Here is a 72,089-nt window from a genome sequence, read left to right on the forward strand (position 1 = left end):
GTGGTTTTGTTTTCAGTTTGGGATTTTCGTCAATTGGGCTTGTGCTTTTTTTTTTTTAATACTATCAAGCAATTGGCAAGGGATTTGTAGTCCGGCATACTAAGTTTACAGAGAATTACAGGCTTTACTTCCGCAGTCATTTTATCCAAGGGTGTGATTCCTGTTCTTTCTCTTCGCTCTTCTCTTTTTGACAAGTTGCACTATATAATGGTGAATTATGAAATTCTATATTGCTATAGCATCTGGGAAGGTTGGGAAGTAATAAAATTTGGCAGATATGTTGGGATATTTCTAATTTTTTACTTGCAAGTTAATTTATTCAAGTATAATCTCCCAGCAATGTTGTTTCACAACATAGACATGGTCAATTATCATGTGCAGTTTAGTGATATATCAAGAGATAATTCATTAAAAAAAAAGGTATAATCCATATTTTTCTTTGTTAGCAAAGAAATATGTGCTTCCTATAAAAGAAAATTGATTTGGAGGTTTTGTATGTGTACTGATCATTTATTTTCCTTCTGGTTTGCAGGTTGGAAGTAGTTCTTTTGTTCATAGTGTACCTTGCTTTTGGATATGATGATGGCAGTGCTCTATCATACATTCTTCTTACAATGACCAGTTGGTTCATGGCACTTTCTTGGCTTTTTGCTCCCTATTTGTTCAACCCATGCCCATCTGGGTTTGAGTGGCAGAAGTAAGTGTCTTAAGAGGATTCCTATCATTTTAAGGGTTTCAAAAGAATCCCATTTTGGGCAGTTTGGTAATCAAATCTGGGAGTTAACACTGAGTACTAATGGAATTGATATATTTGTCTTAAGCTGAAAGATTGGTGGGCATTTGGGTGCAGTTTGCTTAGTCTACGTTACGTGTAAGTGATCTTCATTTTAGTTGGTGTTTGCTATTCAATTATTGATCTTGGTTTATTGAATAGCTCCATGTATTTCTATATCTATAATTAAGCGTACATATATATAAAATTTTACTCATTAGTTAATGATTCATTGTACTTGAAGGTAGTTCAATTCTGCTCTTTTGTTTGACTCTAAAGTTAGATGTTTACGGTGTGCAGGAAATTAAAAGAACTTTTTGTTTCTGGGAAGCGCAAATGTTTCCAAAGATTGATTGGAATACTATTGCAGTTGAGATTATTGATTTGCTGGGTATTTGAAAACATTGAGATAAAGTCATTTATATGATATATTGAAAGCTTGGATGAAGTGAAGAAGAGGTTCAAGGAAGAGTAGCTGTTCAGCCTTTAGTGATATTGTTCTCAATGTTGTTCTTGTGTTTTAATGTATGAATGATTGAGAAATACTATGTTTATGGTACATTTGATGCTTTAATGTATGGATTGGAGTACTTGAATTGATGAATTGCATTCAGATTTCTTTCTAATATGGATCGATACTATTATTTAGATAACAATGGAGTATTAATTATGCAAAATTCGGATTATTACATAATAATCAAGCAACAATTCACACAACAGACTTCTTATAACACACCAAAATTTAGTTGTGTGAAATTAAATCATACAACAGTCATAGTCTAAAAACTGAAGTGGGAGGAGCAATCACACAACAGTAAAATTCAAAGGCATGTTGTCTGACGAGCTTAACCAACAACAGTTTGAAAACAAGTTTTGTTGTCTGAAGCATGCACTTGCCACACATAGCATGGCTGCGCAGCAGCTCTGCCTAGCATCTGTCGAGGGAAGGCACAACACTTATAACAAAAATATGTTGACTGTTTTTATGTCATACAACGGTGCAGCACCGTTGTGTGATTTTTCATCACACAACGCTCCGATACACAACGGAGATCGTCCAAATCACACAACGATTTTGGTCCTTTGTCTGTTAGCTTTTTTGGCCTAGTGTTTCTAGACTTTGATTGCATGTGTTGATAGGATTGATCTTTGTGCTTTCACTTAGATTAATTAGTAAAGGAAAGTAAAATATGAGAAATCGTTTGCTTCAAATGTTTCGCATGATCAACTTCTTTCTCATGACTAGGAAGAACAATTGTAGGGTTGATTCGAATTTGATTATGGAATTGGTTTTGCTCTTTATTTCTTATGTTTCATTCTTGTATATGTGTTTTTGTATTTACTTAATTTTATTTCTTTCTTTTAATTTTTGAAACCTAAAACCTCAATCCCCCTTTTATTTCGTAAATTTGTGTATACTTTATTTTATTTTTGTAAATAATATACTTTGTTTTTATTTTAATTCTTCACTTGTTGTACAATGACAGGTGTATCCTCAATGCCCGGAATAGAACGATCCATATTTACTATATACTAACGATGATATTTTATAGGGTTAAATTATATGCTTGTTTTGAGCGTATCACTAAATGGAATACTCAAAACCCTTGCAGCAAGGTGTGAAGGAAAGATAGAGTTTATCAAAGCAGGAATCCACTCTCTAGTTGCTTCATTGATGAGATCTGACACAAAATCTAATTCAGTATTGGCTGGCTTGTGTAGCAAGGTTATTGTAGTTATTGGCAGCCACTTATTTGTCCATTGTTAGGTCCATAATTACCTAATAATTATTCCCCTAATCTTGCACTTTTGCTTAACCTTTGTGTTTATTTATATATATTTATTATGTTTTCCTTATCATGCTAGAAAATGATGGAAAATCTTGGAAATGCACTAAAAAGTCAATTTTAGCACATTTTCCTACTCCGTCTAGGAGAAACCGAGGTAGGCAAGGAAGAAGGAGGGGAAGACTGAACATATGAACTCCAAATAAGTTGAAACTTTCCATATCCATTGTAGACATCCTAAGGATTATTTTTTATAAAGAGTGTAAGAGCTAGTTAGGAGTGGAAGGCATTCAAAAGATCGGCCCAAACTTCTGACTAAAAGACGAAAACTGCAAACCGGACCTGTACGGATTCCGACAGCAGTTCCAGCCAAACCACAGTGAACTAAGATCTGAAATTTTATCAGGATGATCTACACTCATGGAGGAACATTTGGTATGAAGAATTCAAAGGCCAATTCTGAACTCTTGGTGGAGATTCAATTGAAGGAAGAAATAAGAAGAAAGTGCACAAACTGACAAAAAAGGGGTCAAAGGTGGAGGACAAGAAAGAGCTGACTAGGGTTAGAGACTTTAAGTGGGAAAACTTTAGGTCTAGGTTATTTTGAAATTCAAAATTTGAAATAGGACAAGTGGTCAAATTCTTACACCTTACACCTTTGTCTCTCATTTATTACATTGTTCCCCTACACAATGACCCTCCTACCCTTACCTTTTCTCATCCACCAAAATATCTATGGGCTTTCTAGATTATTTCTATGTAGAGTCAAAAACTAGATCCACATTTTGTGCTTACACATTTGTCAATCACATCTAGCCATTCATTCCTTTTGATCTTTACCCTTGATTTGGATTGTCTTGGCCTTTAAATAGCCCTTCCTCTCTTCCAAAACCGTGCATCCCCTTGGCTCCCTCATTTTGGAGCATTAAAATCTCTCTTTTCTCTAGTTTCATGTTAGTTTTTCATACCTTGTACATAGTTCTTTGAGTTTGTGTGAGAAATAGGTGTGTAGGCACTTGGGTTTCACCAAAACCGAAGTTACTACACACTCTAAACCAATCACAACACTTGCTTTCACACATCCAAGCCTTTGTTCTTCTTTGTTCTTGAGTTTTGTGGATGTGTATGGTGTTTTGGGTTGTAAAACCGAAAATCTCATACCTTGAAGCAATTCTCTCATCATTTGACATCTTTGAGAGCTAAGTGGGAGGTTGGGTAGTTCTTCTCTTTTCTCTTCATTTTCTCTTTAATTTGATGTCTATGGCTTGTATTTGTAATAACATGTGTTGTGAGTAGTTAGATTTGAGGCTAAGGCTAGCCCTAGCCAAACATATATGCAAATAATGTAAATTTCCATGTGGTTTGATGTTTATGCATGTTTTGAATCTTTTGGCTACTATACTTTCATATATCCTAAGTGTGTTTATAGATTTATCACCTAGAAACATGTTTAGGAAATTAATGAATCGGAAACATGAACTTGATAAACTCTTGATTCCGTGAGCATGTGTAGCTAATTAGGTGGTGGCTTAGCTTATTCCTACGGGAAGAACTAATTAAGTTGCTTGAATTTCTTACCTTGAAATTAAAGCATGATATTTTGAGTTTAGGTTCCGGATGAATTTAGGCTCACGGCGCCATAGGTCATTTAGGATCCAGAGATTTGAATGGTATAAAGGTTGTGTAATTTAGCTTTGGTTCGGAAGAGATCGTTAAATTGCATGACTAGTTGGTTTCTTGGTAGCTTCATCAAAGCACTAAGGGGAAATTTATCAAAGCATATTGTTACATTAATTTTGGGTTACATTTTGTGCATGAGTAAGGTTAGATGCGATGCCTAAGTCTCTATTCTTCTCATTGATTTAGTCTCTATCTTTTTATTTGTTTATTTTATTTTATGCATTTAATTTTCTTTATCCAAAAATTAAAATCAACCAAATCGTTCACTACACAATTGTAAATACCATGCTCATGATGTTTAGCTTCTAAAGGGCTAAGGTTGTGAATTTGTAAAAAGGTAGACTTTGCATGTGTTTTCTAGGTTTATTTTCACGGTGATCTAGTTAGGGTAGAGTTACTCAATCCCTTGGGTACGATACTCTTACTTTTTCCCTTTACTAAAACTTGACCTCCTATGCTTGGGAGTAGGGCACATCATTCATAAATTGTATACATTTTCATACTCAAGGATGTCTCCAACATCCATATATGGACCCGCTTTCCATCACCAATTTTCCACTGTACTCCCGCCTTTAGAACAACTCTACCATTTAAAATACTTCTCCAAGAAAAGGTTGGAGAGTCCCCCATTTCAGCCTCCCAAAAGGATGATTGTGGAAAGTATTTCACTTTATACAAGCGTGCAATTAGAGATTGAGGATTTGAAATAATTCTCCAGCCTTGCTTTGCCAGCATAGCAAGGTTATATGCATAAATATTCTTGAACCCCATACCTCCTTCTTGTTTTGTCAGACATAGTCATTCCCAACTTCTCCAATTCATCTTCTTTTTCTCATCTGTATCACTGTTGGAGACATCATTGAGTGTGAAAATATGTGCAAATTTGTGAGATATTCCCTACTCCCAAGTATAGGAGGTCAAGTTTTAGTAAAGGGAAAAAGTAAAGAGTATCGTACCCAAGGGATTGAATAACTCTACCCTACCTAGATCACCGCGAAAATAAACCTAGAAAACACATGCAAAGTCTACCTTTTTACAAGTTCAATAGTTTTGGCCCTTTGGAAGCCTAACTACCAAAAGTGATATTAACAATGGATAGTAGTGAATCGGCTTTTGAATTAATTTTAACTATATTAAAATTAAAGTGCAAATAAAGCAAAATAAACTAACAAAGTGTAAGAGATTTGATCAAATGAGATAAAATGGGTTGTAAGGCATCACACCTAACCTCCTTTGTGCAAATTCTAAGTAACCAAATCTAACATGCTCATGCCAAGATGGAATCTCCCTCGGTTCTCTTGATTATCGAGTAACCAAGAAACAATTATACTAGAGAATGTATTGAAGCTACCCCTTGATTATCGAACATAACTCTCCTACAATCCTTTTAGTTTCTGCCCATTCCTTGATTATCGGACACAAGTAGACCTATGTAAATGCAAGCTAAGATCCCTTAATTATCGGACACCTAAACCACATCCACATGATAAGCTCAATTGTAAGGACCCAAGCAACCTTATTTGATTATCACAAGATTACCATTTCTACATTTGCAACATGCTTTAGTTTACTAAGTTTGTCAAGCCTAGCATATTTCCATGAAATTAAAACCACAAAGCAGAAATACATTCTTAAGTCACCTCAACTTAAACAATGATATGCACATAACTCATACCTACCATCAATTTCATCTCCTTCCATATCATGCTTACATAAGTTAATTCGTGACTACAACCTCATGCTCAAATTCTCAACCTAGCGTCCAATTGCACAAATTTCAGTCAAACAAGTCTTCCTCAAGCAATGTTTGATACCATTCTAACGCACTACGGCGAATTTCAAACTCACAATCATTCCCTCTCCACTAAAAGTCTTTGTCATCAACGTGACATCAAAGGTGAAAATCAATGAATCACCTTCCTATCCTCACCACATAGTACAATTCATCACCACTATGACATTTAAGATAAAACAAACCTTCAATCAATAAAATCAAGAAGAAAACAAGGCAATCACAATTCAAACAAGCGAAACAATTGATAGTAACCCCTGCATATAGTTTAGTTCAGGAGTCACATTAAGTCAAGCAATTCAAGTCATAGTAGTCATCGCGTAACCCCACACTCTGACATCTGTAGGTAGCTCCGACCATCACAGCAGTGCTCTCGATCATTGTTAACATAAGGATTAATTTCAGTTTACCCCCATGAGGTTTGGGGGTGTCATCATTTCACCCCCTCTACTTTCAATTTTGAATTTTTACCCCCTGAGCTTTGAAATTTTCCTCAGTCGTGCCCAATCTGTGCTGTTCTGTCCAAATTGGACGTTAAATCCGACAATAGGGCCCATTTAGAGGCTAAAATGGTCATTTCGGGCAAAAAAAGCACAAATTTTTTTATTTAATTAATTTCAGTAAAACCATCTCTCCCCTCTCTCCATGAATTTGAATGCATCCATAACTGAGCCCTCCCCCTTTTCAAACTTCTCTAGTTTACTTTGATCCTTTGCTCTTGGAGCCCTATCTAGTATATGCTGTGGTGATACAACCACCGTCTCCCCAGTGTAGAGCTTGTAGATGGCTTCTAGGCACTCGGCAGGCCCTATTGCCTAGCATTGATCTATTGATAAAAAAAATATTTACGAGTTTTTATATTTGATAAAATATGTGAATAGTAAATGGTGGGAATACCAAAAACTACAAAACAAAAGCTGAGAAATAACCTGTCTTCAGGAACATCCACATGCGTTAGCTTGATGATGATAATACCACGTTCAGGCTCCTCAAGAGTAAGCACCTGTGAAACCAAACAAACCAAACTCAATCCACAAATCACAATACCAACCAACAACACAACAATATAACTATACTGTTGACTAAATCCCATCTGGCCAACTTCCAAATCTCCAATTCTGTACAATGCAACCCCAAATTTTTACCCATCACTGACCTATCAAAAATGTTAAACTCTCCTCCAGCCTCCTTGCTTATCTAAGCATTGCTCTGAGTAAAGCGCTTCCATCTATTTCATCCATCAACGTTTCAGACCTTATCCTTTTTTCTTTTTCCTTTTCTTTTGTCTGAACTCTACTCCTCTATGCTCTCTCTCTCGCTCTCTTACATTGCCTCACCACCACCATGGCCCCCGACTAAAACAATGCCGAAGGCAACCTGTCCTCCTCTCCCCAAAAAGACGTCGTTGATGATGACGACGACTTTGCCTCTCCTTTCTCCACCTCTGATGGCATCACCTCTGTCGAGGGGTTGAATTTGATGGCCGGAGTTGGCTCCGAAGTCTACAAAGGGTACTTGCCAACGAATTCAACCAAGAAGAGTAAGAAATTGCCGGTGATTTTGCAATTTCACGGCAGTGGTTGGGGAAATTGCCACCTCTCTTAATTCCAATTCCCAATTTTGTAAATTTTCCACAAAATGAGAGAGAAAAAAAAATACTCCAGTTTTACCAGTCAAGAAAATCAGTAAGAGAGACTCCAGCTGCCGCACCCAAAAAAGTAAAAGTACAAAATACTGAATTGGAATGAGAAGAACATACCCATCCAAGAAAAACAAAGTGTGCTTAAAGAAAAGATTTTTCCCCAAATCAAGGAAAGATAAAACTTTAATACAAGAAATTGACAATTTCAATACCACACTTTCAGCATAGCAACCTAACATCCAATAAGTCAAAAATTAAACAAAAAAAACCAGAATCAACAACCCAACCCAAACCCACTATCAGTCAAAACACCAAACCCCTAAACAAAACTGACCCAAAAAAAAAAATAGTCATAATCACAAGAACGAAGGAGACAGAGCTATAGAACCGAACTAGTCACAGGGCCGATATAAACCCTAAAATTCTTCAACCTATGAACAAATAGAGCCCTCACAAACCCCATGTACCTCACCTCAGATCGGAAATCGTTTTCAGCGACGATTAGACTTTGTACAAGGAGAAGAAGTAGGAGTTCTCGGCGACGAGCTTCTCGAGGTCGGAGATGGAGGCAGAAATTTGGTCGAGAAGGGTTTGAGGTGAGTGGGTTCGGTGAGTCGGCACTGGGCGAGTTGGGAGTTGACGGACGACTTAGAGATGGAGAAGCAGGAGAGGAAGACGGATGTGGACTCGAAGGAAGGGGAGGGGTCGGAGGAGTTGGCAGCGGCGAGGCGCGTGAGGGAGGTATTGAGAGAGAGAGATAGATCTGGAGTTGCAAATATGAGAGAGAGAGAGAGAGAGAGAGAGAGAGATTTGGAGATGAAAGAGAAACCGAAAGTGAAGGAGAAAGGTTTTTTTATTTTTTGCCTTTAATTGACCATTTTAGCCTCAAAGTAATAGTCAGAGTTAACGTCCAATTTGGACGAACCAGCACAGATTGGGCACGGCTGAGGAAAATTTCAAACCTCAGGGGGTAAAAATTCAAAATTAAAAGTAAAGGGGGTGAAATGATGACACCCGCAAACCTCAGGGGGGTAAACTGAAATTAATCCTTAACTTAATAACAATTCAACTCCGCTACCGAGCAATCATCACACTGATCATCGCACAGATTCCAGCAGTCATCACACAGATAGCCATCATCCTACTGATCATCACACAAATTCTGCGGGTCATCACACAGATAGCAATTGTCCAACTAATCATCACACAAATTTCGCCGGTCATCACACAGATAGCAATCATCACAAATATTCATCACACTGATGTCAGCGATTCATTACACAGATATTCCTACACAAACTTTACATGACAATCATCACAATATTCATCATACTAATTTCAACGATTCATTACACAAATATTCATACACAAGCTTTACATGACAATCATAACAATATTCATCACAGTGATTTCAACGATGACGAACTCAATACGTCCTATGCTGCCCACATCACAACAATTGCACCAATACATATATATATATATATATACACACATATATATATATATATATTCACGTAAATATATATATATACATAGTCATTCACTCAGGAATGCCACTAATACCAAATATAGTCATAGTTAACCTAATAACTCCAAGACAATATGGTAATCATGCTCATAACGAATATCGTGAGATTTGCTCACCTCTGAATCCTGCTATGTCTTTACACGCTAACCAAAACAAGCACAAAATACCTGCTGCAATAGTAGAGGAAGTTAATGAAGAGCTTGAAAACCAAGAGCATGCTAATGCATTTGATTCCAAGGTAGAAGCAGACCAACTATCTACTGCTAAATCTGAATCCACTTCTAAATCCGAGTCTACAAGCACCAGTAGGAGGAGGAAAAGAGAGGATGATGATAACATAGTTCGTGGCTTAGACATGTTTGCTGCAACATTCAAAGAAGTGATGCATACTTCAAATGAGCAGATCTGCCTTCTTGTTGAATACTTGCAGCCAAATGGTAGCAAAAAAATGAGGCACGAGCTAAAAAAGATGAATTGTGGGATGTGCTTTTAAAGTTAAACCTTTCAACAACAAATCAAATCAAAGCATTGAAAATTCTTGACAGGACCCGCCCCGGATTTCACCCTGAAATCCGAAGAGGCCATGCGGGGCCCACTTTAGAAGAAATTCTACCAAAAATTTGACATAACTTCCCCTAAAAATGGACAACCCAAAACCTGTAGAAAAACATCCACACTTCTAAATCATCCATCCTTATTCTCCTGGAGCCACCCTGCTCCCTATATCACAACATCTCACATCTCTCATTTCATAAACAATTCTGAATTTAAGAATATTAATCACATAGGTTATCAGAGCAATCTAATGTATAGGCGTACAAGAGAATAGAAAACAAGATAAATGACCAATGCTTTTATAATGCGGAAGCTATGACAGCTATGCCTCAACCCCAAGTACGCTCGACCTCAAGCTAAACTGGCCTGGAAACTGGGCATTTAAAACCGAAGGGCCCAGGGGAAAACATTTAAAATCCGTTAAGAGTGAGTGGACGAAAAATAAGTATTTTCAAATGTATAAGTAAAACTTAATACTTTCCGAAGTTATTCTCTAAAATCTTGCATGCAGTAACAATCTTGAAAACACTCTTAATCATCCTCTTTACCGAAATCTCAATCACGTAAAAATAGAACATCTTGAAATCTCTTGAAATCTCATCCTCAATCCTTATAAAAACATCCTTTTCATGAGGCTCGTTTGATGACTAGAAAGGACTGCTGTCTAGTCATCTCATGCCATCTAGGAGGGACTGCCACCCAGATGACGCATCGGAAGGGACTGCCAACTGGAATAAGAGGCGGTGGATAGAAGGGACTGCCAACTAGCCACAAGTAGTAGATGGGACTGCCGACTAACCACAGGTAGTAGACGGGACTGCCGACTAACTACCTCATGTCATCTGGAAGGGACTGCCAACCAGGTGACTCATCGGATGGGACTGCCAACCGGGCTGTAGTCTGGAAGGGACTGCCAACCAAACTATTACCTAGAAGGGACTGCCAACTAGGTAAGATACGCATGCGCCAAAACTGGCCTCCTTAATAAACTGAATAGCCTCCTTAATAAACTGGAACCTGGAAACAACCTCTTTCAATTACTTGCTTTCGGAAAGAAACTCGCTGTTACTTCAATAAAACATTAAAAATTTACCGAAAGCATAACTCAGGATTATCTCGCTAAATCAAACCTCAATATCTCAATAAATCTTTGAAAGCAAACTCGAAAGCATAAAATCAAATACTCTGTAAATCAATAAATGCTTTCGGAAAGAAAACTCAATCTAACTTCAAGGCTGATAAGTGCGGAGCTCAAAGCTCAATAAATCTCGATAATTCAATCATGCTCAAAAATTCGATGAAACATTCGTATTCGTGAATCCTCATAAAAACCGATATTCGAAATCCATAATTCTCATAATATTTGCTGAATCAGTCACTTCCCGAAAATCATTCCTCAACTCAATAACTCATGAATGACTATCTCAAAAATCTACTAAAAGCCCTCGGGAAGGAATTTCAATACTAATTTCGTAATTCATAAATAAATCTCGATAAATCAACGCTCAAATATTCAAAACATAATTAAATCTCAATTAGAAGAAAATAATAATACTGCATGCGGAATTAATTTAAAAATAAATGTCCACTCACAATACTGTTTAGGCGACCATGCATACGAGTTCCTTCGTCGAGCAATAGCTCGGTACGTCGCCCTGTACACAATTATTTTCCGTGAATAACTATTCAACAATCAAACACGATTCTCAAAATCAAATCCTCATAAATCATCTCTCCACTTTTTCTCTGATTCAACCCAAATTTTACATCTAATACCAATTCGTTATCTTAAAGGTTCCAAGTCAGAACCAAGAGATATTCGACGGTCGGATTCTCGTAAATCGATAATCGAAATCCTAAATTCCCAGAAATTCATAATCAATTAAAAACTTCTCCAATTCCAACCAAATTCACATATTCAACCTCTACCAAAATTATAGGATTTAACTAGCTAATAAAAAACATAATATAAATCACTGTTCATACACCGCACTATTCACCATCGCACTATTCATGCGGTGACACTGTTCATGCACCGGCCAACTCCTCCTCCGGCCACCAAATTTCAACCACAAAATCATCTCAACATTCTAAGCACTTTTCATAACTGTGACCAAGTGAGAAAATACCTTGAAATGCTCCAATTTTGCCGATGAACACAAACCCGGAAATCTCCAAATCCACCAATTTGGAAATCCTTCAAATTCACCTTCCAAACGTGGAAATTCCAACTAAAAGTCTTGAGGGGGAGATGATCAGTGACTCGAGGCGCTCCTAATAGAGCCAATTTCACCGCCGAAGATAGCCGGAAACTGGGGAATTTCGCCGGGAAAGCAAACTGCTACAGTAACAATGCTTGCATAAATTCGGGGTTTTCCAGCCAAATTGCCAATACCCACTGGTACCATCATATAGAGGAGGAAGAGACGGTCCAAGGACAACTGGAATCAAGTCAATCGGACGCCGGACGGTGAAGAAATCGGAAAAAGAAGGAGAGAGGGCGACGCGGGGGAAGAGGGGGAGAAAATCGAGGAGAGAGAAAATGACAAGTTACCACAGTAACTCGTTCTATTTATAGAAAGTTATCATGAACAGTAATTTTACCATTTCACTTATAACTTTTGCATACGAACTCCGATTTTTACGTACCACATATGCACGCGCTCGGTTTAACGTCCTCAACAACTTTCATGAAGGAAATTTTCTCAAAATTTGACCCGAACAAAAAGTCAACTTTTAGGGCCCCCTAAAATGTCGAAACGGAGCCAAAAAGTAAATGTAAATGTCGTTTATCCATCGAAAGACTTGTAAACTGGTAAATTCGGGTTCGGGACGTCACAATTCTAATGGCTAATTCTGCTGAGCTTTTCTTGGCTCTAGATAAAGAGGAAGAAAAGATGGAGTTCATCACGCAGCTGCTTCTTTAATATCATTTTGAAATTGTTTTGCTAGAAAGCCCTTGTGGATCGTTTCGCTAGCAAGGCACTGCACTTTGAACTTGTGGATGCAGATAGTGCAAGTTGAAGACATTGGTATTTCGAATTGACATTGGTCTATGGCATTGGTGCAGACTTTTGTTCCTGGCCTGTCTATGGCCTTGCGAGCACCAATGTCTTCAACTTGCACCATGTCTTCAACATGCACCAAAGTCTGCAAGTTGAAGGAATCAACTTAGGTTGTGTTGACATTGGTCTCTGGCTTGTTGATTCCTTTAATCACAAAAGTCTGCAAATATCCTGCATCAAGAAACAAGAGGGCAAGGGTATAAAACAATACAAGATATAGCTAGCAGCCAAGCGAATTAACATCTTTCCATCCAGCTAACAAGATATAGCCTGCATCAAGTATATATGTTGTTCAGGTGGCTAAGTTAACTGCTGATAATGTGGAAGTCCATACTGCAATTAAGTGGAAATCCGAATTGATACAAAATGAATGTCGAGCGCATGATAAAAGAACAAGAAATGTGAGTACGTTAACCAATCCACTAGCCTAGTTTATGATTAGTTCATAGAAAATTATGATTCTGTCATTTGACAATCATGAAACAAGTGATGTGAAATTAATTAGCATATATTCAGCAAACGATCTTATACTAACACGTACATTTTATCAAATTTATCTTGCATATATATGGAAACTCTCTACTGAGATTCGACACTCAGGTGCTAGTTGCTGTTGAACAGGTGATGACCATGCTTCAGAACCCATTACATCTCTTTTGCAGGAAGCAAAAAAACAAAATATGTGAGTTGAACAGGCTTTACGTACTCACCTATGCTTTAATCAATCCATCCCGATAGTAATTTGAAGGGGCTCATTGATCGATCTAAAAATCAAAAAGAAAAACTAAGAGTTTCCTTTAATACTTTTACTTGGAAAATAAGGAAGTTGAAAGAATAAATGGAGATCGAATACTATGATTTTTACATGTTCTCTCAATACTCTAGCTACTATGTACAAGACCTAAACCATACAATGAAACATTAAAGTGGACGTAGTTTCCTTAAAACGGGAGGTGAACCACTATATTTGGTGTGTCTGCACTCTCTCACTTTCTATCTCAATTAAGGCATAAACATATATTATTAGCGTATGAGATCGATATTGTGGTCCAAAATACAACATTGCCTAACTCGCCTTCAAATTATCAAGCTAGTGTGGGTATTTTTTTTTTCATAAGAATAGGTTTATGGGATAAAGCAAAAGTCAAAAAGTGATTTTATCCTGAGGAATGGGTGAAGAATGTGATTGATTTATTGCCTGAGCAACAACAGACTGCCTTCTTCATGTATCTTTGGGTCTTGTGGAATGAGCGCAACAACATTGCTTGAAAAGGAGGTTTTTTAATGTATACAACACTGCAACTTGGGCGGTTGGGTTATGAAATTTCTGGAGGAATATTAACAGTTACACCCAACTGAGAAGGCTTAAAAACGGCAGGTACCAACAAAATGGTAGAACCCCTTCTAGTGGTAGGTTGAAAGTGAATGTTGATGGAAGTTACAGATTTGATTCTGGGATCGATGGAGGAATTGGTGTGGTAATTCAAAATGAGCAGGGAGTGTGCTTAGCAACTATGACACGTTACTTCCCTCATGCACACTCTGCTTTACATATGGAAGCAGAGGCATGCAGAGCAGGCCTTCTTCTGCCTATCCACCGTGAATGGGCTGAGTTTGATTTGGAATGCAATTGCTCACTTGTGGTTGCTGCTCTACTACATGACAAGGAAGATAGATATGAGATAATGCATATTATCAATGATTGTCCAATTTGACATATTTTACACTCTATCCTGATTAGGCATATTTTCCGTAAAGCAAATGGTGCAGTTAATAGATTAGCTCACTTTGTTAGTTTGAATTATCTTATGGCATGTTTACTTACTTGGAATGGAAAATAATCATGAATCGGAGACAAGTGGAATGAGAGAAGAAAGGAATCGGTATTGATTCCGGATGAATGATTCCTAAACCCATTTCCCCCCTTCGTAATCGAATTCCTGAGTATTCAGGAATCGATTCCTGATAAGGAGGTGGGACCTACATCCATTCTGATTCTTTCATGTGTTAGTAAACGCATGAATTCTTTTACCCGGAATCATTCCGATTCATTTAGGTATTAGTAAACGCAGGAATGTTTTTACCCCGTAATCATTCTCTTTCCTTCTAAGTAAGTAAACGTGCCCTTAATGATATTTAGTTAGATGAGTCTCTTGTTACTAATTAAAACGTACTCTACGAAGATTATTGTAATGATATTAGATGTCAAGGTCATATGTCTCCCTCGGTGCATGTGTTCAATTCTAAATCAGGTACGAAACGACATGCCGTTTCAAAAATATTGATGCCGTATAAAAGCATAGGGATCTAAAGTAGACTACAGGTCTCCTTCTTTCTAATCGACTCTGACGGTTCGTCTCTTTCCGTCTCGTTTTCTATTTGCGCTGAGATATTTGGGTTTGTTTTAGGGTTTTTGTTTTTGATGAAACTGAGTTACATTGCTATAAGAAATTGACCTTCTTTGTGATTTTTGCAGTGTTATATTGCTCTTTGGCGCTTGGGCGAGCTGAGATTTTGCAGAGGTGAGGAATTTTTTTAATTTGTTTTGTTTTTGCTTCTGATTTGGGTTCATAAACAATGCTTATGTAATAGAACCGAAACCCTTTTATGTTCATTGTTGGTGATGCCAATATATGTGCTATTCTTTGATTAAAGTTGCTTTAAACTAAATGCATAATTCTCTGAAAATAAGTTCCATGAAATCTGATTTGTTTATAAAACATGACAAATCTTGCTGTGATGTGATGGATTTTGGCTTTAAGTTGATGTATGCCGATAGTTCGGAATTGAGCTTGCGTAAACTGTTGTAATATTTTTTCTTTTGGAACTCATGATGATTGTAATTACAACTTTGGGGAGAGTACTCACGCTTGTGTGGGTGGGCAGTTATTCGTTGCATTTTGTCATGTTATTTTTCGTAGGTCTTGAATAACTGTGATGGTGTTATGGGCATGTGCTACCTTGGTGTTTATGTCAAAACTAGACACTGCTTTACTAGTCTTTACATTCAAATTCGAGTTCTTGTTACTGTGATATTAAACGAGAGCTAGAGGACTGGGATTAGAAGATGCCACAATGTCTTTTAGGTTTAAACACATGCTCTAGAGAATGTCTTGCATAGTCTGCCTTTATTTTTTTTATATTTTTTTTTGTAGTTACACTTGTCTATACTGTTGCTGCTTTCCAATCTTGCATGGTACAAGGGAAGCTATAGTCTTTTAAGCCCCTGAAACCATAGCTTAAAGAGCTGACCCTGTACATAAATAGACCGCAAAGAATCAAAGAATTTTCTATTTCTTTTCATCCACAGCAAATTTTCTATTTCTTTTCATCCACAGCAATGTAATTGTGGCCAACAGACTGCATTTGCGAAACTCTTTGCCCCTCTTCCCTTTGCCAAAACCAAAGAGGTTTTATCGAATTAAGGAAGGACTCCCTGCTTGGGGATCCCAAATCACCCTAGTCTCCCTATACAACACCTGCACTTCTGATGCTTCCGCCTACCTCCTCATCGTTAAAACTAAGACTGTAGTTCTGCCATTCACTTGAAGAGTGTCTGGACTTTCTATTATGGAGTCTTGTTAATTAAATGAGTCTTGGAGAAAGGGTTGATTCATAGGTTGGTCCCCCACCCAGAATTTTTCTCACTCTTCCTTTATTGCTCACTGTTAGCTGAAGGCACTTATTCCAGCAGAAATGTCCTTCCAAGGGCTTCTATTCGAACCTCTGATAACTAGGTTTGTCTCCCAGCCATTTTCATGGTAATAGATACTTATTGCTTATTACAAACTTGCCACAAGATTCTCTCTTCAAAGATCTACAAAGCGATCCCCAAGAGAGATATTCTTTGCCACTCCTTTTTGCCACGCCAACTGGGATTTGGAAAAGATAGGTAGGTGTAGGCTACTGAGAACTGTTGTTTAATCTCCCTCGATAGAAATGCCTTTAGAATGGGAGCTCCAAGTACTTTAAAGGCCAACTTCTTATCCCACAACCCAGCTCGGCTGCCAACCTCTCTACTTCGCCACTTCCAGAAGTTATTTCCGCTAAATAGCTCTTCTTCTTCTTCTTCTTTTATTCTCTCAAGATCTGTAAAACCATGTGTAATTGGGTCAGTTCTGTTCTTCATCCTTTACGGTCAAGTCTGAACCGGAAATTCTTTATACTTCACATGATGGCGAGCATCTTTTTTTTTTTTTTTTAACAAATAATTATGTGTGGGTGTGTTAACAAAAACACATCCACTGCCAATTGCAGCCTTTTCCTTTATAGGCTGATTTATATTGAGTTTGCTTCAATTAAAGGTTGCTTTCTGGTTTGGATTTGTAGACTCCTTTTGGTAGAAAGAGGTAATGTGGGCTTAAACAATCAAATTAGAAAGATGATTTTAAATGTTGATAAATTGCTGTTTGTATTTTATGCTTGGATTAGATCTATCGTTAACAAGGAGAACTATTAAGATGTAAGCAGTCTCTGTTCCCACATTTAAGCATAAGTTTATTATGCTGTTTACACATGTACTTTAAGCTTAACTTTATTGTGATTGCTACTAAATTTTAACTGTAAGCCAGTATAATGTATCATATTTCTCTTCTCTTTTGAATGTATTTTAACAGTTTTGAAACTCTTTACTGTATTGAACTCACAAAGAACTGGATTCTTTATATTGTAGGTCTATGGAACGATACTTGTCATCCCAAAACTATGGAGAGATTTTCAGCCATCAGGTTATTTGGTTTGTCGACAAGACACTTGAAGAAAATGTTACAATGGAACCCATTGGTGCAGTTATCATATTAAATCCACGGACTGGGCAGCTGTTTCTGAAGGTCAACCCAAGTACAGAAACTGCAGAAGAGGTTGCTGCTCTGGTGCAGTCTTTACCAGCTGGAGAATGTCCGAAACAAATTATTGTGGAGGTGAGTAAGGGAATTCTTGATACACTACAGGTGCACTTGTTGGATTTCCCTAACATAAGCATAAAAGGAAGTGAGCTGCAGCTTCCTTTCCAGCCTCTGCTGAAGATAGAGAAATTTGGTGATCTGATGTTGAAGGCTGCTGAGCCACAGATGGTTCCATTTAACGTCTATGATGATTGGTTGAGTAGCATTTCACCATACGCTGCATTTTCCCGGCTCATTCTGATTCTACGTGCCCTTCATGTGAACGATGAGAAGGCAAAGATGTTATTAAATCCTGACACAACAGTAGTTACCGAGCCCAATCACATCTGGCCTTCTCTTTCTGAATTTCAATGGAGGAAGGTCGAGGTTGCTCTGAGGGATCTCATTCTGTCAGATTATGCAGAAAAGAACAATGTGATCACATCCGCCCTGACCCAAGTGGAGATTCGTGATATTATTCTTGGAGCGTATTGAGATGACCTCTCTTTAATATCATAATATTAGTAGTTATATCTTTAAGGTATCCCAATGTATACGTGTTGTGAGTCTTTTGATTCATCCTTTGGGATTATTGAAAGAATGATGTTTAACCTATGGAAGTTATGGGATGCGTTTGGTTAATTGATTGGCAAGCAATGCCGGTCCTTTTTGTTTTTTGCAACTTGGGAGGAAGTGAAGTGGACATTTTCAGGCCATTTGGGAACATTGCCAAACAAACAATAAATGTGACGGGAAGACAAAATTGAAGTAACAAAATGACATAACAAGTGACAGACAAAAGTACAAACACAATTGTTAGGAACAATGCAAGAAGAGAAGAAATTTCTTCTCTTCATATGCCATTCAGCATTCATGTATATTATGTATTTAATCATCACCTAATCTATTTACACTACAGGAAGTAACCTTAGAAATTGTCATTTGTCAACTTTACCCTGTAGTATCCAGATCCGAGGCACTAGTGTCAATCTTCTTCAATACAAACACAAGTGGCCGAGGGAATAGAACAATGCAAGATATAGCTAGCAGCCTAGCTAACATCATACCATCCATCAAATATTGATGGCAATACTGGATTCAGTGAAACAGTCGCTGCTCGATCATCAAGTATGCTGTTCAGTTGGCCAAGTCAACTGCTGATAATGTGGAAGTCATGCTGCAGTTAAGTGGAAGTCCGAATTGATACAAAATGAATGCCGAGCGCGTTATAAGGGAAAAAGAAAAAGAAATATGAGTACTTCTGATGGCTTATACTTCAAAAAGAAATTGAAGTTGATGGCTTATCATGTTTTATTCCTACTAATGATCGAGCTGCATACAAGAGGAACTCGAGGTCGAGTTCTTTTCAAGTGGAGGAGACTGATGTAGGACGAGATTTTAGCCAATTTCAACAAAGAATCTCGAAAAGAAAGAAGCGTCTTCACATTAAGAAGAATAATTTGAATATTGGAAATTGGTATTCAAATAGGCTTCTTAATGATGGAATTAATCATAAATTACTATTTTGGATATATCGGGATTCTCGAACAAAATCTTGGTTGGGATTCCAATTATATATTTGCGTAATATTCTTTAGTATCTAGGATTTTATTTCTGATTTTTATTTAATGAGGTTTTCTAGTTTTAGTCTATAATAAATTATTCTTTTTATTTTCTAGTTGTATTAGGTTTATGTTATGTGCCCTATATATAAGGCACCTCTTAGATTGTAATTTTGATTCAAGTTATCAATAAAAAACCAAATCTTAGAGAAGTTTCTCTATTTTTCTTACGGCTGTGCCCGTAATTGCTAGTGGATTCTAGCTCATCTCATATGGTTTTCGACGCTTGACGGAGCCTCTTACTATCGTGTTCATGCTTCCCGCATCAGTTGGTATCAGAGCGGGTTTCGCCCGCTTCTTAGCAGACGACGATCCAAGGGAGAAGTTCACTACCACCAACCTCAACGACGCTGGTCGTAGAGTATCTATCCAAGAAAGTTTCGTTGAAGAGGAACATACCAAGGGATTTGCCCTAGGACAACCTCATCAATCCAAAAAAAAAAAAAAAAAGAAGAAACATGGAACATTGGATATTCACAACGCCGGATTACGACGACTTCCGAACTACATGTGTCATCAAAGACAAGGTATGCTCTGTAATAATTGACAGTGGTCTATGAGAGAATTTTGTAGCAAACAAAATTGTGGATTATTTTCAATTGCCGACAGTGAAGCTGAGTGATCCATACTGGATTCCATTTGGAGAGGATGAATATGCACAAGTAACAGAGGTTTGTAAAGTTCCTGTCTCTATGGGAAAATTTTATAAAGAAGAGATTACTTGTCATGTGATTGACATGGATGACACTAATGTGCTTTTTGGAAGGCCATGGCATGAAAGTGTCAAAGGTGGTTATTGCAAAGATGACACATATTTATTTAGGTGGGAGTCACACAAAATTAAAATCAAGCCTGGAAGGAAGAACATCAAGAATTATCCTCCTAAGGTTTTCGAGAAGAAGTTAGAGTTCAAGTTTTCTTTGCCGGTTGAGATTAATAGTTTAATTGAAGAAAAGCCAGAAGAATTTCTAATGGAAGAACCTCCACAAGAATTCATGGATGAAGACCAAGAAGAGGTTAAAGATGAAATTGCTCATGAAGACATGGTCATTTGTACTGATGAAGTCTTGGAGCCTAAAATAAATCATTCAGAGCCAGATGTTATTCAAGAGTACAACCTTGAGAGCTGTGAAGAATCTACTAAGGTTGCCTATAACAGACTTGTCTACGGTATTGGATTCATGGTGATTCCTTTTAATTTCGAGAATATTGAAGTTGATGGCTTATCATGTTTTATTCCTACTAATGATCGAGCTGCATACAAGAGGAACTCGAGGTCGAGTTCTTTTCAAGTGGAGGAGACTGATGTAGGACGAGATTTTAGCCAATTTCAACAAAGAATCTCGAAAAGAAAGAAGCGTCTTCACATTAAGAAGAATAATTTGAATATTGGAAATTGGTATTCAAATAGGCTTCTTAATGATGGAATTAATCATAAATTACTATTTTGGATATATCGGGATTCTCGAACAAAATCTTGGTTGGGATTCCAATTATATATTTGCGTAATATTCTTTAGTATCTAGGATTTTATTTCTGATTTTTATTTAATGAGGTTTTCTAGTTTTAGTCTATAATAAATTATTCTTTTTATTTTCTAGTTGTATTAGGTTTATGTTATGTGCCCTACATATAAGGCACCTCTTAGATTGTAATTTTGATTCAAGTTATCAATAAAAAACCAAATCTTAGAGAAGTTTCTCTATTTTTCTTACGGCTGTGCCCGTAATTGCTAGTGGATTCTAGCTCATCTCATATAGTTTTCGACGCTTGACGGAGCCTCTTACTATCGTGTTCACGCTTCCCGCATCAACTTCAACCAATCCACTAGCCTAGTTTACGAGTAGTTCATAGAGAAAATAATGATTCTGTACTTGGAAAATCATGAAACAGGCGATGTGAAATCAATTAGCATGTATTCAGCAAACGATCCTATACTAACACGTAAATTTTTTTCAAATGTATCTTGCATATATATGGAAACTCTCCACTGAGATTCGACGCTCAGGTGCGAGTTGCTGTTGAACAGGTAATGACCATGCTTCCGAACTTACTAGAGCTCTTTTGCAGGAAGCAAAAAACAAAATATGTAAGTTGGGCATGCTTTACTCACCTAATCTTTAATCCGTCCATCCCAATAGTAATTTAAAGAGGCTCGTTGATCGATCCAAAAATAAAAAAGAAAAACTAATCTAAAAATCAAAAAGAAAAACTAAGAGTTTCCTTTAATACTTTTTACTTGGAAAATAAGGAAGTTGAGAGAATAAATGGAGAATACCATGACTGTACGTACTGGAGTGGTCCAAGGGAGATCGACCTCCATCATATGGAAGACAAATATTTTGAAGAAAGTATTTCAAGGTTCAGAAAACGCTAGCACCTAAAAGTTGCAGACATTATGGAGAGAGAAATTCGAATTACTTGGCAATGGAAGAAAGCAGCGAATGCATTTATGATTTATTTTTAAGAGATGCTAAAATGGTACATCAGATCAAAGGCTGCGGATAATGGGTGGTGATCGAGGAGTCTTCCAATAGTAGCATATTGAAGAATTGGTAGTTATGCAATCAGCTTCATGGATTCTCAATTAAGTAAAACTTGCTGATGGGAAGATGTAAATGGCTCAAGAAAGAGGGGTCATTTCTTTCCACAGCAAGGCCGGTTGGCAACAGAAACTATATTTCTGATGCTCTTTACACACTAAGTTAGCTGCAAAAAAATGTTGAGTGTTGGCTAGCTAGCTAGTTATTGAAGACAGGTTACACGATCCATATATTGATACTTCCATACCTGAAATTCTTGACAAGATAAATAATTGACAGTAGCAAAGGTATGCTCAAGGGAATTAAAATTCTCTAACAATCTTTTGCTGAAGCTGTTCACACAGCCATCTAACGGGTCTCCTATTAAGGCGGTATGCAATGAAACTCCATTCGTGGCACGGTACCAGAGAAAACGGCTTGGGGTTTGATCAATTAATAAAGTCCTTGAATACATATATGACTTAACTAATTCTCAAAAGATGGACAAATTTGATGAGGAAGGCTGAGCTGTATGTGCTTCTAGGCTATAGTGATGAGCGAGTCTATTGGTAAATTGTCTGCCAATTATCAAGAAAAATCAACTCATGATTTCTAGAAATGTCATCTTTTATGAAATGGCAGCTTGGAAATGGAAGGATGGTTTTTGTAGGATCGATCTTTCGGAGCCATCATCATCTGCATAAGCTGCAACTCAACAAAATATAATGAAGATGCATGGCTGATCAATCCAGAAGCACAAAGTCTACTTTGCAGTCTTATTCTTCCAGGGCCTTGAAACTCAAGCTACTAACTTTTAGTGCACAAGAAATCTCATGACTCTCCTCCTCAAGTTCAAGTAACAGAAGTGGCCATTAATTTGTAGCGCTGGTGCTGGTACTTGTGGAAGAAATTAATGGTGAGACACATTGCGGTGAAATGAAGGAAAAGGCAGACATGAAAGAAAAACCAGCCAAGAATTCACACAAGACAAGAAGCTGAGATCAGACAATAAGGAAGAGCAATGGCCGGTCCTCAGGTGCACAGTACACCATTTGGTCGAGTGGCCTTTCATGGAAAACCGTCATTTCAGGTTTAGACTGCACCACTTGGGATTCAGCCACTTATATACGAACTCGAGTGACCGTTGGACAACCATTGCGATTGGTACGTATGGTAAACCTGGAGGTCAGCCCGTGTTTCAATCAGGCCATGAATAGGCCTTAATTCGGTGACCATTAGTATCTGATCCGGTCAACCTAGACGCCATCCCATGTCTCAATCAACAATTTCTGTGATATGGAGTGGCGCTTCGGCTTCGGTGACCGTTACGAGATGCATGATAAATGTGGAGGCCATCACATGTTTCAATCAGCCATGTATATATGCTAGTGATACCAATGTAGTTTAATTGGGAGTTTTTTTATTTTTTCCTTTGTTTCTTACGAAGTTGGCATAGTCAAGGTGTGGCACTGTTTTCCCCTGCAATCGTGCATCTGTTCATGGGGTCACGGTGTAGTAGTGTTTCAAATTGTTGAACGAAATTCATGTATTGGTACAAAGAAATTGTTATTTTCTTGTACCGTCTAATGCAAGGTAGGTTAATAAGTTTCAAGGTGCCATTGCTATGAGTTATACAGGGTTTGATACTTTGAATGGCTAGTGCTTTGATCTCCTTCCTTATCGTAATGCAAAGGCCAGAAAGGAAATTGTTTACTCGATTTATTACAAAATACAATTAAAGATGCATTGCTCAATTAATCAAGAAGCACAGAGTCTAATTTGTTTCCAAGGCCTTGAAACTCTCTAGGTAGCTACTGACTTTTAGTGCACAAGAAGTCTCATCCCCGATCCTCGATTTTAATTAAACAGCAGAGGTTTGTAGCTACTGTTCTTTCCTTCAAGTAATTTAGTTACTATTTTCCTCCTCTCTTCCTCTTTTCCATCCTCAATGTTATCCACAAAGGACGAATACAAATGGACACATCATAATTTATAAAAAGTCATTACAATAACTAATTAATAACTTAAGCATATATGAAGTAACGGAGTTTAATCTTTCTACATTAATATCAATATTGTATCCCTATCCATATTGATTAGGGACATCAAGTAATACATTGAACACACATGAAGGATAGGGTTTCCTATGTGGGAGCTAGCAGGGACAAGTAAAGTCCTCTATATAAATTGCCCACAGAGATTACGTCGAGTACGGACTTAAAAGTTGCAAAAGATCTTGGCTTGCATCGATAAGTTTTTCATCAAGCATTTATTAATTATCAATTTTTCTTGTTCCTAGTGTTGCATATATAGTTGAGCCAAACTTAACAACCAAAAAACTTCGTATGGTGATGAGTTTCATCAGAGAGAAATTACAGAATCTGTTGAAGGCCGGCTATCTTTGGGAAAAGATGAAATTAAGGTGGCGGCGGCCGTGACCGTTCAACAACCACCGGTGATGTTATAAATGGATCCATTATTGTTATTAAAAGATGCGGTATTGCTATCGATATGAATGTTACCTATGATGAACGTGTATCCGTGCAACTGAATCAACACACCCAGACCCCAACATCATCATAAATTACGTATGATAATCAGCATATATTGTTCATAGGTTAAGTAATTGGGAGTAGATTGATCGATGTTCTGATTTCCATGTTCTGATACATGTAATGTATCTGTTGCACCTAGCCTTCACTATCATCCAATATACAACAGCTAGCTCAGTTTTACTTTTTTTGGATAGACAGCCAGCTCAGTTTAACATATCCAGTTTCCTTTTTGCTCAAGTCACCATATATTTGCAAATATGTATTGTTTCCGTTCGGCAAGATTTTTTGTTTGTTTGTTTGTTTGTGTGTGTGTAATGAAGTACAAGTTTATTAGAAGTAATTGACCAAACAAAGCTACAGGGAAGGGAGGAAATACATAGCTTTCAACAAAAGAAATAGAAGATGATCGATTGCAAACCTACAGCATTATATCTTGTTGAAGTTTATGAAGCAAAGAATCATAACTGAACCAAATAAGTAGGATTAAGAAAAATCAACGTCAAATTGCATAGCATAGCAAGTACAAATTTATAAGCAAACAGAGTGGCTCGAAACAGAGTAGATTGATGATCTGCTCGCAGGAATCTAATTGGGCATACATGGTTCATGTCCATCGATCTCCATCACCATCACCACCGACGATGCCGTGTGTGTTGTGAAACACACACACTATAACAGGGATTTCACGGGGTTGACGGCCGCCTCAACCACCCGGAATAGCTTGTGAACAATAGCATGCAGGATGTTCATCTTGCGGCACACCCATGCTCAACAAATACCCGGTGATGAGCGCTCCATACTCCCTGTTACTGTCAAACAAAGTGCTGCTTGAAATGAGAAAACTTAACCCAAATATCTCTTTCGGCTAGTTTAGTTGAGCTTTCAAAAACAATTGGATCGCTTCTCACACGATGCCGCAATGTGCTTGACTTGTAGAACTTCAATCGGATGGGAAGCTTGTCCTCCTTCCAAGAGCCTCTAAGGTTGAGCTGCGATCCTTGCAGCGTGTCACGGGCTGACTTTACACGCAGAGGAATTAGCCCGTGAGGCGCCAAGGTTTCTCTGAACTGAGGCCAGCCTATCTTTCTTACTTCCCTGATACTCCATTTTTCTTTTTCTTTCTGTGTGCTTCTCTTGTCAACTTGAACCTTTTCGACATCGTCCCCTTACTTGTTGAGGTTTACCAATGAAAGCTACTAACCGATCGCTTCCTTGTGTCATGGTTGTCTTCCAAGACACTCGCCCAACCGATAGGCTTTCATGTCATCCCAGCTTGAGCCAGCCCATTACTGACCCGCGTGCATCCTGCATGTCGATAGCAAGTAGCATGACCGTGTACCGAGACCAAGTTGGCATTCGCATTCCTTCTTGGGGTCATTCCTTAGTAGCGTGCACACCTCAGTCGCCTCGTGGGCATCCCTTGCACAACCCACTCGGCTCAAGGCATACTTCCCCTTGTGGGCATTACTTATACAACTCACTCGGCTCATAGGAAACACCTGTCCGCATACTTAAACCTTGAGTGCCATTCTAACAAGCCATCTAGGCCTTGTGGCCTTTCCCCTCTAACGAGGCTACCATGTTCTCTTCTTGATGACTGTCATGGCTCCAAGGCATATTCTAGCCCGTAGGCCAATCCTCAAGCGGGCATGCCGTCTTGCTAGTGAGCAACTCAACCTCGATGCCCTTCTTAAGCTTCCTTCAGTCCAGCACGGGGTCGCCCCTCCCGTGCTTGCTGGCATCACTTTGCTTTGGGTAAGGTCGAACCCTAACACATGCCCACGTCACTTGCTCCGTGGCCAATGAGCACCACGGGGTCCCGACATATCTTCCGTAAGCCCACATGTTTGTCTAACGCCGATGGCATAAGGATCGCCCTCATACAAACCTTGTCCCCGACGTTGACCTGCAATATCAGCCTTTCGGCCAATACTATCCACGAGACTTCCTGACTCGTGGAAACATATGCTGCCCCTTTTTGACGACACATGCCCGGTCCCCTAGGCCCCCACGGGTGCCTGGGATAAGCTCACTTAGTGCCCCATGAAGGCCAGTACTGGGGGTGGTGGAGAACTTGACACCATGCCTCCCCCTATAGAGCATATCTTGCTTACATGAACCTGGCAGGAGGAAATATCAAAATAGCCGAGGAAAATAATTGTCCATAACTAATTCATACAAAATCTAAATGACATGCTGTCAAGTGCGTTGAACTCGTTTCGAAGTCTCGGACATTTCTCGTGTTTTGAGTTTTCCCAAATTCCAAGCCGAACTACCTTGAACCTAAACTTCTACTTAATTATGACAATGCCACTCGTCCTCACTTTAGCTTCAACCTCGCCTTTGGGCTTCCAAGGCTCACCCCTCTTAGCTTCTCCTTGTCCCAAGGCTTGCCCCTCTCGGCATCTCCTTGCCTCAAGGTTCGCCCCTTTTGGCATCTCCTTTACCAAGTGTCACTATAGCACTACTCCTAAGTGCGGCTCGTGACACAGCGCATGGTGAGAATAAAAAATTACCTTCATAATCGGTTTTGGATCTGTATCTCTAAAGATCGAGACCCTGTGTATATATATTTGAGGAAGAACATTAAATCCTAATCCATCTAGTGATAAACCTGATGAGCACCCAAAACTATTTTCACAAGAACATAAACACAGCAACATAATCAATACAATTAAGTGAACTAGTATTGAAGGCTTTAGAACTTACCGGATTCATGAACTACTGCCATCTCTTTGGAGCAACATGAATGTATATAAGCAAATCAGCTATTTAACAAAACGAGCAGCTAAGCAACTCCAAATGGTTTTATGCTGTTCTCTGATTTCAAGCACCTTCTATGGGGCAGACCTAATGCTTTTTATCGCAGAGAGAGCAGGGATCATTCTACACGTATTTATATAAGCATGACTTGAGCCTTACCCACAAAAAAGTCCAAACACACTTGTAGCAGCATTTTGGTTAATGAATCTAGCAGCATTTTGTTGAAATGACCTGTAATAAATGAACCACAGTTAAGACATTATTACGGGGCAATAATCTATCTATTGCCTCCCAATAGACCACCCCAAAAATCACCAGTTTCTATCATTGACAGATTATTGTACTTTAATAAACTTAAAACAACATAAGACTTATCAAAACTCTAATTTCAGTGATTAATTAACCACAGTTAAGAAATTATTAGGGGGCAATAATCTGTCTATTGCCCCCCAATAGACCACAGTTTTGAAGTCGTCTGAGACTTGCAAAAGAAGCCCAGACCAGATTCCGGCGTGGAGAGCTTCTCGGACATCTGACGAACAAAACCGGCAAAGCCCAGAGGGGTTGGGATCGTGGAGTTGGATGGCGTCATCCTCTGGTGGTCCGACGGTGGGACAGAGTAGCGGCGGTGGAGGCCGTCATCGACGGTGGAGTGGTAGGCGTGGTGGCTTAGAGAGAGAGAGAGAGAGAGAGAGAGAGAGAGAGAGATCGATGAGGGGGAGGAGATAGAGATATGAGCGTAATTTGTTAATTAAAATGAGGGCAATACTATCAAACACTGTTAGATTGGGTAAATGGGGTTAAAAAACTCTTGGTGGAGTAAGTGGGCAATTTTTGGGCTAAAATTGGGTAAGTGGTCACGGCCCCTAAAAAGAAATGATTCCACAACGGCATAACCCCACTTTTCTCTCCCACTATTTTCTCTCTGTAATAACTACCACTGAATCTATTCTTTCTGCAAATAACTACCCACTTTTTTTTTTTTTAACAATGAAAAGTGAGAATTGTGATTTTTTTTTTAATTTTCTTAATAAAATCTACTTTATAATTGTCATATTTACCTTTGTGATTTCATTTATTCTCAAAGTTTTTTAATCTTTTAGGGTTAAATCCGTAAAAAAATTCAATTTTGGCTACCAAAGCATTTTCTTTTAATAATAGTATAGATATATGCAGCACAGATGGTGGTGTACGTTAGACTGTGTATGTATGTGTGTGTGTATTTATATATATATGCCATAATGATTTTCCTTCATGCAATAAAATGGCAGTTCTCATTGGGATGAAGATGACTGTATTTTAATTTTATAAAATTACAGTCGGTGACACTGCTACATACTCCATGATGGTATTCCTTCACAGCCTTTTTTATTTTATTTGTGTAAAAGTAAAATGGGGAAATTAGTCTACTCATTTCATTAGATAGTTCTTTTATATAGCGTGAGGATTACAATGGTAATAGCAATTAAAATAAGGGTTATTATCACAAATGGTACCTGAACTATACCTCAATCTTATCGATGGTACCTGAACTTCAATTTTGATCACAACTAGTACCCGAACTTTTCTATTTCATTTTAAATGGTACCTAGAGCCACCTCCGAACACTATTCCGACTAAAAACGGCATGGGAGGCGATCATAGTGATGATTTTTGATGATTTCGAGGGTTGCGATCATATATAATGATGATTTTTTGGTAATAGACTTACCTTGAACTTGTTTTTTGTTTTTTTTAGATTTGGCTTTTTTGGTCGGAATAGTGATCGAATGTGGCCTTAGGTACCATTTAAAATGAAATCGAAAAGTTCAGGTACTAGTTGTGATCAAAATTGAAGTTCAGGTACCATCGATAAAATAGAGGATAAGTTCAGGTACCATTTGTGATAATAACCCTTAAAATAATGATAATAATGGATGATTGAGCTGTAACCGCTAATTCCCTAATTCCCTTTTCGTCAGTTACTTTGACGAAGGCATATAACATGTTTTTCTTTTAACACTTCCCCTTGTGCTAAGTCAAAGACAAAATGGTGTATGAATTGTTGCCTCACTAAAAACCTTGCCAAGTAACTATAAAAATTCTGTGGGGGTGCTTTAACAAATCTGAATCTGCAGAAGACAGCTCCGCCATGCGCGGAAGAAAGCGAGCAAACCCTAGCGCTCGAGAAAGCGATGGTGGCAGTCTCCCCTCGCCTCGGGTAGAGTAGGCAGATCTGGCCTCTGGTGCGTCCGTGGCCAATGGTTGCGAGAATCTTAGTTTGGATCCCAGGGTTGTTTTCCCAGGGATGTTGGCGGCAGGGTCTGGAGGATCTTTGATCTCTTTGGTTTCGGTTGGTTGAACAGAGTGTGGGTCGTTGCGGAGATCGGCGGTATGGTAGGTTGGAGTTCGAAGGCTAGCTGAACTGGTTTTGATGGTGATGGGCTTCATTAGTGCTTCGGCGAGGCGTGGTCGAGGATTGCTGCAACAGACTTGGTTTCTGCTCGACCAGTTGATGTGGAAAGGTCTGCTGTTAGAGAACATGACGTACGGCGGCGGAGGCAAAGGTGCAGAATAGCACGGCGTCTCCTTCCTTGTTGGCTATGGTTTAGGCCTGGGCTCACTCGTGGGCTGATGAGGCAGGGGCAAGATCTGATTTGGGTTTGGGCCTTTGGGGTTGGGCTCAAGTCAATGTAGTCTGGCCCTAATTTATTAGGGTATTGAGCCTGTGTGAGGTTGGATTAACTTCTATGAGTATTCTATGACATTTCTAGTAGCTTGCTTGTACCACAATTGCGTGATTGGCAAGTAGGGACTAGTTGAATGATTTCTTTTCTGTAGGAGGTGAGGTTTTTTCATTCTTGTATAGGCTCGCTTAAATGTGAGCGTTCAAGAGATTTTAATGATCTGCTCTAGCTTAGATAGTTTAGTTCGGATTTTCTTGCCGAGTTTTGCTTATGTAAGTTATGGTAGACTCTAGCCTATTGGCTGTTGATCTAATGATATTAACTTCAATTTCAAGAAAAAAAAAACTCTGTGGGAAAAATACACATTGGTCGAAGGAAAAGAGCACAATGCACCTATTACATTTAATGATGACATGTGTGTGTTAGACCCCCCCTGAAGTCTACACCTCCCCATGATCCTTACATAAGTCAAGGGAACTTGGAAAGTCTTCGCATTCCTATGTTCTTCACATATTTCTCAAATATGGCCTTAGGCAATGATTTGGTAAACAAATCTGCCACATTCTCCTAAGATCTTACTTGATTCACTTGAATCTTGAGGGAGAGCCTGTTGTTGCTAATTGTAGAAAAAGTTTGGCGGTATGTGTTTTGTGTTATCACCTTTGATATATCCTAGCTTCATCTGTTCGATGTAAGCTACATTATCTTCATAAATGCAAGTAGGCTATTCAGTGGTAGAAATCAAACCACTAGTTCCTTGAATATGTGTAATGATCGATAGCCCTTAACCATATACACTCATGAACCGCCTCATGTAGAGCAATGATCTCAGAGTGGTTCGAGGAGGTAGCCACAAGGGTTTGCTTGGTTGATCTCTAAGATATCGTCGTGTTGCTAATGGTAAATACATAACCAGTTTGGGAATGATCTTTATGTGGGTCAAAGAGGTACCCAGCATCAGCAAAACCAACCAAAACATTATTTGGGGTTAGTGTAGTGGGTGGCGCTTTCACCATCAACATTTCCTTTAGCGATTGCAGTTCCATCTACGGTCCCTCTTGTCTCTCTATAGGGAAAGAATAGTCCCAAGTCAATGGTTCCTTTTAGGTATCGGAAAATATTCTTGATACAATTCCAGTGACGCTGCGTTCAATCTAGCTAACAAGTTCACTGAGAATGCAATGTCTGGTCGATTGCACTGGGCTAAGTACAATAATGGGCCTATTGCACTTAGATAGGGAATTTCAGCTCCCAACACCTCATCGTCATCTTTCTTTGGACAAAATGGATCTTTCCTTGCATCCAAACTTTGACCGATCATACGAGTGCTAGCAGGATGCGCTTTGTCCATGTTAAATCGGTTGAGCATCTTTTGGACATACGCAGACTGGTGGATTAGTATTCCACAAACTCGGTGTTCTAGTTCAAGGCCTAGACAGAAGGCCAAAAACTGCCCCACAGGCCCACATATACTGCCACAAGTTGCTGCGTGTCAACGTCTCCCACCCCAAATTGGGTCACAACAACTATGCCATTTGAATCATCACAACATGCTCAACCATTTCTTAAACTATCACTGAGCCCAGAACAAATGAATCAGCCAGAAATTACCTCAAAAGATTGGAAAATCCAAAAAAAATTTGAAGATCAATTCTTGCTCCTCGCTTTAAAAAACCTCAAGTAGTTTAGAGGGTTTGCTATATGCCCTAAGAGCTCCAAAACCTAATAAGAATCATCCCAAATGGTCTCCAGAATCGCGAGTTTCGACCGAGTCGTGAATCTAGGTCGGCCGAGAAAGATTTGCCTTCGATTCAACTTCCACACTCAAAATAGAGTATCGCCTTTGCCAGAGGGAAGAAAAGGAAGCCGGTGCATGTCGAGCGCCACCGGGGCTGTGCTGAACAGAGGCCGGACGACAGAGAACTGGTGGGTGGGGTCGGGCTGCTAGTTGAGCTGTAGAGAATGTGAAAAATGACTTTGCAAAAATGGTAAGTCCTCCATTTATACCCTTTTTCTAAGAATAGTAACTTTACTTTTTGGCCATTACTTTCACATATGAACTCCGATTCGAGCATGCCATGTGTTCACAAACTCAATTTGACGTCCTCTACAACTTTTGTGAAGAAAATTTTCTCAAATGACAAACGAAATGAAAAGTCAACTTTTTGGTCCACTAAAAGTTCAACACAAAAGTAAAAACTAGTAAACAGGTAAATTAAGATACGAGATGTATCATCTTTAATTTATAGATATACTTTGATGTTGATTGGACTAAGCTTTATGGCACCTATGCCGATCCGGAGACAATTATTAAGTATGAATATTTAGTTGGTCAGATATTCTTGTAACATCCATTTTGGAGTTTTGGTCTAGATTTGAAAAGTGTGGTGCTGGTGGATTCCTCTTTAGGTATGTAGCAAAGGTGTGCAACAAGCGATTGTGGATTGCAGTATTTCTATTGACGACTAGATGGATGTTTGTGGAGTTAAAGTTTGGCATTCTGTTGGTTGTGTTACTTGGAAATTTGTAGGCGAATGATTAGTCTAAAGAAACTTACTGGATCTCCTCTTATGAACTATCTACAAGGATTGGGCCGGTTTCGGCCTCATTTGCATTCTTTCATACTTTGGTGTACTTGTTATATGGATTGGATTGATTTTTGGGGCATCTAGGTATGAAGGCGATTACTACATATCCTTTTCTAGAGTTTGACCTTTAACCCAATTCAAACGTTTTTGCATGTTATGTCTCTTTAGTGCTGATTTTGAATATAAGTTATAGATTATATGGGGATCATGTTAAAATTGATTTTTGCGTTTTTATTAGTAATAGATTATGACCCTAAGTTTAACAACTTGCACTGATTGTCCATATGTTATAACAATAGAGCAAATAAAATTGCATTCTTTTTAATGTTTTCATAATAAAGAGTCATTATTTGCAATTCCCATGTTATGAATATATTATTGATCACCTTCTACTAAAATAAAAATAAAAAATTGACAGAACTTTTCGCGTTTCTTGGAGAAAAGAAGTGTCATTTTCGTTTTTTCAAAGAAAGGTCATTTGTGTAATTGTGTTCTGATGTTCTGTTCGGTAGCATGTCTTCCGGACGACGTCGTCAGACGAGTAAGTCTAAAGTATCAGTCTGCCAGTGAAGGTTTGAGGCGGAGTACAGTTAGAAAGAGGGCTCTCGTTGGTGGAGCTTTAACGATCTGCAACCGCTGAGATCGAGAACAGGTTCGCAATCATAGAGTTGGCGCAAAACCAAAAAGGCTAATCACAGTCGGCTTTGGCCGAGGTGGTGGAAGTTTGGGGGACGGCGAGATGCTCAATCGATGAAGAGTTACAGATCCAACTATAATCCGACACCAATGGTGATGAGGCTCTGGTTGTTGGGCATCCTTCATTATTGAAGTGCTTTGACAACCTAGCTTGGATGTTTGTGTTAATCAGAGGTGGGGAGGATCGACAGTGTAGTGATCTAGTCACTGGTTCCGCAGCGATTTGATGGCTCAACGGTTCTGTGGTTGCAGTGCAGTAGTTCCGACCCAGAAAGGTGGACGGTTAAGGGACTCATTGTTACGTCTCGGATTGCAAGTTGCTGGTTTACTGGTCATTTGGATGGTAAACGGATAAAATCCTTATTTTTTACTTGCATTTTGATCATTTAATAGCTCTAAAAGTTAACTTTTTGTTTAGCTCAGTTTTTTTTGAAAAATTTCCTTCATGAAAATTGTAGAGGACATTAAACCGAGTTCGTGGACACGTGACACGCTAAAATCGGAGTTGTAACGAAGACGTTATAAGGGTTTCAAGTCAGTGACAATTTTGTAATTATGTTGAATTCGTGTCTATAAATAGCGAGTTGACTTTCCATTTAGGAAAAGTCCCCAAAATTTCCAGATTTTTTTTCCTCTCTCGCCGGCGTAGCTTCCCGGCGTCACCACCGCTTCGTTCAGCCACCTATGACCATGAAATTGGTATCAACCTCTTCATCTTGAAACAAGGTTTCCATCAATATATGGCTTGCTTCCTATTATTCACCATAGACGACGAATCGAAGACAAGAATGTTACTGCAGCAGATTGGGTTTTTTTGGCTATTTTCTAATTTCGGCCAAACCATCGAGAATTTGGAGAAATCCCAACATATAAAGTTGTTCCTTACCTCAGGGGATTTCTTTTGAGTATAATATTGCATATAGGTTAGAAGATTTTGGAAGTTGGAATTCCAACCATCTTGAGCCATCGAGGCTCCGCCGCCTCTGGCGGCATATCATAATCCTTTTTATCCTTTTTAAGCTTTATCATACTTCCTAAAATGTGTTAGTATTAGCCCATGTAAAGTTGTAGAATTTTGGATAAGAAATTGGGGTTTGGTGTTGAGAATAAATTGGGAAAATTGTGAATTGGAAGTGTTGGAGTTAGAGGGAAACTAGTGGAAGGAAGTTAAGATGAATAATTGTTGATAGAGAAGTTTGGGTTAAATCCGAGAAGAAAAGGAGATGTTGGTTTACGAGGGTTCATTTTAGAATCGTAATTATTTTCCAAATCGTTGTTTACGAAATATAATTATGTGTATAGGGCGAGTTATTGTGGTAAGTTTATGAATAAACTTAGGCCTCGTTTGGTTCGCGGAAAGGAAAGTAGTTCATTTGTCTTTCCCATGTGAAGGGAAATGAACTTTCCGAAGAACTTTCCATTCCGATGTTTGGTAATGTAAGGAAAGTTATCCGAAAAGTTGTTAAAAAGTATGTAATTAATGGAATAAAATAATATGTTGTGAGTAATAAATGCAAGGAAAGAAGGGAGGAAAATGATTCATTTGGAGTATGGAAGGAACCATTCCCCCCCCCCCCCCTATTTTCCTTTGCTTCAGGAAAGAAAATGCTTCAGGAAAGTATTTTCTTTCCTTTTCATCCCAAACACAGGAAAGGAACAACTTTCCTTTCCTGATGCTTACTTTCCGCGAACCAAACGAGGCCTTAGCTGAACAAAAAGTCAACTCTTAGAGCTATTAAAAGATCAAAATGCAGGTCAAAAGTAAAGATTTTATCTGTTTACTGTCCAAATGACCAGTAAACCAGCAACTTGCGATCCGAGACGTAACACTCATGAGTCTCTGTGGGCCTGTCTTCAATCTTTGGACCTCTGCTAGTGGCTTATATTTTGTTTTATGTAGATTTATTAATCTGTTTCAAATTTAGGTGTATTTTATTACAATAAATCTCTGTCAACTCTTGGCAAGGTTATGTGGGCCCTGTACCAGGCTGCATACTTAATATGCATTGTTTGCCTTACCGAGGGAGCAGATTATGAATTGGGTGTAACTTCCTAGTGGCAGGAAGAAACATTGTATCGGCGGATTTATTTCTGATCATCAACATATTGGGAAAACTACTTTGTTGGTTTTATGACATTACATTAACTTTCCGATATGCCACCATTATTGTAAAGCAAATGGAGTAGTCAATATGACACTTTTTGCTACTTGGTGTATGTTCGAATACATTGTATTAGTAAAGACTCATGTTATTATTCGGGAGGGTCCTCTTGAGGTATATTATCATATGAGGTCCTCTTGTATTCATCTGTTTCATCAATGAAGGCTTGAGGGCGGCCGCACCAACTCTTATTTAAAAAAAAAAAAATTAACAAGTTTTATTTCCTACTTTTAATGTTTTCTACAGCCAACTCTATTGAAGAACAGTGAACGTATAAATTCCAGCATTTGTAGAGCTGGAAACTGTGAAGAGGTGCACAGTGGGCTATATGGGATTAGCAGACTAAATACAAACCACCATTGGGGACAGAAATAGGTCCAAATCAACTGATTTTCCCCCGTTGAGATGATGCAGTTCTATTGTCTTGATTCAGAGAGAGTCCCGAAAGTGGGAGGGCCATGCATTTTTGGATAGCATCATGTTCATGGTTGGTCGTTGGTCTTGGTCATGGCCATGCCCATGGGGGACTTTGCTTTTCAAGTCCATCATTAGAAAAGTAAATAATATGTTTTAACTGAGTGTAAAAATTTTGTAAATGATTACCCCAAAAATAGCCCACAAAAATCTTTGTTTCCCTTGTTTCCAAATAAAAAAGAAAAACCAAAATTTCACCAAAGAAGAAGAAGAAGAAGAAGAAGAAGGAATGAAATAAAGAAGAGAAAGATTCAAAAACTCCAAAAAAAAAAACAAAAAGGGCAGAGAGAGAGCAGAGGAGAGGTCAGATTTCTTTCTCTCTCAAACCAAAATTTTCAGATCCCAAACACCCACCTTCTTCTTCACCATGATCACCCTCCATTAACTTTTTTCCTATATAATTCCACATCTGCCCCTCCAGATCCTCCATTGTTTCTTCCACAAGAAGAAGAAGACCAATTCAGAAGAATTTTACAAGAGAGACCCATAAATCCCAGACGCCACCATGAACGACTTCTCGGGTCTCTTAAACTCCGATTACGGCTTCAAGCCCTCCGGCAAATCGGCCCCAATGTCTTCTTCTTCTTCCTCCTCTTCTTCTTCAAAGCCCCCAGCTTTCGATCTCGGATCCACCGGACCCTCCTCCAGATCAACTCGCACCTCCAATTCCTTCTCCGGCGATCGCGACCCGATCTTCGGAGCCCCGAAAGCCCCAGACTTTGAGAACATCTTCGGCGGCTCGGCCAGGTTCTCCTCCAATTCCGAAGCTTTCAACTTGGATTCCATCTACGGCGCTGATTCCGCCTCCTCCAAGGTCGCCGATTCCGGCCCCGTTTTCGACAGGCCGGTTTACGACGACGACATTTTCGACGGCGTTGCGGGGCTGAAGAGCTCAGCCGCGAACGACATTTTCTCCTCAACGGTGACGTCGCCGCGGCCGCCGCCGCGGGGGAGTGATAGTAGTGCGTTTGATGACCTTCTCGGTGGGTTTGGCAAGGCTGAGCCGGCGGCGTCCTCGTCGAAAAGCTCTAGCTCACAGAAAGCTGACGCGGGTGTGCCGCCGGGTTTCGATGAATTGTTACCTGGATTTGGAGCTAGTAGCAGCCCCCAAACTGAAAGGTATTGTTGCTCTCTCTCATTGCTATAAAGGCAGAATTCTACTTTGTTCGGCAATTTGTGTTGGTTGAATTGGATTCCTTTACGTGATGATTTTTCGGTTTTGGCCAGTACTAGTGTGGAGGTTGAATTGATGGTTAGTTATGTGAATGTTGCACTGTATATTGTGCCTCACTTTTCACGGGCTACGTGTTGTTCGATTATATCGGAACAGGATTTGAACATGTTTTTTTGTGTGATACTGTTCTGCTGTGATAATCTTGTTATTCATTGGGAGATTTTGTAACTCTAACCATTTTTGGTGTACTCCAAGGTTTTAGGTTTTGGTTAGGCAATGTTGTGGTGTGAATTTCCTGAACTGGGTAGAATGAAAACTTAAGGCACATAACATGTTGGATATGCAATTTCAGTAGATGAAACGTCAAATTTTGTAGCTGTCTCTCTCTGTTAAGAATCCTTATATCCTGATATTTATGGTTGCATGTTTCTTTGAAGGGGAACCGATTCATTATAAACTGAGTATAATTCTTGTTAAAGAAGAGATAAGGAGAGGGCTGAACACAGCTACTGGGTTTGCTAGTTCCTCACTCTATTATATATATCTCACTATATACCATTGATCTTATGTGTGTTTCCACACTTCACTAGGAAGAACACTGAAATAAATGTAAAGTAATTTATATATAAAAGGTTCATAGATTCTGACATACTTTCAGTTAGGGGAATTATTATTGGCTAAGTTGTCATCTCGACTAATTAGAGTATTCCTCCACACCACCCACATATTGCCATCACAACAATCTCCAGGAACCATCCTCCCCGCCCCCCAAGATTATCATGTCTCACGCAATAAGGCATCACATGAAGATGGATTCTCCCAGCTCACTTGAGTCTCCCTAAACAATCTTCTCCACAAGGATAGTGCAATAAACAATGTAGCAGCAGATGATTCGAACTTTCAGTAGCATTTGTACCCTGCACACACCCCAATGGGTGAGAAGTGCCATGCACTCGTTTAACCAGTTCATTTTGGGTAACTTCATGAGCATTCGTGATAGAAGAGACTGTTATTTCTCTTAATAAATACATGCAGTTTGATTGTTCTTTGACTTGCGGTGCTGACGTAATTTTCTTTTAGTCAATGCTGCGGATGTTTTAGTGTGACTATATGTTGTTGACTTATGCATCTGTGCTGTATTGCTTTTGTATCAGGTCAAACTCAGAAGCCAACTGGCCCCCAGAGACAACTGCCAATGTGAGTAAAGCAACAACTTCCAAGGTGATTGGCGATCCTTTTGGAGTAGCAGGGCAGTTTAATGACCCCTTGGAGGAAATAAGTAGACTTTCTAATTCTGGAAGCTTGAAGGCTGATAACCCGTCTGTTGATAACGGGCGAGCATTTGATGATATAGATCCCTTTGATGGCCTTGGGAAGTCGGTCCCCACATTTTCTTCAGGGAAGAGTTTCAGGGGAAAGGATAGTGGTAATTTAAAGGCAGATACAAGCACAAATAATGGCAGAGGTTCAACTGGTAAAGAATCAACTAAGTCTTCTGTGAGAAGTCCAGATAACCAGTCTCAGAGGAAGGTTCCTGTTGGAAATCATTGGGATCCTCATCAGACCTTTTTTGACATGCCTTCAGTTTCGACTGATTCTCACAAATCTGCAGGTCAAACTATGTCTCCACCTTCGTATGTAAATGCCAAGGAAGCAAATGTACCGGTGGATAGGTCTTCAAGATCTGAAGAAAACTTGGATTCATCAGATAATGTATGGCTTACGGTATCAGAGATCCCTCTAATGACTCAGCCTACTAGTGCTCCACCACCTTCAAGACCACCTCCTCCAAGACCTGTGCAGGTTTCAAAGCCAAGAATGAGTTCTCCTGCTTCTACAAATTCAAGAAAGAAGGCTAGTGAATCCTCTACTGAGTTCTTTCAGGCTCCAAAATCAGCCTCTGCTGCAGCTAGGAGCTCTGGTGTTTCTTCAGTTGATGAACTTGGCGATTTTGGCATGGGAAAGAGCCAAAGTAACTTTGATGAACATGCAAATGGTCTTTCGGGTGAAGAATCGGAGCGGAACTCAGTTACTGATGCTGTGAAGGAGGCTATGGAAAAAGCTGAGTTTAAAATGAGGCAGGCAAAAGAGAGAGGAAGTACAAAGTCTGCGAGAAATAAAGAAGCACAGGAGAAGGAAAAAGAACGGCTGCAGAGGGAGAGCGAAGAGGAAGATATGGAACAGAGGAGACTGGAGAAAGAGAGGGAAACTGAGAGGGTGTGGGAAGACAAAGAAAGAGAGCAAAGGAAACTTGAGAAGGAAAGGGAGAGAGCCAGGGAGATGGAGGAGAAGAACAGACAAGCTGTGGAAAGAGCTACTAGGGAAGCACGTGAGAGAGCGGCAGCTGAAGCTCGCAGTAAGGCTGAAAGGGCTAAAACAGAGAGAGCCGCTGTTGACAGGGCAAATGCTGAAGCTAGAGCACGTGCTGAAAGGGCTGCAGTTCAGAGAGCTCAATCTGAAGCTCGGGAAAGGGCTGCAGCAGAAGCAAAGTTAAGAGCAGAAAAGGCTGCTGCAGAAGCCAGAGAAAGAGCTAATGCAGAAGCCAGAGAAAGAGCTAATGCAGAAGCTAAGGAGAGGGAAGCAAGGGAGAGAACTGCTGCAGCAAGGTCTGAAGCTGAAGCACGAACAAGATCGGAGCGTGCTGCGGTGGAAAGGGCTGCTGCAGAGGCCCGAGAAAGGGCTAATGCTGCTGCGAGGGCGAGCCAACAAAGGAATGAAAATGATCTTGAGAACTTTTTCAACATGGGTCGGGCTAGCAGTGCGCCACGACCCAGGGCTAACTCATCGGTAAGTACAATGTTGCAAAATATTTTTATTAGCACTGAGAAATTGTGTTTTTGACAGTTGGCTGTATATTTCAGGATCCTTTTGATGCCCATTTTCAGAACAGGCAACAGCCTGAAGTGCCGAAGACATCAACTTCCTCAAACATAAAGAAAGCATCTTCAACCACAAATATTGTTGATGATCTTTCATCAATTTTTGGAGGTAGTTTGGTACTTGAAACTATAGTTCAGTGATTTTATTGTAAATGTTCATTTCTTCCTATGATGTTCCGTTGGCTGAACTTTCATCATAATACTGGCAAATAGCTGCTCCATCATCTAATGAGTTCCAAGAAGTTGAAGGAGAAACTGAAGAAAGGCGAAGAGCCAGGTTGGAACGACACCAAAGGACCAAGGAGCGTACGGTATGTGTCTTTTTCAATAGATTTGTAAACTTTTGGTCTCTTTATTAAAAATAGAGAAGATCTATACTTTCTATTCACTCGGAACTGGTTTTAGCCCACTGCCTGTATGACATGTTAATTTTTTATATGGTTTCTGAGAAGTTGAGATTGTTGTTTCTGTTTTCCAGGTGAAAGCACTTGCTGAAAAGAACGAGCGAGACCTTCAAGCCCAAAGAGAACAAGCTGAGAGACATGTAAGTAACTCTTGTTTGCCATTACTTAATTTGTTCTTTGTTCTTTGTTTTTTATTTTTTATTTTTTTTATATGTGGAATGATTTTAGTCAAGTTGTAAACTTGTAATTAACCTAGTACTTGTGCCAAAATTTGTGTTACTTCTTATCTCTCTGTTTTCCAGTTATTATGAAAACCTGATACGAATGATCCAAAATCTGTATGAGAAAATGAAACCCTGCATAGATTCTCATAGTGATTGAAGCCAAGATCCTTAAGTAGTTATATGGTAAATTTTTGGGTTTTCGCTTATGGATGGAGAAAGCAAAGTTTCCTATTGTTGAGCAATATTGTTCAAAAAGTTCTCACGTATGCAGATTTAATCCATTTTTGGCTTTGTTGTGAACATCTCATTGCTTGAGTACTTACTTTTATGTTCAGAAGCTTTTTCATTGTTTGTTGTCTCTTTGTATTGTATTATACCATTCTCTCTCTCTCTCTCTCTCTCTCTCTCTCTCTCTCTCTCTCTCTCTCTCTCGTTGATATTTCGTTTTGTATCAATGCATGTGTCACCAGGCAAGTGAAAGTGTATTTCTTTTGGAAAAATGCTTATTTATTTCTAAATTAGAAACAATAAGAAGAATGTTGTATTTTAAGGAAAATAAAAGACTACTGAACTCTGATGTTCGACCATATTTGCTGTGGAATCAACCCAACCATCGTCCCACTGAACTCGTTATTGTCAGGGTTTAAGTTTTCAATACAGAAGTGTAAACTACAAGGGATTGTTTGCATGTATAGGTATGATGTTCAATGAAAGATGCAAATATGTTGGGATTGTTTGTATAAGATGTGAACTTCAAAATACACTGTTTCCATTTTTCAGTTAAAACTGCACTCAACCGGTTGGTTTGTGACAACCTGTGATGAAGAATAGAAACAGAATATTTTTAGTCAAGATTTGGAAAGTAGTTCAAATAAATCTAGGCTTTTATTATTAGGATTCTTATAATTATTAGGATTATTTCTTTAGGATTCTTTAAGGATATTCCTAGTTATTCTAGAATTATCTTAGCCTCCCTATATATAGAGGCCTTTGTAGTCGTTTATTTTCAGAATTGAGTTAATAAAAATTGAAAGCTTTTGCTTCTCTCCAGGTTTGTGTGATGCAACCTAACCTTAGGTGTGATGCCTAAGTTCTCTGGGTGTGATGCCTAGAAACCCTACTGGTGTGATGCTAGTAGTTCTATCCCTTCTCTTCTTCAGTTTCTTATTCTAAATCCCCTTTCTTTCTAACAATCGAGACTGCTGCAAATAAACCCCAGTTCTGCAGTTCTTTTGCCTCTTGTCCTGCATCAACCTGTTAAGTATTTGTGTGCTTCAAAGTTGTTCCTGATATGGATTTTTTAAAGGATTCTGGTGATACTGAAGTTTGAAAATATCCTGAATGTTCTAATGATGACGGGGATTATTTACTGTTTTAGTCTTCGCTCTTTGTTTGAATATATATATTTCATTCCTGACTTTCTTTGTTTCTCTCTTAGCTGCTAAGCTATACTGAAACTCAAATGACAATTTGCATTGATCACTAATTGTCTTATGATTTACACATTCAGAGAATTGCTGAAACACTAGATGTTGAGATTAAGCGCTGGGCTGCAGGAAAAGAAGGAAATTTACGTGCTCTGCTATCAACTTTGCAATATGTACGTTTTCATTATTGATTTGTTGCATTCTCAGATGCTCCATGTTGTTGTTGTTCATGATACTATTATTATTATTTTGGCACAATGACGAGGATATGCTGCCTGCATTTGCATGGAAAACAATTGTAGAATGATTGATCCCTTTTTTATTTTCACTTTTATTATTATCTTTTGCAAGAAAATGGACATTGTCTTTTTTGTTTGGACGGCTGCATCTTTGGATGCGGAATCCTCAATTGGTTTTATTATGATTTTTTTATTGTTTCCTTGCATATGGCTGTTTGGTGGTCATTATTGAGTTGCCAGTTCCATGCGGCAGTTTATGACAGTTAGTTTCTGTTGTTTCTTTTCTTAAGTTAATTTTTAGCGCCACATGGATGAGTCAAGATATAGAATTTATGTTCTTCGTAAGTATGTCCAAAGTATTCCACTCTAGTTATGCTGAAATGAATGGTTCGACAATCTTGTGAAATACTAAACTTTATACAATTTATACTGACCCTGTTTTTAAATGATCATCAGGTACTGTGGCCTGAATGTGGTTGGCAGCCAGTTTCCTTGACTGATATGATTAATGCTGCCCAAGTGAAGAAAGTATATAGAAAGGCAACTTTGTGTATTCATCCTGATAAGGTACAACAGAAAGGTGCCAATCTTCAACAGAAGTATGTAGCTGAGAAGGTGTTCGACCTCCTTAAGGTATATTATGTGTTACATATCAAGACGATGGATTGTTTTCCAGAACTGAAAAATGCATGAATATAATCCTCATGTATTAATAACCATTAGAATTCCATTGAAGTATGAGGGATAAAAGCCATTTCCTAGAAATAACAATATGAGAAAAAGGGGGAGAAGATAGAACTACCCCCAACTCTCTCTTAACTTCATCCTCAGATTGCTTTAGCATAATTATTTTTCATTAAACTTTGGTTCTGTCTATGCTGATTTATTGTTAGGAATTACATTAGAAAATTTGCAACTAGTGAGGCTACAGAAATATAACATATTGATTTAGCATTGGTATTACTGCACATGTGTGGGTATTTTTGGCATGGAACCAGTATTACTCTACTAGTCTGATTACTTTTGTTTCATCTTTTGAAATCGTACTCACTGAGTTTTGTGGCACGGTAATAGGAAGCTTGGAACAAGTTCAATTCAGAGGAGCTATTTTGAATTCCGTCAATGATTCTTCCACTACGAGCTACTCCATTTGGCAATGGTATCATTTGTCGTAGAAGAAGAAAAAATGCTGCTTGCTTTCCGGAAGAAAGACTTTGTACCGGTATCAGTGATGGTAGAATTTTTGGGTTAATGTGGAATATACTGAGAGAGGTTTCCGTTTGCCATACAAAGATGCCTGGAGGGTATTCTCTTATATTTCCCTTTTTTCTTCCCCTTGTTCTTTTCCCTTTTTCCTCTTGTAATTGTTTGTTTAGGGGAGTAAATCCAGGGTTTATAGGATTTCCAAAAGATGGCTTTTGAAAAATAGAAAAAAGCTAGTTGATGTAGAATACCATATTGTGGTATCACAATCAACTTTTGTTCAGTGATTCACCCAAGTTAATATAGCCCGGGCAGATTTTGCCCTGATTTTCATATTTGTTTTGTGATATAGCACATTCTGTTGAATATGTATACACCATTATTTGTATTGATATCAAAACATTAATATATCAGTGATGATTGAGCTCTGAAGTCTAAGACTTGATCTGCTTCCTATGTTGTTTCCTGTAACAAGTCTAATTCTCGAATAACAGCCAATTTGGGTAAGGCTGAAGTACTGATCATGCTTTCTTATTTGTTTTTCATTGAGCTTATGAAAGACTTCTAGTTAATCTTACTCTAAGATTGCATGACATGCTTTCTTTGCAATTGAGGCTAAGTTGGTGATTGGCATGTGTGCATGTAATTACTACAAGATGTATTAGTGGTTTGATTGCTTCAGTGAACAGAAAGAACTCATTTGGGATAGACAGTATATCGTGCTGTATCATTTGGTTAAGGGCTTAAGTGCTACTTCTACATTTCTACAAAGTCAACATGAACCTGTGATTAATTGAGATCATGTGGAAAATTGTCTCTGGTCTTAAAATGCTTGGAAAGATCCTCTTCGGGACTGTTTAGAGTGATGGAATTGGTGTATGCTGTAGTGTACATTCTGACGCTGTTACGTTTATGAAGGTACTGAAGCTGTCAGGCTAGTTTTCCAGTTTTGATTTATTTTTTACTTTTGATTTAGCTACAGTCGGGACAAGCAATCAACAGTGGCTTTGGATGATCATTCCAAACTTCCACTAACCTCTCTGAAACACGGATATCAAAGCTCTCCAAATACTACGGTAATCTTAAAATCCTTATCTAATTTCTCAATTTTTCATGACCTGTACGGACTCATGCGTGCGACAAACACGCTATATCGACTCTTTTGGTGACTGTGGTCCATTTGATCAAACATAGAATGACGCTGAAAACAGATTGTTGGACGAGAGAAATAATACCGCAGATGAGTCTTTTGTTGGAATAAATATTGTAGAGAGAGAGTTAATGTGGGAGAAATCGATCCCGTGATGAGAACAGATCCTCAGAGGAAATGACCTAGTGATTCCACATGATTCTAGCATCTGGGGAAAATTGGATCACTTGATAACTTTTTTTCTGCATCTATAAACGCCAGTTAAAAATTTTCCACACAACTGAGACCATATCAAGGCTATAACCTTGGGAGGAAGATCCCATTTCCAGTTATCAGTACCAGTGAACAATGATAGATAAGCAGACTTCACAGAGAAGTTACTATTGGAGTAAAATTGGAGATACACTTACCAGCTCCACTACGAGGGAAGGAAGTATTAACCCACATCTTTTGCAAAATTTCATTAGGAAGCAAGTATTCTAGCAATCTGAAGAAAGTAATTCCAAACCAAGCTATGAAGCTGATCATCAGGCCCAGTGCAATGAGTGAAATTAAGAATGGAAGCACAACCACAGGTCCACAACCACAATGTGCTTGATGACTATTGCACTGCGAGATCAATGTATCACCGAGCTCATTCTATAGGGGAAATAGTTACTTCCAAAACTTCTCAGTCCTCATGTTTTATAAATCCATCAGTTTGGAAATTGATTTGGAACTCTGCTGCTCCAAAAGTTTATCACTTGTGGAGATGTTACTCTAACTTCCTAGCGCAAATCACACAAGAAGAAGGTAGATCCCTCTGCATTAAGCCCCATTTGCAATGGTTGTCAGGTTGTTGCAGTGGTTGTGCCTCTCCCTATTTTTGCAGGATCTATGGGACAATCTGTGGCTACAGCTTTTAAAAGATCAAGATTTCAAGCAAAACAGCTCGTTAATTATACCTGTGAAGGAGAAGACGTCTTGCTTGGACCTCCTTCGAACTCTCTTTTGAAAGAGATCAAGAGATATGCAGTAAGTTCTCTAAGTGTACGCAGTCGGCTAATGCCGCCAGATCGAATTTCTTGCTATGCAAGCTAACAGAAAGTGGAACCTGAAGATTGGTTGAATCACCCTAGCCTCCATCCTCGTTGCCGAGAAATTTGAAGAGTGAACCGCCTGCACAGTGCACCCTGTACTTTCTCAACCAGATCAAAGTATTAGCTACGTAAGTTTTCAATACTAGAGCTGAATACTTTTGCACCTTGGTGGTTAAACCCCACTCTGTAAGAGTTTATCAACCCCACTCTGTCTTGACTTCCCAATCCTTATCTGTGAGGCCGTTCTAGTCTTTCAATATATTAGTCTCAGGTGTCTGAACTCCTTGAGACTCGGGTCTGCCACATTATGCTGTATCACACATGTATCACAAAAATACATTTTCACTCAATTTTGCACCAAATCACCCTCAAAATTTGAGTTCGCTACATCATATTGTATCAAATCTGTATCAAACATGTAACACTAAAATACATTTTCACTCAATTTTACACCAAATCACCCTCAGATTCGAACCCGTCACGTCATGTTGTATATATCACACATGTATCAAAAGTGTATCACAAAAACACATTTTCACTCGGGACTCCTATGTTGTATCACAAAGTGCATCATCATAACACATTTTCACTCAATTTTGCTCTAAATCACCATCGGGATTCGGGCACATCATGTCATGATATATCAAAGCAATATCACACATATATCAAAATTATATCAAACGTCATAAAAACACATTTTCGTTCAATTGTTCACCAAATCATCATTGGGATCTGGGCCTACCACGTCATACTATATCAAAGTTGTATCGCACCTATATCAAATCTATATCACACTTGTATCACTAAAACACATTTTCACTCAATTTTGTACCTATTTACAATCAAAACCCCGACCACCAGCCACCTCCACCACTGTTAGTACCGCAAGCTCAAGTGGTGCCTGAATAGAAGAATTGGGACCTCCCCACAACCACCGTAGCCCCAATACCCATCTCTGATAGGGGATTTAACCAAATCACAGGTATTGGTGAACCTCACTGTCTTAGCCAGAGCATTAGTCACTACCACACTCGCGCTTTGAGGGCCACAGCAACCACCAACCTCATGCTTAAAGCACCCACAAACCCGGCGAAGCGCTCACACATTCAAATAATCAAATTTCAAATCAAAATCGTTTGCTCTCTTTGAATAGAAATGGTCAAGTGACATCCATCACGATCGAGCTTCCACCGATTGACTTGCAGGAAGTAGGGGTGTGCAAAACATGATACAAACCGACCAAGCCGGCTGAAAGCGACCGTTAAATATGGTTTGGTTAAGGTTTTTTTACATTAAAAATTAAAAGCCAGTTCAATATCGAACCAAACCATTTATGAGCTGGGTTGGTTTGGTTTCTCTTCTACTTAAACCGCGAAACCCAAACCGACTGGTATGTTTGGAATATAATAAGAAATTTTTTTGAAATTTATATACATAATAAATAAATAATATATATATTATTCTTTTGTCCAGTTTGTTCTAAGTAAGTTCTAAATCTTCATTTATAACTATTCCTAGATGACTTACTACCATACCAAAGACCTAAACCCTAATATAAAATTGCTACAATTACTTTGATCCTTTCACATCACATCTCTCAATCTTTCATTCTCTAACCTTTAATACTACCATATTAAGCTAGTACTGATGGCTAAGCATGCCAGGAAGCGACCGGAACATCAAGTACTGTTGAAAGAGGAGAAAAGCACTTCTATAGATACTGCTTTTTCATTCATTCATATTGGCCATATTACTATCTGTTTCTGTAACATTTTGATCTTCCACTGCTGCTTCTGCTTTTTCGCAGTCCACTGATTGTCACTATTTATGCAGTCATGGTTCGTGCTCTCCCCTAAGGGCTATAAAAGCTAGCTAACGAGAAACCACAACAAAAAATGACTTAGTATTATGGTGACAGTGGATCATGTGTAGGCATTTAATTGCAAATGTATAGTAAATTAACATTTTCCTTCAATGTTACTAATCTAATAAATATCTCTCATGTTCAACCCAAAAAAAATAAAGTCGAATGCCCTGAGATTAGTGTGCGAGAAATCTAAGAAAAAACTGGTGGATTCTAAAATATTTTTATGACCCAATCATCTGCTATTCGAACATTAGGCTTACGAATCGTTAACACTGTTGGTCCTTGCCTTGAATGAAGGAGAAGCGGGCCCTGTTCAATCTCAGTCTTTTGATTTGCCGGTTCAATTAGCGCACTCTTTTGCCCAGTAGACAGTCCTTGCAGAATAATCCTCTCAATAACACATTCTGAGTAAAATTGGGTTTGTCCAGGTGCCAGATTAAGAGATGTAAGCTTCCCATCTGCGAAAACAAAGCGCCGATGGATATAGGATCCTTGCTGAAACTCAAAGCTTTTTCCATCATCCACATAGAGTTCACCTTCAGCGGCTTGTGAACTATTCAGTGCTATCACCTAGAACAGGCAAAAAGAAAATTACAACCATACATCCAACCTGACATCTGCTTTTCATACTACACAGACAATATTTCAATCTTGCATTCACGCAAGCATAAAATGGCTTCAGCCTCAACAGTTGATACAACAATTTTTTTACATCACAAGTCTTACAGAATACAGGTCTGAAAAATCTGCCAACACTAGGAAGACATTGTCATAGGTTATATGAAAATGGAAACCTTTTCTCCGTGGAAATGCATTCTTCAAGGATACATAAATATTATGAGCCTAGGTGGCCTAGTCATTATGTCTAATTACACAGAACACTTTTAGAAAAGAAAAAAAAATGGGATTTACAAAAATCAACCCCAAACTTAAATACTACGCCCCAAAGTTTCTAGCTAAATTTCTGAAGTCGTGTAATGCAAGACATTGCTCCTAGGTCTATATATCAAATGGAATTAGACCTTTCACCATGGAAATGCAGTCTCAAGCATGTTTAAATATGCAATGAGCCTAGGTGGCTTAGTCAGTAATCCAATTACAGCCAGACACTAAAGTAAATTAGGATTCACAATCTCAAACTTAAAAGTTATGCCATCTCAACATTCTCACTAAATTAGTATGCTCAAACACATAACAGCAGATGACAAAAACCGTGGCTTCAAATTCTCTTTTTTAATTGTATGCATTCACTAGTCCATTTTGCGTAACCATGCTCTAATCATGCAAATAGGACAAGTTTGCAAACACTTACATGTGGCATTCAGTTTCAGTATGGATAAAAACTATTATGAGGATTTTCTACAATATTAGCTTAGAGATACTGGCATACTTGAGACAGGTTTGCAAATAGACAAGAATTCATTGAAGCCCTCTCAATGCTAAGGCGTATAAATAAAGAAAATTTGAGCAATCTCACCAAAGATTTTGAAGTCTATGTTCTAAGTTATATGCATGTTCAGACAGACTTATCTATTATTACGAAACATCACTGAACTTTAATTCAAAGGCATACCAGAGTGTATGGATCGTTCACCATCTGGGTAGAACTCCGACGAAATCGGTCTTTCCGTGGTATGATAGTTCCAGCCCTCTGGAAAGCAGGAACACCCTCTTCGTTAACGTCCAGCTTATGGGTCTTACCTCCCTTGTAAGCTGCTCCAGTTTTCACATCATACCATGATTCTTTCCCAGGCAAATAAACTGAAGTATGTTTTGCGTGCTGTTACAAAAGAAAAAAAATTGAAAGTATCAGAGATGAATGACAGAAGAATAGGGCAAAAGGAAACAAAGCTTAAAAACGAGTAAACTATTAGGCTATAGTGATACCTCTGTATAGATCCCTTGTACCAAAAGACTGTTTCCAATCATGAGAGCCTCATCATTTGTGAAAGTAGCCTCCTCGGAAGGAAACTCCATCCACAATGGACGAGCAACTGGAACACCACTGGTGTTTGCCTCTCTGAATAATGTGTAAAAGTATGGAAGCAACATGTAACGGGTGTGTATAGCCTCCCTCATACGTTGAGTGTTTTTTTCTCTGCATAAGATAAGGTAAAGAGTTATGATTGAAGTAATGGTATGGCAACAAGTGAAGGGAAAAAAAAAAATTAAAAAGCTTACGCTATTGATTCATTGAGCTGATAATATAATATGGGATTTGAAAATCTTATTTCTCAAGTTTCAATCATCAAAGGAAAACATGTGTTTTTTTTTTTTCTCAATGTTTTCAACAAACAGTTATTTCATGGTTAAGGTTTCTGTTATACCATCCAAGCAATGCTAATATCAGCTTTTCAAACATCAACACTAATTTTTTACTCAAAATACGACCATGCAATTTAGATGGACCACACAGAAAATCATTTGTACTCCAACCAGCAGGTTTTGATCATAATGCATCACTATCACAGTACCAACTCTTCATTTAAACTCGCATGACCATCTGAAAAGTCTTGCCTGCCAAAAGTGCTACACACATTCCATTTGCATTTTCTTTTCAAAGAAAAATGAAATCAAAATAAGTTGAAACCGTAGTAGAGTTTTCTATGTATTAATAAGACATACACTAACGGCAGCACTGGGAAGAAAGAAGTTCAACAGGACCATTAAAAAGCACACAGATTTAAAGCCATATCCACTACTTGGCAAAGATATCAATTCTGAAAACTGTATGATGCAAATTAAAATTCAAAAATGAAGCGAAGCAGTATGCTCCCTATAATAATTAATATTGGTGTATCAAGAGAAGTTCTAAATCGAAGGAAATTACAAATGCAGATATGTGGCAGCATGCTGAACTAGATAGCAAACATACTCAAACATTAGAGGAAATCCTACCCAAATAACCATGGTTCTCGTCTTTTGGTGTCATGATGAGCATGACCTCTAAAGAAAGGATAGTAGGCTCCTAATTGATACCAACGAACTAACAACTCAGGTTCTGGATTGCCAAAAAACCCACCCACATCAGCACCTGTAGAAACATTACAACTATTAGTACCAGTTGAAATACAAACTTTGCATCAATATGAGAAATTTTCTTTTCTTACCAGAAAATGATATCCCAGTAAGACCAAGAGTCAAAATCATCGGAACTGAAACCCTGAGGTGATCCCATTCAGCTGTATTATCTCCCGTCCATATTGCTCCATGCCTTTGACTTCCAGCAAATACTGCTCTCGATAAAACAAATGGCCTATCCTTTCCATCACCTCGCTGAACAAGCCCATCTGCTGTAGCCATGTGAAAGTAGTAACCATAGGCGTTATGTACCTCCCGGTGTTCTGCATCTCCTCGATGTACAGCATCTCTGGGCATTGTAACCTGGTTATGGTAATTATTCATGAGATGTAGAGATGGTATGCAACAATAAAACAAAACAGAACAAAAAAAGGAAATAAAAAGGCACACACTCAGCCATCATCATTTCTGATAACAATCAGCATCCGAAAAATGCAGCATCAGCACAAACTGAAAATTTCTCCTATTCTTTAAAATTGAATCCTTTTTTAAAGTGTTTTAAGTGTCGCATTTAACAATTCAAAAAGGGAGAAAAGTCTAGCAGTTTATTGACCCAGGAATCAAGATTAATTAGAAGTAAATTATTAAATTCCAGTATTTGTATCAAGTCATGCCAAGGAAAGTATGGCATTTAGGTTGAGCAACAGTTTTACTTGATAAGGGTTGGGCTGACTCCAAGCTTAACCAACACCATTTAGGCCACCCAACCAAATTTTTAGTAGAGTAGGATAAGCTGCTTTGACTAATTGACCAAAGTTGATTGAATGGTGCTAATTTAGACATACGGTGAGTAACTATATTGCAAAATAGAACATAACTAAGTAATGAGTGGGCAACTCTTCCACTATTTCAGCCAACTTAAGCAGATACTTAGAATAGGGTTTACATCAAAGAAGCATAAGCAACATGAAATTAACTTGCACACTTGGTGCCCATCATCATATTTCTGTTGCAAGTTGGGGAGCAAGAATGCAAGAGTTACATATAAGTAAGAAAACTAGATTACAGATGGACAGTGGTAAGACACGATATCGGTTGGAAGAACATTACATGGGCTAGGTCAACCAGATAACATAAGATGTATATACAACGCGGACTTGAATCGGTGTTTTCCCTCATTGGGAAAATACATAATAAGTAATCAGAAGCTCATTATCCGACTTGCAACATTAAGATACTTGATTTATTATGAAGGTAAAGGATAACTTGTTTGGCTCTAGTTTTTTCTTCCAAAATAAATTGACAAGTATGTCTATTTGAAAAGGCAGAATAAATATATAACTCAAGACTCTACTGTCAAGAAAAGAAGGAGAGATAAGTGATCAAGTAACATACCTCAGGACCATTGAAGACAGAAGGCTCATTCATGTCATTCCAGATGTACAAGGAAGGAGTTGAACCAACATAATTTTCAGTAGAGAACTTTGTAGCCCACCAGGACCTAACCTCTGGCCTCAACATATCCAAATATGATGATGAACCAGGCCAGCACCACCCATCATAATCATTCCCATTGGCATCCTTAACATAATAGCCTTTTTCTGTGGCCTCCCTGTGCAAAAAGTACGAGTCATCTCGCTTAATATGAGGGTCCACAATAGTAACCATGTGCCTACCCTTAGCAGCCAACTTCCTCTGCATCTCCTCCGGGTGTGGGAAAAGCATCCTATCCCACGTAAAATACCTCTTCCCGTCTGTGTGATCAATATCAAGCCACAGAACATCATACGGAATATCATGCTCATCAAACTTAGAATCAACTTGCTCCACATCCTCCTCGTCTCTATAATTCCACCTACATTGGTGATACGCCACCGCAAACAGCTGCGGCATTGCGGGCGTGCCAGTCACACTCGCATACTGACGTGCTACATCCTTTGGTCCCGGTCCCACGAAAAAGAAAGCATCCACAATACCGGCCTCACTCATCCAAAACGTGTCAATCCTACTCTGCGACGAAGGGAGAGCAATGCCGGCCTCGGCATCCCATCCATCCCCAAGAACATCAATCTGCATCTCAGCAGCATTCAACCAAAAGAACCCGGAAGTCCCTCGGGCCGTGCCGTGGGAAATCATGAATGGAATAGAGCCGTAAAGCCCGAATGGGGAATCATGAATATACTCAAACACGTCCAAGTTAAACAGTCTATAGGGTTCAGATTCCTCAACCCCGGGACCTCTAGTGGGCTTCAAAGCAAAGCTTGAAGCACGCTCAGGGATCCCATAAACATGATCAGCCCCATAAAAGGACACATCAAAACTAACGGACTGAGGGCCGTAGGGCCTCTTATCCGTATGCCCTCTAAACCTCTCTTCCCAATCCTCACCCTCTCCCTTCTTCTCTCTCAGCTGCTCAAAATCAAATAGGCCATTGGAATTCACGGAAATTACACGATTACCCCTCTTCTCGCGGACGTAAACCTCGAACGGATCGTGCCGCAGCACCGCCTCGTAGCCGTCGGACAAGAACACGACCGACGATGGAGCCGCGTCGCCGTCGATCGTCTCCGTGGAAAGCCTCTGCAGCCAGAGCTTCTTGCCCTCGAACTCCGGCAAAACGACGTCGGGGACCTCGAAGCGCTTGCGGGGCGGATCGAGCTCGTCGATCCTGAGGCGCAAGATCCCGTCTTGGTAAGCGGAGAGAGTGAGAAGCAAGGGCTTGATTTGATCGGGGCTGGTTTCTTCTTGTTCGATTCTCTTGGGGACGAGCTTGGCGGTGAGCTCGCCGTCGGAGATGGCGGCGTCTTGGACTGTGAGGGAGGACGAGCCAGGGTTGCGAGCTCGGGCACGTTTGCAGAATGGGGTTTGGTTACAGTTTCGGAACTCGTCTTTTTTCCATGAGAGAACTGGGGAGAGGTGACAGGTGAGGAGGAGGAGGAGAAGGAGAAGAGTGAGGTTGTTCATCGTCTGGGTCTTCTTCATGGATTTGAGGTCATAGTAAGGAAATGAGAGAGAGAGGAAGAGGAGGAACAAGACCTCCACAGTGTTTGTTACACTAGTTTAAGTTGTGTTAGTCAGAGCTGGTGAATTCGGATCCAATATTTTGGGCGGGTATTATCGACCCGAGTGATTTTTTTTTTTTTTATAGGAGGAATATCAATTCATGTTAATAATAGAAATTACACATAGCAACTCGGTCGGTGGAGTTGACAAATAGAGCCGCTACCTAAGTAAATCTCATCTTTTGTAGCCATTTAAAAATCCATAAATTTATTGGCTTCTTTAGAAGTAATTTATCGAGGAACGTAAATAGGCTCCGTACAAATTTTTAAAATAAAATTTTTTTTTTTAGAGGGACAATCCATTAAAATGAAGAAGTAAGCAACATTACATAGGCTCCGTATTTTTTATTTATTTATTTATTATTATTATTATTTTTAGAGCGTCAATCCATTAAAATGAAGAAGTAAGCAACATTACATAATGACCCACCCCATTGGGGCTAGGTCAATATTGATCATGGCCTAGACAAGGCTTAGATGAATGTCACTATCTATGTGAATAAGCACTCATACAAGTAACCAGACTAGATAGGGAAGCAATCTGAAGATAGTGCACCCTACATTATTCTTAAAGCTAAAGAAACTAAACTAGTTTGGGGAGGACCCCAAATCATCTACAACAGTAGTAGCCACTGCCTCTGAAATCTCTATCTGTACTGGTATCTTAGCCTCAGTATTAATGGATTCTCTACAGGGGATTCCTCATCAACGGCAAGCTCCAGAGCTCGTTTCACATCTTCCTTCAAAGCCTTTAGAACTCGCTTAGTCATGGGCTGCTTCACAGTACCCAACATTGATATCCACCATCTTAGGTTTATTATGGCTACCAACTAGTGTGCCCACCCTCTTCTTCTTCAGAGGAGACACCAAGAGTTCCCCCTTCTTGTGGGGAAGATCAAGTTGAGGTTCAAAATCCAACTCGACAGGAGCTGAAGAAGAAGTCACCTGTTTAGTGCATTTGGTATACGTCACCAATGCCATAGAAGCGCTGCACTTCACTCCAGAAATATTACTCTCCTCCATCTGCGATTTATCCTCAACCACTTTCTCTGGAAGCACAGGAGGAATGCGTCCAATTTAAAGCGCTAGGGCCTGCACATTTATTTCGGAGATGGAGCTCAACAGGGGGCTTTAAGCATTGAAGGGCGGGGATTGCATGCCGACCCCAAGCACTCTGCTTGGACCTGCTCCCTGAGTCAAAATCGAAGAAAGGCTCGCTCGTATTAAGAATCCTCCACAACTTGAGTACAGAAGCCCCTCTCCTTTGACATTTAAGGAATACATATTTAACGAGCAAGGGAAGAGGTTGTTTCCTTCTGACAAGTCTGCATCACCTACACCAACTCCATCTCCTCCTTCAAGAACTCCATCTCCTGTTGTTTCGTCCAACTCACCTTCACCTCAGACTACACCACCTTGTTCACCACCCCCTGAAAAAGAAGAGAATGTAAGAATGGCTTCTATTAGAGAACTCTCTTCATCTGTGGTTCAAGGAGGACTTCCTACAAGTATTGTGTACCCTGCCCCTGCTGCAGGGAAGACTGCGGACTTTGAGTTGAAGAGTGGATTACTTCATAGACTCCCTATGTTCCATGGCCTTAATATGGAAGACGCTAACAAGCATCTCCGAGAGTTCCAGTCTGTGTGTATTAACATGCTACCACAAGGAGCGGATGAGAATATTCTTAAGATGAAGGCATTTCCCTTTTCTTTAGCTAACCATGCCAAAGATTGGCTCTATGAGCTTCCTTCTGGACGAATCACTTCATGGGAAACTATGATGAAGGCCCTCCTAGAGAAATACTTCCCAGCTTCAAAGATCATTACACTCCAGAAGAAGATAAGTGGAATTAAGCAAGCTCAAGATGAATCTTATTCCGCTTATTATGAGAGGTTCTCATCCTTGATTGCCTAATGTCCTCAACATCAGATGAAGGAAGAAACCTTGCTCACTTGTTTCTATGAAGGTCTCCTACCCTTGGAACGTGACATGTTAGATGCTGCAGCTGGAGGAGCCTTTGTGGATAAGTCACATGTTGAAGGGCGAGCTATGATTGAGAATAGAGCAAAGAATTAATGCCCAACAGTATGAAGGTGTAGGTCTCACAACTCGAAGGGTGAATGAGATAGGTACCAATTCGGTTATTGAGGAAAGATTGAACAAACTCACCCTTCTTATGGACCAAGTTGTAAACGCCAAGGGACCAAAGCAAGCTTGTGGAGTATGCTCTATGCAAGGGCACGTGACTGACCAATGCCCCCAACTCAAGGAAAATGGAGGATGGGAATCTGTGAATGCCATAGGAGGATACCAAGGGAACCAAGGGGGTCCCCCACGTCCAAGATATGACCCTTATTCGAATACCTACAACCCTGGATAGAGGGACCACCCCAACTTCAAATGGACAAACAATGAGAACACTCAGAATCCCCTTGGAGGTAATTTTCAACGTCCTCAAGCACCACCATCTCAAGGGCCACACTTTCAAGGACCACCCTTTCAAAGGCCTTATATGCAGAATCATCATGCCTCAGGGAATTCAAATCTTAACTATGATCAGATTATTGAGGCACTAACCAATTCCACTCAAGCCTTGGTTCAAGGACAACAGAACCATACCAAGGACATTGCAGACCTCAAGAAGCAAATGGGACAAGTGGTGGACTTCATGACCAAGTTTCATGAGAATGGTAAGCTTCCGAGCAACACAATTCCAAACCCAAAGGGAGGCTTTGAAGGCCCCACCAACTGAGGACACAAGGAGGTACAAGTCTAGGTTGAAAGACTATAAACATTAAGCGCTGCTTGGGAGGCAACCCAATTCAGAAGTAGCCGTGAAGGAGTCTACACACGCAGATTTGATTTCTCCTTCCCTATTTTTTTTTTTTTTCATGTTTTCTTTTTGAATTTAGTAGTATTTTCGTAAATGTCTACCCTATATGCTTAAGTGTTTCATTGCATGCTTATGATTGATTACATTGAGGACAATGCAATATTTAAGTGTGGGGGAAGAGATTTATACTTTTGTCTTGAGTCATATATTGGAAAAATACAAAAAAAATCGAAAAATGTCAAAAATTTAAAAATTTTCGTTGCTTTTGTTTTTGTTTTGAGTCTGAGGATGCCCTTTCAACTGTCTAGGATGATTCTATATATCTGAAATTATGGCTAAAAGAGGATCACACAATTGGGATGATTTTAAAATGGTATTCTTTGGTTAATTGAGATATATGAAAAATGTGTGCCTTGTAGTGGATATGGATTTCGTGACTTTGGTACAGAATATGAGCATGTTAAGATGAGTTTTGATTCATAAAAACTCATGTGAGATATTCGAGCCCATGTCCCTTTTTCTTGGAGTGATAAACGAAAAAATATACTCTTGTTTTCTTGGCGATGTTTTGATGATCTCATTATTCTTTCATCTTGATTGACTACTTGCCATAGATTAAGTTTGATGGACTAGAGAATGCTAGAATTCGCTCTTGTGCTTGTTGAGACGTTCTATCAATACATGGCCCTGATTCTGGAAAGGATAGAGGCACCCTAGGAATCACCACCATAGCCATATAAACCTGTGTCCCAAATTGTGCCCGTCGTGGGACTCCCTTCGATAAACCCCTTTGAGCCTACGTTAAGCCTTTTCTTTCATCACCCTTCAAAATCTTTAACCTAAGCCTTAGTATAGTTATAACCCTACCCTTTGTTCTAAGAACTTAGTGGAGCTAAATTGAGACTTTACTTGAAGATTTTTTTTGCGTCAATGATGAAGGATGAGAAGAGGTGAAAGCTCAAGTGTAGGGGTAGACTTGTCCATAAGAGAAAAATGTATATTAAAGCCGTGGAAAAAGAAAAAAGAAAAAAGAAAAAATTGCACGGCTAAGAAAAAGAAAAAGAAAATATGTCAATGGATTTTAGTCCCCCATACTTGGTGAGTTTGGAGTTTACTTTGAATTGAAGGCCCATTACAGAAAAATTTGGCCTTTGTCCAACTCACTAGAGATCAAAGGAAGTTTAGAGTGAAGATTGGGCCCAACATGAAGACATTAGGCCCCTTTATAACACCCCCATGGGATAGTGACGTTTTTGCATACTTGGTGAATTTCTAGAAGTCTCTCTACATTTACATGAGCTCTGCTAGGTTTTTAGGACACTTTGTTAAATTCCTTACCCTTCGTTTCTTTAAAACCTTGAGCCATGGCCCCATTATAACCCTTGATAAGACCTTCTTGATCCTTAAGATGGGACAGCCCTTGATGTGGAGATGAGTTACAAGAGTTGAACCTATGGCTTGGGTCCATCTGTGCAAGTAGTTGGTATCATTCATGAGATCTTTAAAAGAAAAATATACATGTGCTTTCGTTTCTTGCATTATGTGATATACTTGCTATCTTTCACATATACTTGAGTGTATAAGCTTTTAAGCATTGCCATGATCTGAGAGAAGAAAGAGTGGATATACCTTGTGAGGATTTGAATCATACTTGTTTGAAGCTTAACAGAAACCATCATCATTGTTCCAACCAAGTCCTACTTGTGTATATGTAATTTATGTGTTTTAATAAACTCTCGAATGCCTAAACATTGATTCTTGGTGAAGTGCTAATCTTGGTGTTGTGAAAGTAAGAGATTGCTGAGACAAATAGTTAAAGGGCAATAGAGTCTGTTATGTGTAGAGTCTTTAATTTTCGTTGAGTCGTAGTCGTGTCTGTGTTGTGATTTTGCTAAGGGACTAGCAAAGGCTAAGTGTGGGGGAATTTGATAGGAGCATTTTAATGCGACGTTTTAACTGCATTTCCCTACATTTTCTGCGCCATTTCCTTGAAAAATCCCTGTTTGGGAAAGTTTCCATTCTTTGATTGGGGAAGTTCCTTATTGTAGAAAGTTTCCATTTTTGTAGTTTCTATTTCTCATTTTTGGCAAGTTTCCATTCTTAGTTTAGGAAAGTTTCTATTTTTCATTTTTAAAAAGTTTCTATTTTTCATTTTAGGAAAGTTCCTATTTTTAGTGATAGTTTCTATTTTCAGGACCTCCGAGCTAAAAAGTGAAAATGAACTCACGAATGGAAAGATGAGCTTGCGAACGTTAAGACGAACAAATATGAGACGAAAAGGGCCACACAATTGAGTAGAAATGAAGAAATAAGCTTTCCTGTTCCAACCAGGAAACCCTGCGAAATGGAGGAGAGCTTACCAAGCAAGTTTCCAACGCAACCATGAAAAAGAAATGGAAAAATGAAGTGTCATGACGTTGGAGAATGAAAAGGCTTGAAGTTGAAGCAACGAGGCCCAAGAACCCTACGAATTGAATTGGATTTTCGGCAAAATGGATCAAGTCCCATGAAAGCCCAAGGAATTAGGGTTTGTGACGCAAAACCTAAACCCTAGGAGTGTTTGCTGTGAAAATACAAAGGGAAGAGAGAAAGATGGCGTGAAAATCAAGAAGAAAATAAAAGAGTACGCCAAGAGATTTTCTAGGGTGGAGTTTATGGAAAGAAAAAGTGTGGACATCAAGAAAAGAACCAAATGGCGTCTAGATTCATTCCTAGAAACCCTAATGGTATTTTGGCAGAATTACAAGAAGAAAATCATAATATATTCAAGGAATTTCGGCAAGAATATATTAGGGAATCATCTTGGAGTTTTGTGATTGGTTGGATGACACACTAGGACTTACTTGGCAATTTCTCTGTGATGACCTGGATTTTCATTATGTAATTTTGGTAAATAATAATGGACCAGTTGTACGAATAATTGTTAGGATGCTTTATTCGTAGATTTTATGTGGAGTGGAATGATTTTCGTACGTATAAATAATTGAATTTCACATTTTAGGAGGTCGTGTGAAGTTTGACTTTTTATATGTTGGGATTCTCAGAAAACTTCCTTTACGAAAGTTGTAGAGCGCGTCGATACGAGTTCGTGGACATGTGGAACGCGTAAATCGGAGTTCGTATGAGGAAGTTATGGCTATCGGAAGAAGTTTCCGTTTTAGTATAAATATGGAAAATCAGAATTTTATTTCATTAATTCCACTTTCCTTTTCCGGAAGATATTTTTCTCTCTCTTCTCTCTCGGTCGACTCCTTCAGAAACGAAATTTTCCTTCTGACCCGACCCGGACCCGGTATACCGACCAGGTCGGAACTTGCATCTCCGGCGATCTTTTCCGGTGAAACCAGCCCAGAACGACTCGCCTCCTTGCTCCAGTCGTCTCTGTGGTGGTCTCTTACGACGATTCTCCGTCTCCGTGGCAGTTAAAGGCGGCACAGTTTGTGGATTTCGGACCAGGCCGGAAATCCTTATTCCGACGTCGGCAAGGCTTCAAGTTTTCTTGTTTGAGCTCAAAACAGCCTCGGCGATCGATCCTTGGTGGTTGTTTGGATCGATTCACGTGAAACTTCGATCAACTCGGATTGGATTACTGTTCACGGCTTGTGAGGTAGTTTTTGACCCCTTAGGCTTGTTTTCTGACTTCGATCCAGTTATGAAAGTTCACAAGCATGCTTAGATGAAGCTTTTTGATGTTGGGAATTTTGTGAAATATTGAGTTTTGGCCGGCGGCGGTGAGCCACCGCCTGTGGCGGCGTTCCGGCGGTGTTCCGGCCATGTATGGGACTGTTTCTGGTATTATATGTCTTCTACTCGTCGATACGAGCGTTTCGATATATAATATGCAAATTTTGGAGTTCGAATGAATTTGTTATGATTTTTGCAGTTTCATACCTATCGATTTATTTGATCCGTGAGGATTCGAGCGTCAGATCGACTTGTGGTTTGGTCACATCGATTGTGGACGTATTCCGAAGACTTTGGGAGGTCTCGGATGTGGTTTTGCCTCGATTGGCCCCACTTTGGGGATTTTAGTTCAAAACAGGGGTTTTAGACTTAAATCAATTTCGAATCGTTACTAAGTGGGAACTGTTTGTGATTAGGTACTTGACGAAGTATTTGGACGGTTATTCTGTAGTTTGACTACTTATTCTGCATTGAAGAGGCAGCAGGAGTTTCGAGGTGAGTAAATCTCACAAGGATCTTTATGAACAGAAGTACCATTATTGTTTTGGCGTTAATTAATTAACTGCAAACTATAGTTGGTATTAGTAGGCATTCCTGAGCGAATGACTATATATATATATATATTTAGATGAAATATATATATCCTTGTGAATGATTGTGATGAATAATAATATGCATGATGGTGTTCATATTATTGTTGAATGCTACTTTTCAGGAAACAATATTATAGAAAAAGATGTTTTCTATTGTTTGAAGAGTATTGAGCTTGATGTTACATTTTGAGTCAAGCGTGACTCATTTTAGATGTATTGGTTTTTGTATCAAGGGTCATAAATGGTGAGCAGGGATTAGGAGAAACCGAAACTAGATGTTGTAACGTTTTTAAGTCGGATGCGACTTACTTAACGTTGATCTTAAGACCAGATAGGGTCCAAGAAGATCTTATGTCACAGATGGTGATAGATCATAGATAGTAACAGGTTGCAGACGGTGACCTTGATGTTTGATTTCATGACCAGATGGGGTCTGAAGATCATGAGTCACAGATGGTGATCAATGGTTGAGCTGAGACCAGATGGGGTCTAAAGATCATATGTCATAGATGGTGACAGGTTGCAGATGGCGACCTTGATGTTGATTTCATGACCAGACGGAGTCTGAAATCATATGTCACAGATGGTGACAGATCACAAATGGTGATCAAGGCAGGAAATAGGTAATCACGTCCTTGGTAGGACGAGTGATTACAATTTCAATAGAGTTCTAGTTTATCTGCCATGATAGCTTATGGGAGTAACGGTCGAGGTTGCTTGAGACTCATAGGTATGCAGCTTAAAGGAGAGTTCTGACGGCATTCTTCTTTAATTGTCTAGATGAGACTTGAATTGCTACTTGATGGTTAAGTTAGCAAATAGGGCATGGTCATAGCGGTGACTCATGTTGTCCTTTCTGTGGAAAGGATATGAAACGTTAGAAGGAAATCATGGCTGCATGTTTCCTTAAGTAGATTGATGTGAGTTGTTGATTGATGTTCATGAGTCACTCATACGAGCTTGCAGAAGCTTACCGGGTTTGTTGTTTGGCAACCCCGGTGCACCATTCAAACGGTGTAGAGGCTAATCCTGCAGGTCAAGAAAATCGTGGCTGAAGCTGAGGTAGCTTATTGGCAGCAGGACGGGTAGGAAGCAAATTTTGTTGGCTTTGCCAGTATATGACTTCCCCTATACAGTAAGCTCTTAGGAGTATTTACGTTTTATTTTGTGATGACAATTTAATTCGTAAATTTGTGTAATATATAACTCTGTGGAGCGAGCGTATGTTATCTTGGATGGTTCAGTTCCTCAGTAAGTACTTGTTTTAAGGAAAGATGTTCCAGATATTTGTATTGATGACTGAACATTCACGCATGTATAATTATGGGATTATATATATCGATTTTTATTGTTGTTAAAAATCAGGGGCGTGACATTCTCATTGGTGGAAGCTATGTGGAATTATTAATTTAATTCCTTGGAAAATAAACAGAAAATCCACGGCTTGAAGACCAAGTTTTGTCGTTCCCTATATAAACTCTACATTCCTAGACGTCTAACACACACCCCCTAATTCAGAAATTACTTCATACGCGAAAGCTCTCTCCATTCTCTAGTTCATCTTCTGCGTTTTCAAGCAAGGGAGGAAGAAGCAAGAAGAAGCCGTGTTCATCTCCACCATTCCACCTTGAGGCCGTGAAGTTTGAAGCTTGCTTTCGAGTTTCATTAATTCATCATTCGAGTTCTTCATCACCATCTCCAGTCATGGTGTAATTCAACCTTCTTTCTTGTAATCACTTTTGATTTCCCTTGTTTGATTTCGTTAGAGATTGTTCTAGTTAACATTGATGTTTGAACAAGGTTTAAATTCTGAAAATTTTATGATTGAATGAAGATTTCGATTCTTACTTTGTGATTCCAAAGTTGCTTATGTGTGATTGTTCGATTGAATTTGCTTTATAGATATCTTTTGTATTTTAATCTTATGTGGTTCGAAACACTTAGGGTTTTGATATGAATGGTGCTAGATTTAAGAACATGATTCAACTTTTTGTGTTATGAATTTAAATCAAAAGTAGTAAAGGTTTTGGACAAAAATCGAATTCAATTGAAAAGGATTGCAATTAGGTGAACTTGTTCATACTAAGTTGTACAGTTGAGTTGATAGCCTTTCTATGTGTTTCATGCGTTGAATATGTATGATTGACTAGCTTTCTAGGGCTTGATTACATGTTTGATAGGATTAGTCTATGTGCTTTCACTTAGATTAATTAGCATTGAAAGTAAAATATGGGAAATCGTTTGCTTTCTAACGTTTCACATGATCAACTCCTTTCACATGACTTGGAAGAACAATGTAGGGTTCATTCGAATTCAATTATAAACTTGGTTTTCATCTTTGTTTCTTACATGTCATTCTTGTATTTGTGTTTTTGTTTATACTTAGTTTTTATTCTTTCTTTTAATTTTTGAAAAACCAAAAACCTAAAACCCCCCTAAATTCGTGAATAGTGTTTATATGTGTGAATATGATACTTTGTTTTTATTTTAATTGTTTAAATTGTCTTACATTGATAGGTGTACCCTCAATCCCCGGAATAGAACGATCCTTATTTGCTTATACTACTAATGATGTTTAAAAGGTTAAATTATATGCTTGCTTTGAGCGTATCACCAAACACAGGGTGTCTCGGCCTGCCACTATCTCTATCGGTCTCGCTTATCTGCAAAACAGATGAAGGTCAGAGGGAAGACCAGGTGTGCCGGACTTCAACGCTCTAATGCCTAAGTCAGTATCGTTATAAGATAATGATAATGGAAAGCGATAGTAAACAGTTAGCTCTTTGGGTTGTTGGAGATGACCTTAATGTAGCAGATTTGTGAGAGCTTGGTTCGGTTTCTTTAGGTGTGGGACGCTCGTGGTTCCCGATATTGTCCCGAGGGGTATCGGGACCCTCGGCTGAAGAAATCACCTGTTTAGTGCGTTTGGTATACATCACCAATTCGGTAGAAGCGTTTCGCTTCACTCCAGAAATATTACTCTCCTCCATCTACGATTTATCCTCAACCACTTTCTCTGGAAGCATAGGTGGAATGCTTCCAATTTGAAGCGCTAGGGCCTGCGCATTTAGGCCGGAGATGGAGCTCAATAAGGGGGAGGGTATCAGCATTGAAGGGCGGGAATTGCATGCCGACCCCAGCCACTCTGTTCGGACTTGCTCCTTGAGTCAAAAGGGGTAGCCCTATAATTGGGACTATATATAATTGTATCGAGTGCATATGTTCTGGGACGGTTCATTTCAGACAATACCTTGATCGCAACTAAAGCAGCACATTTCATGCATAAATTAACAAATCAAGAAACAATTTTTTTCTCTGTTAAACTTGATATTAGTAAAGCCTATGATAGGCTTAAATGGAGTTTCTTACAAGCAATGCTAACAAAGTTAGGTTTCAATTCTCAATGGATTTCCATGATTATGAATTGTTTAGCATCAGTCAGATATGCATTACTTGTGAATGGGGAGCAAACTGCTAAAATCTTTCCCTCCAGAGGCATTAGACAAGGAGATCCTTCGTCTCCTTATTTGTTTATACTTTATGCTGAGGGATTATCTGCTTTAATTTCTAGAGCCGTAGAGAATAATGTCATTGGTGGCCTCAAGATATGCCCTCAAGCACCTACCCTGCATCATCTGTTCTTTGCAAATGATAGTCTCTTGTTTGGAACTGCTACTAAAGAGGAGTGCTCCAAATTTAGAGAAATTCTGAACTAGTATTCTGGACAACATATTAACTTTCAGAAAAGTAGTGTAGTTTTTAGTAGAAATATCAAACCAGATGTGCACGTAAAATTAGCCTCTATTCTAGCAGTGAAATGTGTTACAGAGCATGATCGGTACCTTGGCTTGCTGCTGTGGGTTGGAAGGTCGAAGACTGCTATTTTTTTATTACATAAAAGAGAGGTTGACCAAGAAGCTGGTGAGATGAAAATAAAAAATTATGAGTTCTGCAGGTAAAGATATACTTATCAAAGCTGTAGCTCAAACTGAAAATACAAGGACAGAATATGTTTTTCTGGAAAATGGGGATTGCAGTGCACTGATGAATCCTTACTAGGCAGCAGAAATCAAAATAACAAACTAGACACCAGATTTTGGTTACGCAGTGAAAACCTCAAATATGAGATTAAAAACACTACGGGGCTCTTACTCTTGAGAACCCAAAATAATAATCATCTTATTCAAAATGATATGTTCTTGTAAACTTGTATAGCATTTGCTCGGCTATAAGATTTAGACAAAAGCTAACTCTAAGTTTGTCTTCCTTCTAGAACTCCTTCACTTGAATGATCTTCAAATCTTGTTCTTCTTTCTTCACAGTCTCTTTACTGATCTCAAGAGAGTATTATGCATATGTACCTATGATCACAAACACTTACACGTGGACCAAGTGTTTTGACTCTTTGTGAAGACACAAACTCAAACAAACATGCAAGACCCTATCACAATTCTTGCGTTTCTGAATGTGTACCACCGACCGAAGGATATGTTTTCAGCTAATATAATAAATATGCGGCAACTACTCAATGAATCAAATATTCTACCCTAATTCCCAATTAAATTGGAAAGAAACTTCCAATATATGAACTCCAACAAATCTTAAGGGAAATCAATTAGGAATAGACATGTCCTAAAAACCCTAGGACATCAATAGTACGATTTTCACAATCAGAAGACTCGTTAAAAACGTAAATACATAAAACCAAAAACCTACTTTCCAAAATCGGACTCCACATGAAACTGACTGCAGACTCGAGAATTCCAACACATGTTGCAATCCCATGCTTATGCAAATTCATTACCTGATTCTCTGAGATCAGTAAAGAGTCTTTGAACTTTGTATGGGAAGGCCAATAAGACACTTACAAGAATTGTACCTACACAAACTATTCCTTTATATGATGAATTGTTATTTATTACCTAAGGGTTTATGTGATGACATTCATCAATTATGTGCCTCTTTCTTTTGGGGAGATACAGATGAGAAAAAAAGAATCCATTGGAGAAGTTGGGAGCATTTGTGTCTTACCAAGAAGGAAGGGGGAATGGGGTTCAAAAATATCTATGCTTACAACCTTGCTATGCTTGCCAAGCAAGGGTGGAGGATAGTATTCAACCCTAATTCTCTCATTGCTCAATTATACAAAGCCAGGTACTTTCCTCATTGTTCCTTTTGGGAGGTAGAGTTGGGATATTCTCCATCTTTCTCTTGGAGAAGTATTTTGAGTGGTAGGCCAATTTTGAGGGCAGGTGTGAGATGGAGAATTGGAGATGGTACACAAGTTAATATTTGGAAAACCAATTGGACTCCAAATTGTCCACAATACTTGATTCAAAGGTCGCAGGGGACTGCTTTTGAAACTGTGGCTGATCTCATTAATTCTACAGATCGGACTTGGATGTCTGCTGCTATTCATACTTTGTTCTCACCGGAAATTGCTGAAAAGATTTTATACATTCCTTTGAGTCAAAGAGCTATGCCTGACAAATTGTTATGGAGTCCAGAGAATGAGGGTTTCTACACTGTGAAAACGACCTATTGGATTGCTAGAGAAAAGGTGCTCGAAAATGTTCTAACTTCTACTTCAAGAGGGGATCCTTTTTGAGAACTTTGAAGAGGATTTGGAAAGCTAAAGTACCAGGAAGGGTTTAGATTTGTGTATGGAGGGCATGCAATAATCTTTTGCCTCAAGAGAAAGACTACTTACGAAGGGGTTACAATGGTGATACAAGTTGTCTCTTGTCCTCAAACAGAATGGAGGATGTTGCTCATATATTTTGTAAGTTCCTTACAACTTTCAATATATTGTCGGCACCTCCTTTTAATCTTCAAGATAGTTTGTTACCATCCATTAATTTTAAAGAATGGATGTCAGATCATGCAAGGCATCTTAAGCCTGAAACTTTTGAGAAGTTGTTGATGATTATTTGAGCATTATGGAAAAATCGCAATAACATGTTGTGGAAGCAAACCTCTCAATCTGCTCAAGATATCTTGCTAAGCTCTTTGGCTTGGCTAGAAGAGTTCCATGCAGCCCGGAAACCAGTTAGACAACCAAAGGTGACCGTGCAAAAAAGATGAAAGCCGGCAAGCAATGGGAGGTGGAAATTAAATGTGGATGGTGCTTTTTTACCACAGATGACAAAGAGAGGAGTTGGTGGGGTGCTTAGAGATGCAAATGGGCAGTTCATTGCTGCCTTTGCACACCCTGTACAACATATTTCATCCTCTAAGCATGGGGAATTACAAGCTTTAAAGGAAGGTTTGGATTTGCTTACTTCCATGGGCGTCCAAAATGTGACAATTGAAAGTGATTGCTTAGAAGCTATAGAAGAGGCAATGTGCGATAATTATGAGTTTTCTATTCATGCTGGGTTAAGATGGCTATGCAAAGACTTAGAGGGGTTAAGCTTCAGCATGAGGTAAGAACTTGTAATATTGTTGCTCATAGACTAGCTAATATAGCTTTTGAAGCAGGACATAGAACTATTTGGTATAGTATTGCACCATATATCATTCTTGATGTATTGCAATCTGATTATGATCACATAAAATAAATAACTATGATATAATGGTAATAAAATGAGTATTTATAACAATAATTACCAGAGAATGGTAATAAACTGAATTATTAATAACAATAACTTCCAGATAATGGTAATTGGAAACATTATCATGACAATTGTAACTCTTGCAACAAATACTCATGACAAATTCAGTTATGTAAGAATTGTAATAAAGATAATTTAAACGTAATAAATGTGATTAAACAGATAAAGATAATGAAAGCTAATTACTTTTAATCGGTGCCAAAATATAGGCTAAAAATGACTAACAAAATAAATAGAGAAAAAAAAAAGCCCTAAACATAGGCTTAAAATTAATCGGTGTCAAGAACACTGTCGCTGATCATGTCATCAACATGTTTTCCATTTCCACAAAAAAAAAAAATCAAAGACGTTGAGCTTGTAATCATCACTGACAGATTCTCCACATAATTTTAGCTTGGAGAAAATCTAATGCATAGCGGAATTGAAAATTAGTGATAAGTTGAAGTTCTGGAGGTGCAAATGCATCCATTTATATCGTGCTCTAGGTAGAACAATGGTTTTTTGGTGAGCAAATCGATCAACCAATGCTTGCCAAAGCTCAAGCGGGTTTTTCACCATAAGGTACTCATCTTTTAGGCTCTTGTCAAGATGATGACGCAAGAAAATCATAGTCTTGGCGCGACCTTGCATAGATGACTTATTATCAACTTTGATGGCATCTCCAAGGTGTTAGCCATAAGGTGAATTTCGGCATCTAGAACCCAGCTCAAATAGTTGCCAAAATTTTCAAAAGGATCAGAGTCCAATTTTGTCAAATGCATCATCTTTCTACAAAGAAAAAAGACGAGATATATCATGATCCATAAGTATTAGAACTGTATGTTCTATGAACAATGATAGAAAATTCATATACGAAACAGAGTTTCAAAGCATTCATAAACATGAATAATGGATCCCATAAGGAAAACACGAGAAAAACATTTGTGTGATGTCTGTAGAACCATAGGTTGTGAGATTACTCGATCAACGGACTCGAGTCTTGGAACATTTAATTCTCAATGTTGTATATGAAATATAAATTTTCACCAACTATACATCAAATATTTATAAATTATATAATCGCATAAAAATAATTGATTCCCGTCTGGGAAGGAAAGAAAAAAAACTCATAGATCAATTAGGCTTGGTCATAAGCAACTACGTTGCACCATAAGTCTTGCGGATCATCATGAAGTTCAAAGAAGAAGAAAAATAAGAGCAAATGTGTGCTGATAACGTGTTATAAACTAGAGAATAAAAGATAAAATAGAGAAACAGAATATAGGTAGAGATAGAAACGTGTGTTTCATTCTCATTAAACTTTTTATATAGGAATAGTGCTTACATCATAATGACATAACTAATAATTATTTACAGTGGACAGCCACATATAAATAATATTTACAACTATCTAATAAATCATAAGGACAATAACTAATGAGCTAATGAGTATTTACGGTAGACAGCCACATATATATAATATTTACAACAATCTAATAAATATTAGAGATGTTCAACCCCAAAATCGGCCTGAGATTAGCGTGCGAGAACTGTAAGTTTCTAAAATATTTTTATGACCCAATCATCTGCTATCCGAACATTAGGCTTACGAACCGTTAACACTGATGGTCCCTGCCTTGAATAAAGGAGAAGTGGGCCCTGTTCAATCTCAGCCTTTTGATTTGCCGGTTCAATTAGCGCACTCTTTTGCCTCGTAGACAGGCCTTGCAGAATAATCCTCTCAATAACACATTCTGAAGAAAATTGGGTTTGTGCAGGTGCCAGATTAAGAGATGTAAGCTTCCCATCTGCGAAAACAAAGCGACGATGGATATAGGATCCTTGCTGAAACTCGAAGCTTTTTCCATCATCCACATAGAGTTCACCTGCAGCTGCCTGTGAACTATTCAGTGCTATCACCTAGAACAGGCAAAAAGAAAATTACAACCATACATCCAACCTGACATCTGCTTTTCATACTACGCAGACAATATTTCAATCTTGCATTCACGCAAGCATAAAAGGGCTTCAGCCACAGAGAACAGTTGATCCAACCATTTTTTTTTTGGGATTCCTGTTCACCACACCATCACAATTCTTATACAATACATGTCTGAAAAAACTGCCAACACTAGGAAGACATTGTCATAGGTTATATGAAAATGGAAACCTTTTCTCCGTGGAGATGCATTCTTCAAGGATACATAAATATTATGTGCCTAGGTGGCCTAGTCATTATGTCTAATTACACCGAACACATAAAAAAAAAAAAAAAAAAAAGAAGAAGGGGGATTTACAAAAATATACCCCAAACTTAAATACTATGCCCCAAAGTTTCTTGCTAAATTTCTGAACTTGTGTAATGCAAGACATTGCTCCTAGGTCTATATATCAAATGGAAATAGACCTTTCACCATGGAAATGCAATCTTCAAGCATGTTTAAACATTGGGCCTAGGTGGCTTAGTCAGTAATTCAAATTACAGCCAGATGCTAAAGTAAATTAGGATTCACAATCTCAAACATAAAAGTTATGCCCTCTCAACTTTCTTGTTAAATTAGTATGCTCAGACACATTACAGCAGAGAACAAAAAACTTGGCTTCTAATTCTCTCTTTTAATTGTAGGCATTCACTAGTCCAGTTTGCATAACCATGCTCTAATTATGCAAATAGAACAAGTTTGCCCACACTTACATGTGGCCTTCAGTTTCAGTATGGTTATAAACTATTTTGAGGATTTTCTACAATATTAGATTAGAGATACTGGCATACTTGAGACAGGTTTGGAAATAGACAAGTATTCATCGGAGCCTTCTCAAAGCTATGGTGTATAAATAAAGAAAATTTGAGCAATCACGCCAAAGCTTTTGAAGTCTATGTTCTAAGTTATATGCATGTTCAGACAGACTTATCTATTATTATGAAACTTCACTGAACTTTAATTCAAAGGCATACCAGAGTGTATGGATCGTTCACCATCTGGGTGGAACTCCGACGAAAGCGGTCTTTCCTTGGTATGATAGTCCCAGCCCTCTGGAAAGCAGGAACACCCTCTTCATTAACATCCAGCTTATGGGTCTTACCTCCCTTGTAAGCTGCTCCAGTTTTCACATCATACCATGATTCTTTCCCAGGCAAATAAACAGAAGCATGTTTTGCATGCTGGTACAGAAGAAAAAATTGAAAGTATCAGAGATTAAGGACAGAAGAATAGGTATAAGGAAACAAAGCTTAAAAACGAGTAAACTATTAGGCTATAGTGACACCTCTGTATAGATCCCTTGTACCAAAAGACTGTTTCCAATCATGAGAGCCTCATCATTTGTGAAAGTAGCCTCCTCGGAAGGAAACTCCATCCACAATGGACGAGCAACTGGAAATCCACTGGTGTTTGCCTCTCTGAATAATGTGTAAAAGTATGGAAGCAACATGTAACGGATGTGTATAGCCTCCCTTATACGTTCAGTATTTTTTTCTCTGCATAAGATGAGGTAAAAGTGTGATGATTGAAGTAATGGTAGGACGAAAAGCGAAGGGAGGGGAAAAAAAAAGGCTTATGCTATTGATTCATTGAGGTGATATAATATGGGTTTTGTCAATCTATTCATTTGAAAATCTTATACTTTCTCAAGTTTCAATCACCAAAGGAAAACATGATTTTTTTTTTCAATGTTTTCAACAAACAGTTATTTCATGGTTTTTACTCAAAATTATGGCAAGTGATACAACCACGCAATTTAGATAGACCACAATGAAAATCATTTGTACTCCAAACAGCAGGTTTTGATCATAATGCATCACTATCACAGTACTTACTCTACATTTAAATTCGCATAACCATCTCAGAGGTCTTGCCTGCCAAAAGTGCCACACACATTCCATTTGCCAGCATGGAGATTTAAAGCCATATCCACTACTTAGCAAAGATATCAATTTTGAAAACTGTATCATGCAAATCAAAACAGAAAAATGAAGCTAAGCAGTATGCTCCCTATAAAAATTAATATTGGTGGATCAAGAGAAGTTTTAAATCGAAGGAAATTACAAATGCAGATATGTGGCACCATGCTGAACTAAATAGCAAACATACTCAAACAGTAGAGGAAATCTTACCCAAATAACCATGGTTCTCGTCTTTTGGTGTCATGGTGAGCATGACCTCTAAAGAAAGGATAGTAGGCTCCTAATTGATACCAACGAACCCACAACTCAGGTTCCGGATTGCCAAAATACCCACCCACATCAGCACCTGTAGAAGCATTACAACTATTAGTAACTGTTGAAATACAAACTTTGCATCAATATGAGAAATTTTCTTTTCTTACCAGAGAATGATATCCCAGTAAGACCAAGAGTCAAAATCATCGGAACTGAAACCCTGAGGTGATCCCATTCAGCTGTATTGTCTCCTGTCCATACTGCTCCATGCCTTTGACTTCCAGCAAATACTGCTCTCGATAAAACAAATGGCCTATCCCTTCCATCACCTCGCTGAACAAGCCCATCTGCTGTAGCCATGTGAAAGTAGTAACCATAGGCGTTATGTAACTCCCGGTGTTCTACATCTCCTAGATGTACAGCATCTCTAGGCATTGTGACCTGGTTATGGTAGTTATTCATGAGATGTAGAGATGGTATGCAACAATAAAAAAAACAGAATGAAAAAAGGAAATAAAAAGGCACACACTCGGCCATCATCATTTCTGATAACAATCAGCATTAGAAAAATGCAGCATCAGCACAAACTGAAAATTTCTTTTATTGTTTAGGGTTAAATCCTTTTTTAAGTGTCGCATTTCACTAACAATTCAAGAAGGGACAAAAGTCTAGCAGTTTATTGACCCTGGAATCAAGATTAATAAGAAGTAAATTATTAAATTCCAGTATTTGTATCAAGTCA

At 38.8% G+C, this 72,089-nt stretch overlaps 4 protein-coding genes and 1 long non-coding RNA gene across 8 annotated transcripts in view; 3 read left to right on the forward strand and 2 right to left on the reverse strand.

The window, feature by feature from the left end:
• LOC112189191 overlaps positions 1 to 1,398 on the forward strand; it is a 4,178-nt gene extending 2,780 nt beyond the window's left edge. For 3 of the 4 annotated variants that reach the window (XR_005807325.1, XR_005807324.1, XR_005807323.1), the window contains 2 exons: positions 533 to 871; positions 1,073 to 1,398. This is a non-coding gene — a long non-coding RNA (uncharacterized LOC112189191). The remainder of the gene's footprint in view (positions 1 to 532; positions 872 to 1,072) is intronic. The other variant, XR_002931772.2, reaches the window with a different exon arrangement.
• Positions 1,399 to 15,169: 13,771 nt separating this feature from the next.
• Positions 15,170 to 18,389, forward strand: LOC112183487 (pre-mRNA-processing-splicing factor 8A). The gene is made up of 2 exons (XM_040513566.1): positions 15,170 to 15,347; positions 17,495 to 18,389. The coding sequence occupies exon 2, from the start codon at positions 17,501 to 17,503 to the stop codon at positions 18,200 to 18,202; it is 702 nt and encodes a 233-aa protein (XP_040369500.1). The 5' UTR covers positions 15,170 to 15,347; positions 17,495 to 17,500; the 3' UTR covers positions 18,203 to 18,389.
• Positions 18,390 to 35,990: 17,601 nt separating this feature from the next.
• On the forward strand, positions 35,991 to 43,745 carry LOC112185488 (auxilin-related protein 2). Its single transcript, XM_024323739.2, has 8 exons — positions 35,991 to 36,874; positions 38,084 to 39,716; positions 39,791 to 39,917; positions 40,022 to 40,119; positions 40,287 to 40,352; positions 41,947 to 42,036; positions 42,559 to 42,735; positions 43,177 to 43,745. The coding sequence occupies exons 1-8, from the start codon at positions 36,261 to 36,263 to the stop codon at positions 43,213 to 43,215; spliced, it is 2,844 nt and encodes a 947-aa protein (XP_024179507.1). The 5' UTR covers positions 35,991 to 36,260; the 3' UTR covers positions 43,216 to 43,745.
• A 3,689-nt stretch (positions 43,746 to 47,434) lies between these two features.
• Positions 47,435 to 53,467, reverse strand: LOC112188170 (probable glucan 1,3-alpha-glucosidase). Its single transcript, XM_024327229.2, has 6 exons — positions 51,818 to 53,467; positions 50,512 to 50,785; positions 50,300 to 50,435; positions 49,289 to 49,499; positions 48,975 to 49,181; positions 47,435 to 47,971 (listed from the first exon to the last, which is right to left on the reverse strand). The coding sequence occupies exons 1-6, from the start codon at positions 53,402 to 53,404 to the stop codon at positions 47,612 to 47,614; spliced, it is 2,775 nt and encodes a 924-aa protein (XP_024182997.1). The 5' UTR covers positions 53,405 to 53,467; the 3' UTR covers positions 47,435 to 47,611.
• A 15,003-nt stretch (positions 53,468 to 68,470) lies between these two features.
• LOC112188169 (probable glucan 1,3-alpha-glucosidase) overlaps positions 68,471 to 72,089 on the reverse strand; it is a 6,500-nt gene continuing 2,881 nt past the window's right edge. Inside the window, 5 exon segments of the mRNA XM_024327228.2 lie at positions 68,471 to 69,108; positions 70,145 to 70,351; positions 70,456 to 70,666; positions 71,303 to 71,438; positions 71,515 to 71,788. Of these exon segments, the coding sequence (XP_024182996.1) occupies positions 68,749 to 69,108; positions 70,145 to 70,351; positions 70,456 to 70,666; positions 71,303 to 71,438; positions 71,515 to 71,788 (1,188 nt within the window). The 3' untranslated portion in view covers positions 68,471 to 68,748.

Source organism: Rosa chinensis, chromosome 2 (genome assembly GCF_002994745.2).
Source record: "Rosa chinensis cultivar Old Blush chromosome 2, RchiOBHm-V2, whole genome shotgun sequence".
Lineage (NCBI taxonomy): Eukaryota > Viridiplantae > Streptophyta > Magnoliopsida > Rosales > Rosaceae > Rosa > Rosa chinensis.

Bases quoted from the DNA above. Each gene is read 5' to 3' on its own strand.
- LOC112185488 (XM_024323739.2), top strand. From the start codon at position 36,261: ATGAACGACTTCTCGGGTCTCTTAAACTCCGATTACGGCTTCAAGCCC. The intron at 36,875-38,083 runs GTATTGTTGCTC...CTTTTGTATCAG, and splicing joins AGCAGCCCCCAAACTGAAAG to GTCAAACTCAGAAGCCAACT. The intron at 42,037-42,558 runs GTACGTTTTCAT...AATGATCATCAG, and splicing joins TGCTATCAACTTTGCAATAT to GTACTGTGGCCTGAATGTGG.
- LOC112188170 (XM_024327229.2), bottom strand. From the start codon at position 53,404: ATGAAGAAGACCCAGACGATGAACAACCTCACTCTTCTCCTTCTCCTC. The intron at 49,500-50,299 runs GTAGGATTTCCT...TATCTTATGCAG, and splicing joins CGAGAACCATGGTTATTTGG to AGAAAAAAACACTCAACGTA. The intron at 49,182-49,288 runs GTATCACTATAG...CTTTTGTAACAG, and splicing joins TACAAGGGATCTATACAGAG to CACGCAAAACATACTTCAGT.
- LOC112183487 (XM_040513566.1), top strand. From the start codon at position 17,501: ATGGAACGATACTTGTCATCCCAAAACTATGGAGAGATTTTCAGCCAT.